The sequence below is a fragment of the Mirounga angustirostris genome, unplaced genomic scaffold (assembly GCF_029215605.1).
Source record: "Mirounga angustirostris isolate CCGP_5_RB_7025 unplaced genomic scaffold, mMirAng1.0.hap1 SCAF_11, whole genome shotgun sequence".
In the NCBI taxonomy this organism is placed as follows: domain Eukaryota; kingdom Metazoa; phylum Chordata; class Mammalia; order Carnivora; family Phocidae; genus Mirounga; species Mirounga angustirostris.
In genome coordinates, this window is record NW_026991719.1 from 119,774,035 (window position 1) to 119,846,123 (window position 72,089).

General features: G+C 37.7%; 1 protein-coding gene and 1 pseudogene across 1 annotated transcript; one reads left to right on the top strand and one right to left on the bottom strand.

Moving 5' to 3' along the window:
* Nucleotides 1–27,942: 27,942 nt before the first annotated feature.
* Nucleotides 27,943–29,787, top strand: LOC123849107 (RNA polymerase II elongation factor ELL2-like). Its single transcript, XM_045881848.1, has one exon. The coding sequence runs from the start codon at nt 27,943–27,945 to the stop codon at nt 29,785–29,787; it is 1,845 nt and encodes a 614-aa protein (XP_045737804.1).
* An 11,377-nt stretch (nt 29,788–41,164) lies between these two features.
* LOC123849251 (H/ACA ribonucleoprotein complex subunit 1-like) lies at nt 41,165–49,045 on the bottom strand (annotated as a pseudogene).
* Between the last annotated feature and the right edge of the window lie 23,044 nt (nt 49,046–72,089).

Here is a 72,089-nt window from a genome sequence, read left to right on the forward strand (position 1 = left end):
GGGTGCAATTGTAAATGAGATTGATTTCTTGATTTCTCTTTCTGCTGCTTCACTATTGGTGTAGAGAAATGCAACAGATTTCTGTACGTTGATTTTGTATCCTGTGACTTTACTGAATTCCTGTATCAGTTCTAGCAATTGTTTTGGTGGAGTCCCTTGGGTTTTCTATATAGAGTATCATGTCATCTGCAAATAGTGAACGTTTGACTTCTTGCTTGCTGATTTGGATACCTTTTATTTGTTTTTGTTGTCTGATTGCTGTGGCTAAAACTCCCAGCACTAAGTTAAATAGTGATGGTGAGAATGGACATCCCTGTTTTGTTCCTGAGCACAGAGGAAAAGCTCTCAGTTTTTCCCCGTTGAGGATGATATTAGCTGTGGGTCTTTCATATATGGCCTTTATGAAGTTGAGGTATGTTCCATCTATCCCTACTTTGTTGAGGGTTTTTATCATGAATGGATGTTGCACTTTGTCAAATGCTTTTTCTGCGTCTATTGAGAGGATCATATGGACTTCCAAAACTTCAGACTCTGCACTCTGCTATTTATAGAAAACTGGCGTATTGTAACCCTCTCCTTTTCCCCTGCCAATGGTTTTGGGGAATAATTTTCTTGTGCAGTCCTCTGTGCAGGTTTTCATTTTTTCTTCTTTCTGTACTTTCTCTCTCTCCTCTTCTCTCTCACTACTCCCTCTGTGATCAGGGATCCCTCCCCTGAGCAGCGCCCAAGGCTCTTTTCTCCCACTAAGCAACTCTCTGCAGTTCCTACCTTCCATGGGTCATTTTTCTGGTTTGTAGACATGGAGCTTTATTCTCTAAGACTTCTGATTGATTTTTCGGGTGTTCAGAATGACTTGATATTTATCTAGCTTTGTTTGAGGGAGGGGGCAAGCTTAGGGTCGCCCTACTCCTCAGCCATCTTATCTCTCTTCAGCTAAAATCTCTTGAACAATGAGATTCAGAGAGCTTCTGGGTTGGTGAACAGCTCATTACGGCGCTGGGAGGGTGGTGCCCCAGAGAGGGCCTGGAAGTTTTTCACCCTCCCTAGCCCTCTACCCTTGCCCTATGCATTTGGCTAGTCCTGAGTTGTAGCCTTTTATAATAAACTAGTTAACATAAGTGTTCTGAGTTCTGTGAGCCATTATAGAAAATTATTGAAACTGAGGGAGTGGATTTAGGAACTCCCAAATTTGTAGCTGTCTGGCAGAAGTTTAGGTAGCTGGCATCAGAAGTGGGGGTAGTCTTATGAGAACGGGCCCTGTAACTTGTGCGGTCTGATGCAAACTCCATAGTGTCAGAATTAAATCGAGTTGTTGGACACCCAGATAATAAGAATTGCAGCGGTCTCATACTGTATGACTCCATTTATGTAAAATTCTCAAATGCTAAAATGGAGGCAGAGGTACATTAGTTGTTAGTATGGTTTAGGGATGGTGTGGGTCAGGGGGGTGGTTGTGACTATAAAGGTGTAGCGTGAAGGAGATTTTTGTGATTGAATAATTCTGTATCTTGATTGTCAGGGTGGATTTTACACAAATTTACACGTGACAAAATGACAAAGTCCTATACTCACACTTCGTACAAATGTTAATTTTCTGGTTTTGATATTGTGCTATAATTATAGGAGATTTAACTATCAGGGGAAAACTGTTAAGGCTGTGGTTGCATGGGACCTCCCTGTACTACTGTACTGTCTTTGCAATTTCCTGTGAATCTACAATTATTTCAAAAGTAAAAATTGATGTACTATATGCTGGCCAACTGAACATAAAAAAAAAAAACAACATCTAGATACTTATGATAGTAAAAAAAAAAATTAAAAGTTGAAAAAAATCCCTAATGCTCACCGTGGACTCCTCCATCACTCTCTCCACCACTAAAATTGAATTACTGTCTTACTTTCATAATTATTTATATGTTTTTCTCCATCCCCACTCCTACTGCCTCAATACAGTCTCCCAGAATTTCTTTCCTTACTTATTACCATACCTTTCCAGCTGGGTTCCAGGTTTCCATTCAGGCCCTCTCCAAGCCAATTCCCATTCTGGTGCAGTGGAATTTCAGAAAGATGCATATTATCATAGCATACTTCCTCATAAACCTTGTAAGATTCCTCATTGCCTACAGAATTAAGTGTCAGTTCCTGGGGCGCCTGGGTGGCTCAGTTGGTTAAGCAACTGCCTTCGGCTCAGGTCATGATCCTGGAGTCCCGGGATCGAGTCCCGCATCGGATGCCCTGCTCAGCCGGGAGTCTGCTTCTCCCTCTGATCCTCCCCCTCTCATGCTCTCTGTCTCCCATTCTCTCTCTCAGATAAATAAATAAAAAATCTTAAAAAAAAAAAAAGTGTCAGTTCCTCAGCATGGCACCTCATGGAGCTTCCTTTTAAGTCTCATTTCTAATTCTGCTTTGTTACTACCGCACGAGGCTAATCGCCCTTGCCTGATCTTAGCCCATACATTTGCTCAGGCATTCTCCTTTACCTACATAGCCCTTCGTTTACTCTCACAGGCAAGCTGAAAATCCACCCAGACTTCAGCTTCTGGCTCAAATGTGCTAGTCCCCCAAATGCTTTCCTTGGTTACTCTAATTTTAATTTTATTTACAAATTTGCATGCGTTTCTTCATTCAATATAGGAAACTGAGTATATGCGAGTCACTGTGCGGTATTCTAGGAATAATAAACACATATGTTCCTTGACTCCAAGTAACTCGTATTTTTATTTAAAAGTATTTATGCTCTGTATTGACACTCTGCCCCATTTGATAAAGGGTATTTAAGCAGTTATATTAAATGTATTTACCTTAAAAATATCAAGATACTGCAGTTAGAATAAAGGGACTATTTTTTTTTTATAGATTTTATTTATTTATTTGAGAGAGAGAATGAGAGAGAGCAAGCACATGAGACGGGGGAGGGTCAGAGGGAGAAGCAGACTCCCTGCCGAGCAGGGAGCCCGATGCGGGACTCGATCCAGGGATTCCAGGATCATGACCTGAGCCGAAGGCAGTCGCTTAACCAACTGAGCCACCCAGGCACCCGAATAAAGGGACTATTTGATTAGAATAGTAATAGGAGTAAACTAAACATATAAAGTAAATTGACTTCAGAACTCTGGTAATAAGAGGTATTTTACAAATTTGATGTCTTTTACTATAATTTTGGTTGGGGGTGCTTGAGACCATATGTTAACAGATAAATTATAATGCAATCTGGTAAATGTTCTAAAAATGTTACATACCAGGAAAGATGCTGGAGGTGATGAGTTAATGCTTAAGAAAATCAGAATGTGCTTCTGGTCATAGATGGTTGAATTGTGGTTTGTAAAAGGTAGGGATAGGCAGAAAGATGCTGGAGGCAATGAGTTAATGTTTAAGAAAATCAGAATGTGTTTCTGGTCATAGATGGTTGAATTGTGGTTTGTAAAAGGTAGGGATGGCCCGACAGTTTAAAAGCAGAGGGAATGGTGTGCATAATGGATATAGGACAGGAATAAACTCTTTTGTTTTAACTCCAACCAGTCCAGCCTCTTTACCTATTTGTATCTTATAATAGGACAGATTTCAGTATAGTGTGATTATAAGATACAAATAGGTAAAGAGGCTGGACTGGTTGGAGTTAAAACAAAAGAGTTTTATTCCTGACTGCTACCCCCTTGTGTACCAGGTAAGGAGTTTTTATTCTGTCCTTAACTGGCATCATAAAGGTGTGTTTTAACTCCATGATAACATTCATAACACACTCTTGTATTATATTTAGTCGAATTCAGTTTTTCTCTCTCCTCACAAGACTGTGGGCTCTTCAAAGGCAATCAGTGCTTCTCCTTGATCTTTGTATACCCAACGATTAAAAATTTTTTGATTATGTAGAGTCTGTGTTTTTTGACTGGGTGAAGCAGAGAGATTTCTGGTCAGGTAGAACAAAAAGATTCCATGATTTTCCTCTCCTTTGTTTTTAAGCATTTTGTTTTACCACCTGCGATTCAGGAATGCCATCTGCCAGTGTTTGTGATGGGTGCGAAGATAATAAGCATCTTTATCTGTGCTGCCAACTTCCACCTCTGCTGTGCCACAGAGTAACATGGTAGTTGCTATGGTGGAGAAAGGTTTCCTTCTGCAGAACTTGTTTTTGAAACTATTTTTACAGATGACTCAGAAACTGAAATTAAATATTTATAACCATTCATTGCATTGCAGTACTAAAATGGTCCATATAGACCATCTAGTGTAACCACCCAATATTTTAGAATTTGAAACTGAGTCTAAAAGAGGCTTTAAAAAAAAAATCACCTGAGTTCATGCATTTAGAGATTCTGAGTTAAGACCAAAACCCAGGACTCCTAACACTCGGTCCGTAGCTTACTTCTAACACAAAGCTTTATGTTTCCTCCACTTTGGGGGCAGGAAAGCATTGCCATTTATCATGTCCCACTATTAATATTTCTTTCACCAGTGAATTAAGGTCCCAAAGAACACAGTCTTTTTTAATTGGCTGAATGACAGTCAACATTATATTTTACAACCTAACAGACAACCTTCACCATGCTTGTTGAAGACCTTATGGGTTTCCAAAGTGCCTGCACCAATTTGCATTCTCACCAACAGAGCAAGAGGGTTCCCATTTTACTGTTTTCTTCTATTGTCCTTCATATGCTCCATGTCTACAAATAGGGATTTATATCACTTCAGAAAAATATTTAATCAAACTTTTAGGAGGTCTTGGAGGAGGATCTTTGGCTTGGGGAGCAGAGAAATATGTAGAATTTATTATCTCAGTATTTCTTAAGCAGTAACTGTGGGCCAGGAGTGATGCTAGTCTGTAACAATATAATGACATACAGAGAAGAGTGGTTGCAGGAAGGTAGAAGCAAGTTAACTTTCGAGAGAAAGGACTTGATATTCAGAGAACCGGGTAACAAGAAAATGAAAGATACCCTGCTGATTCTACTGTCAAAATATCACTTATATCTGCTTCCTATGCTGCAATTCCACAACCACCATGCTTGTTGAAGACCTTATGGGTTTCTCACAGAATACAATGAAATGCTTTTACTGTTTTCTTCTATTGTCCTTCATATGCTCCATGATGGAACATTGCATAATTAGCATCTCAATCTACCTTTATAGGTCACGGGCATAAATATTGCTCTTTTTTGTTTGTTTTTCCAAATTGAGGTTCAAACTGTGTTCATACATCACTGAGGTAGGAAGGATTTTATTATGCCCGAGTTGCACCAAACAACTGTCCTTCTATGTAAAATGAGGGCTTAAGACAGCTATTCTCTTGGAGCCTTTTAAGATCTAATACTTTATGAGTTGCTAGCTCTCTAACTCTTTCTGGTGATTCGAGTGATATTAAATTCCAGCTCCTTCAAAATTCAAGTAAAATAAATCTCTTGATGAGAGAAAGATGACTTCAGTCTTACTGAGGTAAGAAGGACCTGTGAATATGTTAGGTTACATAGCAGAGGGGATTTAAGTTAGCAGATGGAATTAAGTTTGCTGAATACAAATTTCTCCTAGCAGTCCTTTTCTGACTTGATTCCAATGGCTGGCATTCTATATTAGTCTCTTTGAACCTCTCTAAAGATTTACTCTCTTGAGCTATCTTAAGGGCTGGGTTCTTGGTGAGGGCTTAGAGATGAGGTACCTGACGTATGATTAGCTAGAACACTTTCTTTAGCCTCCATGTTATCTTCTTTTGAAGGTACCTATTTAGTAAGCATTAATACAATCAAAATTTCTATTATCTGTTGACCATTCTTAATTGGGCTTTCTGCTGAGGACAGGACCATTAGTTGTTTCCAAAGCATTCTAAAATCATAAACTATCCACAAAACCCTATCTGCTTCTAGAGTATATATTTACCTTCTTACTAGTAACTAGTACATCGCAACTCGTTACCAGTTACCAGTAACTTACTGGTAACTAGTTGCAATGAGCACCACGAGTCCTGCCACCTAGGAAGACTTTGCTAATGGAAAATGGTATTTGGTTTGCATGCTATAGGAAAGCAGAGAGTGACTAGTCTAATTATGATTCTAAAGTCCCAAACAAATCTACATCCCTGCCCAAAGGGTTTTCTGACTACAGGGATGGGAGTGTTTCAAGGACTCCTACAAAGTTTGATGGGTCCTTTTCCTAACAGGCTTCTGACTATTCTGTACTTCTGTAGCTTCTGGTTTATGAGGGTATTGTATGCGTTTAGGTAGAGGTTTGAATAGGTCAATCTGAACTTTCCTGGGTTAAGTCCCAATAATGCTCCCTATATCAGATTATTTTACCCACAAAAAAGTCTGGTACCTCTTTAAGATCTTCTATTTGGGTTTGATTTAGACATAAGGGTAGCAGTAAATCAATGTCTAAATTAGCAATAGTCTTATCATGAATAAAGGAGTCCGGAAAGATTTTGAGGAAGAAACATCAGATCCTTTTACTTGGCAATTCCCTTTGCATAATAAATCCCTTTGCCTCAAGTTAGGCAATGTGTATCACAGAGGAGAAAATAACGTTTCTTGGTTAAAAGTCTGAGGGTGATTATTATGGGCTAGAACATGGGGAATGTGTGAATTATTAGAGATACTTACCATCTGAGAATTTGTTGTGAGTTATCAACAAAGGTATCACAAAGGGAACTAAAACACCAACTTTCCTGTTCTTACCCTTAAACCCATAAGAAGAAATTTCTCAGAACATCTAAGGACAATTTGAATAGATTTTATTTTGATACGAGCACTGTAACATGTTTTCTTAGGTAACACAGGATAATTTTTTTTCCAATATCTTTTCAGTTTAGAATTTGTACTAGTGTCTGTTTTGAGAGACTTCCTCTTCCAGTGTGTAATGACTGGGGTGGGAACATAATTTTGTTTTCTTCTAAAAGGTCATCAGTTTATTTTGAGGCTTATTTTGTCTATATTCTAAGACTTGTAAAATGTTCAGAGAGATGTTGGAGGTGTATAAACGGACCTCTTTCCCATGCTAAAATTTGCTTGCCTTTTAATTCCTTTCCAGCTTCTGGCTTAAGCCACTTCACAAAAAGCGAGGTGAGAGATGAGAACATGTATGCTTTGTTTTGTTTTTATCATATAGATGATCTCACTAGTGCTAATCAGGAAATGTCAGATTACCTCTTGAAAGGTATGGTGACTAACATAACATAATAAAATAAAATTAAATTTAAAAAAAAGTAAAGGAAAAAAAAAGAGAATATATTCTGAATGCTGTAAAGGTGTTAAGATACTTACCTTTGAAGTCTCCAATGGACTCATTCTTTTTTTCTTACAAGACTGAATCAGAGCCCAATCTATTTTCATAAGAAAGACTGGAGATAGTCTACAAAAGATACAGTCTAATACTTAAAGCTTTTAAAAATTTCTCTGGGAATGGATTAGGCTAAGGACTTGAATGGTTGATGTCACAGTTTAAGATTAGATGATCTCTACAGACCCCCTTCTCATAGACTTTGTATAAAAAAATGCTGGACCTTACCTCAGAGCTGCAAAAATTAATGGTTTACGTATACTTGTAATAAACTGATTTAAACTTTTTCTATAAAAAGAAAACTTAAGACCACTTATTTGGAAAAAAAAAAAAAAGATAGCCTTACTTTCTAATTTGTTTTCTCATTAGTTCCTGCCAAAGTAAGATCTTAAAGCTCTGAATGACACTTTTCTCATAATGAATCCTCTCAGGACATTGTGTAGCCTGTGAAAAGTACAAAGGGAAAAGATGACATTTTTACTTTAAAAGCTTTATTTTCAGTATAACCCTCCCTAATTGAATGTTTTTCTCTTCCTGTTCCATTAAGACAAAATACAAATCCGCACAACATTCAGTTTCCAGGATTTTAACATGTACTGTTAATTTATGAAAGGTATTTTGCATAAGGTTGTATATGTATTGTGTATATACTTCAAGTCTTTATGTTCTAAGAAAAAGTTAATAACCTGAAAATTAATAATATCTTTAGTTATAGCCCTAATGAGTTGAGTACTGGCATTGGTGTTAAAAAACAAAATTCAATCAAGTAAATTTGAAGATCTAATTGGCTTTATTAAGTGATTCATGAACCAGATAGCATCCCATCTAGCAAGCAGAGAGATGGTCCCAGGAGTTGTACAAAATGGAAAGTTGTTATAGCAGGAGGGAGGGGCAAGGAATGATTAGCAAAACAAAAGAAAGGATTGTTTCATCTTCTTTTGGGAGAAGGGACAGGCAGGTTTTTTTTGTTTTGTTTTGTTTTGTTTTTATCATATAGATGATCTCACTAGTGCTAATCAGGAAATGTCAGATTACCTCTTGAAAGGTATGGTGACTAACATAACATAATAAAATTAAATTAAATTAAAAAAAAAGTAAAGAAAAAAAAAGAATATATTTGCTTCACCAAAAAAAAAAAAAAAAAAAAAAAGAAGAAAAAAAAAAAGAAAAAGGTCACATTCCTGGGAGAGGTTGAAGCTGATTTAAATTTTGGTTTGCTATTGCGGCAAATGACTCCTTTTTGGGCTTTAAAACAGTGTTAAGTGCCATTTTATATATTTCCTTCTATATTCTCTGTATTATGCTAACCAACCCCCAAAGTAATGGTGCCACTCTTAAAAAGGAAGAAAGAAAAGTGAAGGGGAACCAGAATATGCCACCCAAAATAGGCCTTTTTGTTATAAGGATTATTTTTGAACCAATTTTAGAAACAGCAGACACAGAAGAAGCTCTGAAAACCCAGTAAAAGTTACCATTTTTTTTTAAAACAGGTGCCTTTTATTTTTTATTTTATTTTATTTATTTTATTTTTTTAAGATTTTATTTATTTTTCAACAGAGAGAGAGACAGCGAGAGAGGGAACACAAGCAGGGGGAGTGGGAGAGGGAGAAGCAGGCTTCCCGCTGAGTAGGGAGCCTGATGCGGGGCTCGATCCCAAGACCCTGGGATCATGACCTGAGCTGAAGGCAGACGCTTAACCACTGAGCCACTCAGGTGCCCAAAAGTTACCATTTTGTAAGGGACATTTACATTTATAAGAGAAACCTCCATTTGTAACGATGTCTCCTCCTCTGTACCAGGAAGAAGAAGATAACTCTAAATCTGTAGAAACTTATCAGTGGGGAAGGCCCCCAACTTAAACCTGCATAACAACCTTACCCTTATTTACTAGGCTTTTCCTGATAACCTCCCATGACTGGCCCCCCTACCCCCAACATCCTTTTTTGTCTTTAGCTGGAGATGGTATTTTAGGTGGTGGCTTGTGCCATTTCAGGGAGTTACTCAGTTTTCCTGGGTCTCTCCCATGGATACAGGAGGGATCCATGTTATTAAGCTTCTGTTTGGTTTATTCCTGTTAATCTGTCTTTTATTATGGGCATGGGGTCTTAGCCAAGAACTTAGAAGGCTAAAGGGAAAATTATTTTTCCTCCCTTACAAAAGGAAGGAAGGCAGGAAGGCAGGAAGGCAGGAAGGCAGGAAGGAAGGAAGGAAAAAAGAAAAAAAGCTTGGCATTGCAAAGCTATTTTTGTTAAATCACATTCAGAACTATATAATGAAACTGAATAGAAGAAATTTCAAATTCTTGAATTAGTATTATGAGCAAAACTGTACAGTGAACAATTATCAGGTTATTCCATTTATTGGTCTTTATGCTATTCATATTATTGAATAAATTGTTAACCCATTAATCATTTATGATTAAAATTATCAAGTGGTTTTTACCAGCACTAATTAAACACTGTTGTGTAAAACATGTCTATCCAGAGGAGTAATACTCTCTCTATATTATCAAATAATTTAGCTAGAGTATTTTAAGTATTAAATTATGTATCAAGCATTCAAAATGAATTTGAGTTTAAAAGTAAAGCATATTTTCTGGGATGCCTGGGTGGCTCAGTTGATTAAGCATCTGCCTTCAGCTTGGGTCATGATCCCAGGGTCCTGGGATGGAGGTCCGCATCGGGCTCCCTGCTCAGCAGGAAGCCTGCTTCTCCCTCTCCCTGATGCTCCCCCTGCTTGTCTCTCCTGTCTCTGTCTCTGTCAAGTAAATAAATAACATCTTTTTTTTAAAAAGTAAAACATATTTTCCAAGCAATGAACTTTAATTTCTTATTTTGCAAGTATCTTATTTTAGGAATTGGAGCAGTTTCAGAGTTTTTATTTCCATTATTTGTCTTTTATCTTTTTCTACCACATGAATAAATTGTTTTCCAACTAGAAAATTCAATTTAAAAAATTCTTTTAAGAATTTGGTATAAAAATTGATTGATATGGCATATTAGTTTTACTATGAAGTAAGCTGGCCTGTCATACCTTTAAAAAATGCAAAGAATGGCAGAAAGTTTTGACAAATCTTATATCTGATATGGAACTTGAATCTAGACAATATAAAACAGTCTATAACTCAATAATAAAAAGAAAAGCAACCTAATTTAAATATAGGCAAAGGATTCGAATACACATTTTCTAAAGAAGATACACAGATGTCCAATAAACACATGAAAAGATGTTCAACGTCACTGGTCATCAGGAAAATGTGAGTGAAAATCATAAATCACACTCATTAGGATTGCTATAATAAAAATGACAGATAATAAATGTTGTGAAGATGTGAAAAAATCAGACTACTCATACAGTGAGAATGTAAAATGGTGTAGCTTCTTCAGAAACCAGTTTGGTGGGTCCTCAAAAAGTTAAAAATGGAGTTACTATGCGACCTTGCAATTTCCTTTTTAGGTATATTCCCACGAGAAATGAAGACATGTTTACATAGAAACTTGTATGCACCTATTTATAGCAGCATTATTTATAATAACAAGAAGTGGAAATAATACAAATATCATCTGTTCAATGAACAAATAAAATGTGGTCTATCCATACAATGTAATATTATTCATCCATAAAAAGGAAAAAGTACTGATGTATGCTATACCATTAATAAACCTTAAAAATATGCTAAGTAAAAGAAGCCATCACAAAATACCACAGGTTGTATGATTTCATTTTTGTAAAATGTTCAAAATAGTCAAATCTATAGGGGCAGAAAGTGTATTATAGGTTGCCCAGTGTTGTCTAGTTTGGGGAGAAATAGGCAGTGATACTAATGGGTCTGGAGTTTTTCTTTAGGGTGATGAAAATGTTCCAAAATTGAGTGTGGTGTTAGATGTACAACTCTGTGAATATACTAAAGATGATGGAATCGTACCCTTGAAGAGAGAGTGGTTTGTAGGGTATGCAAATTGTTTCTCAATGAATTTTTTTTTAATTGCATTTGTACTGTGATACGGAAAAATCACTCCTGAAAGATATCCATGACCTAATCCCTGGGATCTGTGATTATATCACCTTACATGGCAAAAAGGACTTTGCTGATGTAATTAAGTTAAAGATCTTGAGATGGGAAATTATTCTGGATTATCCTTGTAGGGCCCAATATAACTAGAAGGGAAAGATGGAAGTGGCATATAGAAGATTAGAGGGAGAAATCTGAAGATGCTACATTGCTGGGTTTGAACATGGAGGAAGGGGTCATGAACCTCTAGAAGCATCTAGAAGCTGGAAAAGGCAAGAAACAGAGCCCCTTCTGGAGTTTCCCAAAAGAATGTATCTCTGACACCTCGATTCTAGCCTGGTAAGAAGTCTTAAGGTCAGACTTTTGACCTTAAGAACTGTGAGGAAATACATTATGTTGTTTTACACTATTAAGTATGTGGAAATTTGTTATATCATCAATGGGAGATTGATGCAGATGCTGTGTGCCAGTTTCTGTGCTATGTTCTGGTGATACTGTGGGGGTAAATTACCATAATAAGCTTTCTGCCTTCATGTTGCTTGCAGTGAACAAAAATAATTTTGAAACTGATAAAAACATTTATTATTCTTCTCACATATAATAGTCTACTTTGGAATAGCTACTAGACCAGAGATTCCAAAACTTTTAAGGATCAGGGACCTTCTACACTCTTAATATTACTGAGAACTCCAAAGAGCTTTTGTTTATGTGATTTTAATCTCCTGATATTTACTATATGGGAAATATAAAAAAAAAACTTTGTGAAGTCAGATATTTTTATTTTTTATTTTTTTAAAGATTTTATTTATTTAAGGAGAGAGCGAGAGAGTGAGAGAGAGAGAGCAGGAGTGGGGAGAGAGAAGCAGAGTCTCGACTGAGCAGGGGGGCTGACACGGAGCTCGATCCCAGGACCCCGAGATCATGACCTGAGCCAAAGGCAGACCCTTAATCATCTGAGCCACCCAGGTGCCCCTGAAGTCAGATTTTTTATTGTTATGTTAATCACCATACATTACATCATTAGTTTTTGATGTAGCGTTCCATGATTCATTGTTTACGTATAACACCCAGTGCTCCATGCAGAACGTGCCCTCCTTAATACCCATCACCAGGCTAACCCATCCCCCCACCCCCTCCCCTCTAGAACCCTCGGTTTGTTTTTCAGAGTCCATAGTCTCTCATGGTTCATCTCCCCCTCCGATTTCCCCCCCTTCATTCTCCCCCTCCTGCTATCTTCTTTTTTTTTTTTTTTTTTAACATATAATGTATTATTTGTTTCAGAGGTACAGGTCTGTGATTCAACAGTCTTACACAATTCACAGCACTCACCATAGTACATACCCTCCCCAATGTCTATCACCCAGCCACCCCATCCCTCCCAACCCCCACCACTCTAGCAACCCTCAGTTTGTTTCCTGAGATTAAGAATTCCTCATATCAGTGAGGTCATATGATACATGTCTTTCTCCGATTGAAGTCAGATATTTTAAAAAGATTTTATTTATTTATTTGAGAGAGAGAGAGTATGAGTTGGGGGGGAGGGGCAGAGGGACAGAAAGAAGCAGACTCCCCGCTGAATGTGGAGCTGGAGGCTGGAGTCAATCCCAGGACCCTGAGATCATGACCTGAGCCAAAGGCACATGCTTAACTGACTGAGCCACTCAGGCATCCCATGAAGTCAGATTTATTGTGGTATTTTTTTTTTACATTCATTTAACTAAATTTTTTAGTGAATAGTTCTGAGAGTTTTGACAAAAGAAATCGTTCATGTAACCACCACTAAGAGATAGATATACAATACTTCCATTACCCCTAAAAGTTTGCTCTGCTGCCCCTTTGTGTTCAATTTCTTCTACCCCTGGCCTTTGATAACCATTAATATGTTTTCCATCTCTATAGTTTTGCTTTTTTAGAATGTCATGTAAATGGAATGATATCTGCTTTTCTGTCACTTAGCACAGTGCATTTAATATCCATCTGTGTTGTTATAAAACACAAAAATTATTACCTTAAAGTTCTGTGGATCTTACTGAGCTAAAATCAAGCTCTCAGCAGGGCTCTACTCCTTTCTGGATGCTCTAGGGGAGTTGTTTCCATGCCTTTTTTTTAGCCTCTAGAACCATCTCTATTCCTTGACTAGTGGCTCTGTTCCTCCATCTTCAAAGCAGCAACATCATATCTCTCTGACCCTTCTTATAGCTTCACAGTTCTCTCTGGCTACCACCAGAAAAGCAATGTTTTCTGCTTTTAAAGACCCGTGAGATTAGATTAGCCTGCCTGGAAAGTCTTGGATAATTTCCCTATCTCAAGGTTCTTAACCTTATTCACAAGTACAAGTTCCTTTTATGATCTAGGATAACATATTCATGGGTTCCAGAGATTAGGACATGCACATCTTTAGAAGGTCATTTTTTCTGCCCATCACAAGTTCCTTTTTATTGCTGAGTAAGCTATTACATATATATGGTACACTGATGTACCATAATTTAATTTTTAAAAAGTTTGTTTTTTAAATTCCAGCATAATTAACACAGTGTTGTATTAATTTCAGGTGTACAATATAGTGATCCAACAATTCTATACATTACTCAGTGCTCATCACGGTAAGTGGTGTACCGTAATTTATTTAGCTGCTTACCAGCTAATGGGCATTTGAGTGGTTTTCACTTTGGGTTGATTATGAATAAAGCTCCTATTAACATTCTGTGGATCTGTGTTTTCATTTCCATTGAGCAGATATTTGGATAATATCTACATAATTGTATTTCTTAATATCACCAATCTCATCAGAAGAGAGTTTAAGCATTAGGAAGTTTATTTTGTTCATTTTCAAGAAACTGTTTGCTAAATACCTGTATCTGACTAAGGCATAGTTTGTCAGTTGTTATTATCAAGTTAAAATGATGTGCCATGAAAAGAAAGAGCTAATTCCGCTTGCAACTAAAACAATCACACAAATGCTTTTCCTTAAGACAACCATCATACTTCCATGTGCAGAAGTGGTTTATGTGTACTCTTCATGTGTTACACAGAATATTAAAAGTCATGAACTCATGGTCAAGATTTAATTAAATTAGTAATTTTCCTTCTTCAAGGATATTAAAGATTTTATTTATTTATTTGACAGAGAGAGACACAGCGGGAGAGGGAACACAAGCAGGGGGAGTGGGAGAGGGAGAAGCAGGCTTCCCACTGAGCAGGGAGCCCGATGCGGGGCTCGATCCCAGGACTGGGATCACGACCCGAGCCGAAGGCAGTCGCCTAGCCAACTGAGCCACCCAGGCGCCCCTTCAAGGATATTCTTAACTGAACCTGACTTTTCTTTGGAACCATTGCCTTAATTCATGCCCAGGCACCAGAACTTGATCCACCTCTGCTTTTACAGCACCAGTGCCAATATCCACACAGTGAAAGGGCAAATAATGTCTTACTATTATTCAGAACATAGTTTTAACCTCACAGATCCCCTGAAAAGGTCTTGGGGACCCCTAAAAGACTGTAGACCACACTTTGGGAATAACTGCTATGAATAAATCATTGTCCATAGACTCCTTAAATGTAGAGGTTATTTTCACAAACTAATAAAACACTGTGATTGGCAAGTATAGAGAAATGCCAAAGTACTAAAAATACTTAATCTGTATTTTATACATCTGACATTTCTAATATCTTTTTTATTTTGGTAACTGAGATGATGTCAGGGTGATGTTATCTAGATTGTAATCATGATTCAGTTACCATTTGTTGAAAAATTCAATGTAAAAATGCCTTGTGGGAGGTAATGTTAGTATCTTTATTTTATAGATGAAGAGTTTTTAGTTCAGGGAAGTTAATTTCATAATATGGAGTGAGGTCAAAATTTAAAGCCAAGGCTGTCTTAATCAAATAGCTGGGGTTATTCTGCTATATCATATTGTTTTCATCCCATAATATAAATAGTAATTCTGGAAATGAAGTGGGGATAATAATAGAAGTCAATAATTACATGCACATATCAATATATTTCTATTCCATTTTATATATAAAATATTGCATTGATCATTTTATATGAAAATCAGCTAGCCTCAATGAACTTTTCCATGGAGGTCATCTTAAATTTCTCTCAGGATATGTAGTTCAATTTGAAACCTGAGGTTTCTAACAAATGTCATTTGATTTATCCAGTCACAAATTAGTAAAGTCAAAATTGATTAATTTTTGTCACTGTTCTGTCATTAATCTTCTCAGTGTTTCCTAACTAATTTCCTTGTAATTTGTTTCTGGAAATTGCTGGTGGTGGAATTATGTTTGAGATCTCCCAAAAGAGAATTTCATCAGAATTAAGAACTGAGATTGAAGAAATTTATTTACATTGTTTAGAGACATATTGGGGTCACATTTTCCATGAATCCAGTTCATCTCCAGGCAGTGATGGTCATTGTCCTTCTCATACTGGCAGAATTAGATATGGCATAATGTTTGGTTGATCCAGTGTTTTGTGATGTTTTTTATGATGTCTTCATGTATAGCAAAGTCTGTATTACCACCATTCATTACTCATGGGTCTGTGCCAACAGCCTACTCTGTATCATGGTGAGTTGCAGGGTGAGGAGTTGGGATGATCAGCTGAATAGAATTCCTTCCATGCTGAACACTCTAAACCAACTCCAACCTTGAATTTCTTATCCTACTTCTATGACTGCCCCTTTCTTTATCTACTGGGGTTACCTGATTTCATCCATACCTTAGATGTGGATATTGGTATAGTGGAAAGAACACTGGGCAAGCAGTAGGATGACTTGATATCTGGCAAATACTGTAATCTAGGGTATGTCTCTGGGCCTCAGTTTCTTTAGCTGTCAAAAGAAAGGGTTGGGTAAAATGAACTAAAGTCCTTTCTAGCTCTGTCTTTGTGAGTGTAAGGAAAGAGGAAGGAAACTTGTGATATAATATACACCTACAGAATTAGTCAAATTAGGATCTAAAGAACGATACTGTATAATTGCTCTTTTTTGATAATCCTGGTCAGAATTATTGGTCCAGCTTATGGTAAGGTCATAGAGAGATCCTTTTCCTTTGAGGTTGCTCATACAGTATCCTGTATACTATGTTGTATTCAGCTAACTGTGTTTAAAACACCACAAACATGAGGGATCAGTTTAATGGATGAAAACATCAGTTTATTTTTTTTATTTTTATTTATTTATTTTTTAAAGATTTTATTTATTTATTTGACAGAGACAGAGACAACGAGAGCAGGAACACAAGCAGGGGGAGTGGGAGAGGGAGAAGCAGGCTTCCCGCTGAGCAGGGAGCCCGATGCGGGGCTTGATCCCAGGACCCTGGGATCATGACCTGAGCCGAAGACAGTCGCTTAACCAACTGAGCCACCCAGGCGCCCCGAAAACATCAGTTTAACAGTAACTTAAAAATATGGCAACTCCCCAGAATTATCCAAATGGATTTGTTTCTCTTTAATAGTTCTGCTAGCCTGATAAAGATGTAATCTCAAATTGAAAGCATCAATAATAAGAGAGCATCAAAATATGTATTTAAAGCTATTTTTTTTAAATTCACGAAAGCTCATAAAATAGACTTTAAGAGAATATATTAAAGTGATTGTGAGCCAGAAGTCCCAAACAGATTAAATTGTATTCAACAGTTATGTTAACCAAATTGAGTCACTGTTTAGAATATTGTCCTTTTTGATTTTTTTTTTAAAGATTTTATTTATTTGACAGGGAGAGAGAGAGAGCACAAGCAGGGGGAGCAGCAGAGGGAGAGGGAGAAGCAGGCTCTCAGCTGAGCAGGGAGCCCGATGCGGGGCTCGATCCCAGGACCCTGGGATCATGACCTGAGCTGAAGGCAGACTCTTAACGGACTGAGCCACCCAGGCGCCCCTAGAATATTGTCCTTTTTGAATGTACAGTTTTGGCTGCTAAAAATGATAAAACACAAGAGTGGGGGAGCTAAGATGGTGGTGTAGTAGGAGGGACCTTAGGCTTGCCTCATCCCTCTAACACAGCTAGATAACTATCAAATCATTCTGAACACTCAAGCAATTGACCTGAGGACTGATACTGATAGAACAAACTGCACAACTAGAGGGAGAGAAGAGGCTACTTCAAGGAAGGTAGGAAGTGTGGAGACGTGTTTTGGGGGAGAAACAGATCGCAGGTGCTGCTGAGGGGAGCGAACCCTGGCCGCAGAGAAAGGTGAGAGAGAATGGAGCACACAGGGATACACACAAGGAGAACACTTCCCCAAAGCCATTGGCTGTAAGAACAAGAGGGGCTGAATTTTGTGAGTTTTTGCAACCAGTGGGGCTCCCAGACTGGAGATTTAGAGGTCCCTGGGCTTTTCTGTGATAGAGGCCTGAGGACACAGCAGCCCTTCTCCTGGAGAAGAGATACGGCAACAACCCTGCGGCAGATGGTGCCATATGAGGATCACCTAAGGGGCAAGGGAGGGAGACAAAAGAACCAGCAGGTGCCATTTCCCGTGCCTGCCCCTCAGCATAGATGCAGAGACACCTTCTGAGTGCAGCTAACTGGGACAACTGGCTGTTGAGCTGGCTTGCTCCAGATCCCATGCCCCTGCGCTCTGGCGTGACTGCCCTTCTGGGTCAAACCTGCATCAGTCCCAGCACAGTGAGACCCTTTCCCAGAGGACCAGTATAGATCCCTACCACACCAGGTCTCTGAAGTTTGGAATGTTAAAAGTCAGCAGGCCTGGCTAGGGTAGAGTCCAAGATGTGCTGCACTGCTCCAGGCAGGTAAGTGACCCAGAGACAGACAGTGTGAAATCAGGGATCTGAAAACTGCCTGTGATGCAGGAGGGAAAACTATTCGCTCCTCTGAAGGTGCTTCCCTGAGAGCAGAAGTCACACTCCCCCCTCCAGGGACAAAGTAGTGGGCTGGGGCCATTTTCCTTCCCCTCCCCTCAGCATAAACCAACTTCAGTAAGAAGCACACCACCAACACTGGCTGCCTAACCTGCTTACTCCAAGTCCTGCCCTCCTGTACTCGGCTGCAACTGTCTTTCTCAGGCAAGTGTGCCTAAAGAGCAGTGCAATGGGCCCCTCCCCCAGAAGACCGGCACAAACACCCACAAGCACCATGTCTATGGACCATTGTGTTCCGCAAAGCTTCAATTTCAGTGGAAATAACAACAGGTCTCAATTAGCAAGCAGACCAGAGCACACCTACTTAAAACTCACCACACTCTGGCCAAGGTCCAAACACTCCCCACTGCAGGCAAGGAGAAACTCTGCAGAAGACTGACCTGAGGGATAGAGCAGCCAAAACACAGCAGCAGAGTGCACACAGCATACGCCAGAGACACTGAAGCACCAGGCCCTGGACATTATATGACCTCTTCTTCATAATGCCATTCAAGACAGGGATGACCACTAGTACTTTTGTTCAAGACAGTACTAGAAGTCCTAGCCTCAGCAATCAGACAACAAAAACAAATAAAAGGCATCTAAATTGGCAAGGAAGAAGTCGAACATTCACTATTTGTAGATGACATGATACTCTATATAGAAAACCCAAAAGATTCCACCAAAAAATTGCTCGAACTGATACAGGAATTCAGTAAAGTCACAGGATACAAAATCAACGTACAGAAATCTGTTGCATTTCTCTACACCAATAGTGAAGCAGCAGAAAGAGAAATCAAGGAATCAATCTCATTTACAATTGCACCAAAAACTGTAAGATACCTAGGTACCTAGGAATAAACCTAACCAAAGAGGTAAAAAATCTGTACTCTTAAAAGTATGAAACAGTGATGAAAAAAATTGAAGATGACACAGAGAAATGGAAAAATATTCCATGCTCCTGGATTAGAAGAACAAATATTGTTAAAATGTCTATAGTACCCAAAACAATCTACACATTTAATGAAATCCCTGTCAATATACCACTAGTGTTTTTCAGAGAGTTAGAACAAACAATCCTAAAATTTGTATGGAATCACAAAAGACCTCGAATAGCCAAAGCAATCTTGAAAAAGAAAGGCAAAGCTGGAGGCATCTCAATTCTGGACCTCAAGCTATATTACAAAGTTGTAATCATCGAGACAGTATGGTAATGGCACAAAAACGGACACCTAGATCAATGGAACAGAATAGAGAGCCCAGAAATGGACCCACAACTCTATGGTCAACTAATCTTTGACAAAGCAGGAAAGAATATCCAATGGAGAAAAGACAGTCTCTTCAACAAATGGTGTTGGGAAAACTGGACAGCAACATGCCAAAGAATGAAAGTGGACCAATTTCTCACACCATACACAAAAATAAATTCAAAATGGATGAAAGACCTAAATGTGAGACGGGAAACCATCAAAATCCTTGAGGAGAACACAGGCAGCAACCTCTCTGACCTCGTCATAGCAATTTCTTACTAGACATGCTGCCGCAGGCAAGGGAAACAAAAGCAAAAATGAACTCTTGGGACTTGATCAAGATAAAAAGCTTCTGCACAGTGAAGGAAACAATCAACAAAAACTAAAAGGCAGCCTATGGAATGGGAGAAGATATTTGCAAAGACATATCTGATAAAGGATTAGTATCCAAAGTCGGTAAAGAACTATCAGACTCAATATTCAAAAAACAAATAATCCAGTTAAGAAATGGGCAGAAGACATGAATAGACAGACACTTTTCCAAAGAAGACATCCAGATGGCTAACAGACACATGAAAAGATGCTCAACATCACTCATCATCAGGGAAATGCAAATCAAAACCATGATGAGATACCACCTCACATCTGAATGGCTATAATTAACAACATAAGTGGTGTTGGCGAGGATATGGAGAAATGGGAACCCTCTTGCTCTGTTGGTGAGAATGCAAATTGGTGCAGGCACTTTGGAAAATAGTTTGGAGGTTCCTCAAAGAGTTAAAAATAGAACTACCTACGATCTAGCAATTGCACCACTAGGTATTTACCCAAAGGATACAAAAATAGTGATTTGAAATGCTCCATGCATCCCAATGTTTATAGCAGCATTATCAACAATAGCCAAATTATGGAAAGAGCCCGAATGTCCATTGACTGATGAGTGGATAAAGAAGAGGTGGTATAGATATAGAGTAATATGGACTATTACTCAGCCATAAAAAAGAATGAAATCTTGCCATTTGCAATGACGTGGATGGAGCTAGAGAGTATTATACTAAGTGAAATAAGTCCGTCAGGGAAAAACAAATACCATATGATTTCGCTCATATGTGGAATATAAGAAATGAAACAGATGAATGTAGGGGAAAAAAGAAGAAAAAAGGGGCAAACCTCAAAACAGACTCTTAATTATAGAGAACAAACTGAGGGTTGCTGGAGGGGAGGTGGGCGCAGGGATGGGTTAAATGGGTGATGGGTATTAGGAGAGGACTTGTTGTGATGAGTGATGGGTGTTGTATGTAAGTGATGAATCACTAAGTTCTATACTTGAAACTAATATTAAACTGTATGTTAACCGGAATTTAAATAAAAACTTGAAAAAGAAAAAAAAAAGAACACAGAGTTACTGCATTGATCCAGCAAGTACCCAATGCACCCTATACATGCTGGGCTTTACTGGAGCACAATGAGTGCCTATAATTGCTCAAAATTTCATTTGCTAATGGGCTAGGCAGGTCTGGCTAGGACTATTATATGATTGTGAAAAGCTCAGTCCTAGTGGCATTTCACTTAGCAAGGAGATTTTAGAACTATTATCAGTTCTTTGAAAAATATTTGTTTTTATAATATTCTGTTCTGAATGGAAAGAAAAAACTACTTGAAAAGAAATCAAAAGTTAAATGACTAAAATATAGGAGAATGGCTACTGTCTCAGCTTCCTGGGGGATCTTTGTTTTTTTAGGTTTTATTTATTTATTTGAGGGAGAGTGAGAGAGAGCACAAGGGAGAGGGAGAAGCAGGCTCCCTGCTGAGCCTGACGTGGGGCTCCATCCCAGGGCCCTGGGATCATGACCTGAGCTGAAGGCAGACACTTAACTGAGCCACCAAGGGGCCCTGATGGGGATTTTGATATTGGACTTTACTCACTTTCTACTAAGCCAGACAGGGAAAAACAAGTCAACATGGCTTTAGTAGAAACAAGGACCTCAGCATTAAGTACAGGGGAATTTCAGGGAGTTAGGAAGTTACGAACAGAATCTTCCCTTAAAAAGGTTTCTACACAAGGGAAGTGCTAAATTAATCATAATCCACATGGTGGTTTAATGAGAGCATTTCCAGTTGTCTTTGTGGCCTTATATTCTGTTTTGTTGTAGCCTCAGCAAAACTATCACAGATTACTGTGAAAATTCTGAGAGGAGAAATTTGAGAATATGGAAGAGATGATTTCACAAGGCTATAAAATTCTGAATCAGAAATCAAGAAGCATTACAGTCACCTGAAGAATAATGTTCATCTCTAATCAGAGCATACAGATACACTGAAGCATGGACCAAAACCATGAGCATAACACCAGGCAAGTCTGTGCTTTCAAATTTTAGTGGAATATTGCCTGTCAAATCCATTAATGTTAGCACATGTTAACATACATGCATCTGGCATATATGTATCAGCCCCGAGGTACGTAGAGTCAGAGAAAACAAGTGGGCTCATTTTGAGAGAGCTCTAGATAAATTGAATTTCACTTTAAGGTGAGAGATGGAGAATGTTGAAGGGAATTGCTAATTGTGATGTCAGAGTTCTAGCAGGGTAGGGGTGTGGCAGAGCAAAGGAAGTTCCCAGCAGTGCGTGGATACACAGAGAAGAGAGTAGAGCTCCCTTGGAGCTTGTGGTTTGGAGGATGACCCAAAACAATGGATAGGTGAGAAATAGTAGAATTAGTTCTAAACTGGGGCACCTGGGTGGCTCAGTCGGTTAAGCGGCTGCCTTCGGCTCAGGTCATGATCCTGGGGTCCTGGGATCGAGCCCCGCATCCAGCTCCCTGCTCAGCGGAGAGCCTGCTTCTCCCTCTCCCTCTGCCTGCCACTCTGCCTACTTGTGCTCTCTATCTATCTGTCAAATGAATGAATGAATGAATGAATGAATGAATGAATGAATGAATGAATGAATTAGTTCTAAACTAGGCCAGACCTCAAGAGGTTTGATAACTGGCAAGAGTGACTCAAATTGGATTTAATTGGTTACTATGTTTTATGACAAAGCCAGCAAGCAGGCTGGAGACTGGGTCTTAGTGATATCCAGGATACCTGACATAGCTGGTTCCTTGTGCCTCCTGCTCTCTCACGCAGGATAGTCCAGAGTGTGTGGGTTGGTGGGCTCATTATAGTTTGAGTGGAGGGACCACAGTGGTCAAAGGAAGGTTTTGAAGTATTATCAAGGTGTAATAAGAAGTAAGTGTGGGTGACAGTTAACATAGGTTTGAACTGCGTGGATCCACTATACATGGATTTGTGTTTGATCAATACAGTACAATACTGTAAATGTATTTTTTCTTCCTTGTGATTTTCTTAGTAAATGTTCTTTTCTCTAGCTTACTTTACTGTAAGAATACAGTATACAATACATATAATGCACAAATGTGTGCCAATCGACTGTTTATGTTATTGGTAAGGCTTCTGGTCAACAGTAGGCTATTAGTAGTTAAGTTTTGGGGGACTCAAGTTATATGTGGATTTTTCACTGTGCAGGGGGTTGGCACTCCTAACCCCTGCGTTCAAGGGTCATCTGTATGTTACTTTGAGATGGATTAATCATGCTTTGTCATTGTAAGTGCTTCGGCATTTGCTAGAGAGCCAGGTAGATTTATGAGTGGCTTGCCAAAGTGGGACAGCAATTGTCCAATGACCTTTTAGAATATATTAGTTGTGTAGTCATTTTATTTGTTATTTCCATCCAATCACATAGTGCCTTTGAAATAAACATCTATTCCGTGGTAGTAACAACATGGCAAACTAGACCATTTAGAAGAGATACTCAATTTTGTTGGAATATAATTTATTATATTATTACTATTATATTAATATTGTATTAATCAGAAAGTTTGGAGAGTGTTCTTCAAGCCTTCCTTATTTTGATACCAATTTGGGGGCTTGATGAGATAGAATTTGAGTGCTCTTTATGTGATAATTATTTTGTGTGCAATACATTATGCTCATATTTTTCTATGTGATCATTGCCATTATTTTTAAGTTTCAAGTCTTTTGTTGTCTTATGGCTTCATATTTTAATTCTTTAATACACCTGGAATTCATTCTATAATACAGTTTGAAGGGAGATTCCAATTTTATATATTTGCTAAAATGTTGACAACTTGTCCTAAGCAGTGTTTATGTAACAATCTACCATTTTCTACATTAATTACTGATGGTCTTGTAAATTATCTATTACAGGTGCCTGGGTGGCTCAGTTGGTTAAGCATCTGCCTTTGGCTCAGGTCATGATCCCAGGGTCTTTGTGAGCCCTGCATCAGGCTCCCTGAGCAGGGAGCCTGCTTCTCCCTCTCCTCCCCGCTCGCTCCTGCTCTCTGTTGCTATCTCTGTCTTTCTCTCTCTCTCAAATAAATAAAATCTTTTAAAAAAATAAATCATCTATTTAATTCCTGGGCTCTGTGTCTCAGGTATCTGTTCATTTTCATTGATTTTCAGTCTCTTGTTATGCTAGTTCCTGACTCTGTTAATTATCTTTATGTGGTAATATCAGGTTGTGGTTAACTCCCTGTTCTTGCTTTCCTTTGTGAAGTTCTTTTAGCTTGTCTTACAGTTGAATTTTAGAATAGTTTTGACAAGATTTAAAGAAAAAAGATCCTGCTCAAGTTGTTATTGCAATTGTACTAAATTCATGAGTAATTTTAAAAAATACTTGGCATTCTTACAGTATGGCGCTTTCTTTTCAGAAATCATGAATTCTTCATGTTTTCAAGTCTTCTTTCATGTCTATCAATACCATTTTGTACTTTTTGTCATAATGTGCCCCAATTTCCCAGTCTTGTGTTAACGAATATTTTGTTGTTATTTCCACTGGACACAGGACTACCCTAGAAATATCTTATTTATTCTCCCAAAGGTTGCAGACTTAAAGAGACTGAAGGATATATTATTTCTTCCTGTGTCTACTAGAGGTCTCCAGGAAGAATCAAACAAAGCATTTGTGCATACATTAGAACACTATATTGCCGAATATACTTCAGCAGTTCATTGGTTTTCTGAGGAAATATTTTGTATTCTCTCTGCAACAGTGATTTCACTTTTTAAAATACAAATATACCCTGAAGTTAACAGAATCATGAAAAACATCTTAAAGAACAGAACATTTCTCTGACATTAACAGACTTCATATAACTTCCTGATGTGACAGTAATATATCTTTGCTGGGAGAAACGCAAAGGTACTACTATTATTAATTCTTTTGACAAACATCAAGAGGGTGCCCTCTGCTATGCACCTGCTACTTCCAGAGTGAGGTACTGGGGACAAAAAGGAAGGGTCTTGCAAATGTGAGTAAAGTGTACTTGCCAGGGATGTAGAGGCCAGAGTCTAGTGGAGGTGACAAACACATTAGTAATAGATGATTCACTTTGTGGTGTTTTTCACAGAGGTAATACAAAGTGCTCTAGGATTGTAATAAAGGGAAGTATTAGTTCTGAAGAGAGGCAAGTTTTCTATATGATGTGACATTTGAGCTGGGTTTCCAAGGTTGAGTAGAAATTATCTGGCTGAACCCAGCATGAGTGAGATTTAAAACTAGAGTGCATTGATGTATTCTTTTGCTCAACAAATATGTACTGAGTACTTACTGTGTGTGCCAAGCACTGTTCTAGGCACTGGAGACGCAACAGTGCAAAAGACTGATAAAATCTAAGCTTGCATTAAGCTTACATTCTGGTAAGGGTGACTTACATTAAATAAACAGATATATGTGACATAATTTTAAGGAGTAAGTATTCTGTAAAGAAGAGAAGATAGTAGAAAGAGAGCACTGGAGAGGGTATGTGCATATATGACTATTTTAGACAGAATGGTCATGCAAGGACTCCAAATAAAGTAAGGGAGCAATGCAAGCAAAGATCTGGGGGAGAATATTAGTAAGCAGAAGGACTATCAAGTGAAAGCCTGCTGTAGGAACAAACTTGGGGGCATATTCAGAGAATAGTAAACAAATCAATGTAGCATTTAGATACATGGCACAAAGTTTAGGGTAGGTTGGGGACAGAATAAGAAGGGTCTCATATGCCACCCCAAAGTGTTTTAAATTTTTCTCCCTTTTTCTGGCTTTATTGAGATAGAATTGATGTATAATATTGTATAAGTTTAAGGTATGCAGCATGTTGATTTGATACATTTATATATTGCAAAATAATTACCACCATAGCATTAGCCAACACCTGCATCATGTCATCTAATTACCATTTCTTTTTGGTAGTGAGAACATTTAAGATCTATTCACTTAGCAATTTTCAATTATATAATACAGTACTATTAACTATAACCACTGTGTCTTATATTAGATCCTGAGAACTTATTCATCTTATAACTGGAAGTTTGTATCTTTGACTGATATCTCCCTTCCCCTACCCCCACCCCCCAGCTATTGGTAATACCATTCTAGTCTGTTTCTGTGGGTTTGGCTCTTTCAAATTCAACATATAAGTGATATCATATGGTTATGGTATTTTTCTTTCTCTGTCTTATTTCACTTAGCTCAATGCCCTCTAGGGCCATCCTTGTCACAAATTGTAGAATGTCCTTCTTTCTCATGGTTGAATATACATATATCACGTCTTCTTTATCCATCCATTGGTAGATACTTTTTTCCATGTCTTGGCTATTGTAAATACTGATGCAATGAACATGGGAGTAGAGATATCTCTTTGAGATCTCATTTTCATTTTTTTTTGAGTACATACCCCAAAGTGGGATTGCTGGATAAATGGTATTTCTATTTTTAATTGATTGAGGAACCTCCACACTGTTTTCCATAGTGGCTGCACCAATTTACATTCCCAGGAACAGTGCACAAGCATTCACTTTTCTTCATATCCTTACCAACACTTGTTATTTCTCTTTTTGATCATAGCCATTCTAATGTTCTATGTCATTGTGGTTTTGATTTGCATTTTCCTGATAATTAATGATGTTGAGCACCTTTTCATTAATTTTATTCTTTAAGTAGTGGAAACCATCACTTGTTTTTTTTTTAATATTTTTATTTATTTATTTGAGAGAGAGAGAGCATGAGAGGGGGGAGGGTCAGAGGGAGAAGCAGACTCCCTGCCGAGCAGGGAGCCGGATGTGGGACTCGATCCCGGGACTCCGGGATCATGACCTGAGCCGAAGTTAGTTGCTTAACCAACTGAGCCACCCAGGAGTCCCCCATCACTTGTTTTAAAGCAAAGTTGGTTGGAATCATTATTGATAATTTGGAATGAGGTTTAGAACAAGAAAAGATTGGAGGCAAGAAATCAAGTTAAGAAGAGTACATAATATTGGCTAAGATGTTCTTGGCCTAAATTAGGACAATGGCTGTGGTATGATAGAAGAATGGGTGGATTGAGATGTTGTGCAGAAAAACTTGATAAGTATGTTGACATTATGAGAGCAAGGTTTTTTGTTTGCTGCTGTTTTTTGATCATTGCAATGTCCTCAATCATCTAGAATACTATCTGCACGTGATACTCAATGACTATCTATTGGATGAATGGGAAATTTGGTGGCTGACTAGGTGTTTTGGAGGAAGATTAATGAGAAGTATGTTTGAGGGAGTAGTAGAAGATGATGCTCAGCTTTTTCTAGATGAGTGATAAGGTGGAAAGTGATGCCAGCAGTTAAGGGAGGCAAAACTGAAAATAAGATGGCCTGGGAATGTGAAGGGGGAAAGGAAGAAGAATTGTGTCTAATATCTTTTGTGTGAAACTGGTTGGAATGATTTCTTATAATCTGTGTATATTGTGTGATTAAATTGTACACCTCTAGAATGCCTAGCTGCAAGATTTTTTTCAGCATGGGCAATTTCACCTGGATAATCCTGTGATTTGCTGAGGATCCTCTGGGGGAGGAGTGCAAAGAAGCAGAATAATGGATGCAAGTGGCAAGCTAAGGAGATGAAAGTTCCTTCCACTCATTGGTAATGGTTAGAGAGTTGAGAAAGAGAAACAAGTACCTCTAAAATTTTGGCTTTTATACACTATTAATACAAAATAATATATTTAGCTATGAAATGAGAGCCCCGGTTGATGGGCCAGGCTCCAGTCTCCAGAGGGTCTCAACAGCCCACTTGCATGTCAGAGTAAATGCAAGGAGGATTTACTTCTAATCATGCTGTGTGGAAGCCGTCTCCTCTAGTTCCATAAGCTTGTACCACCTATTAAGCCCCGCACCAAGTACCTCGGCTTGATGTTGGATTTACTGGGAGGAGATGACTTTTATGCACTGAGCTCAGAGAATAATTTAGCACTTCCCAGTTAGGGTAACAGTTTCTCCTAAAGACAGACTAAAATGTGAAAGGGAGAACATCAGAAAGTGATGAGATCTTTATAACCAGCTTTACCTCTTCAGGTACTCTCTCAACCAGGCACTTCTTGCCTTTGTTCTGTTGGGAAAAATCTTTTAGAATTACAGTTTTAGAAATGATAGCAGTAAGAAATATATATATATATTTGCCAAGGAGAGTTATCGTTTTCTAAAGTACTTTACTGTTTGAACTTTGATCTTCACAGATATGACTATATGGCAGCCTATGAAGGCAGAGCACTGGGGAAACTGATAAGCAAGGAAGGAGAGGTGGCAGTAATGGAGGGAGATGGCTTAGAGCCCAGGCAGGACAATGTCACTGTGTTGCCTATGCAGCTTCCCAAACCAGCCATTCGGGCAACTGACTCTCAAGCTTCTCTTCAGTTCCAGGGATTCCAAGAGCTTATCGAAATCCCCCCAGATGATTCACCCACTGATGTATACAGCTTTAACTTTTTGTTGTCAAATGTGAATAAAGACAACCAGGAAGACCATACCCCAAAAACTGTCTCAAGCTACAGCCCCTCACAGTTCAGTTGCCTGAGCTTGATGCAGGATCAAATGATGTGTAAAACAACCAACTCCTATCAGATGACACAAGAAAGAAGGATCCAGGAAGAGGATGGAACCTGCGACAAATGGAATATAATTAGAAAACCATACTTAGAGAAAAGAAGGCCAGTTCGGAAAGCACCTCAAGCCACTCCAGATCCAGTGCCTGAGAGAAAAAGAACAGCTCCTATTAACCCTGCATATACAATTCGCAAGTCAAGAGTTGCTAGCAGTGTCCACACGAGACCATACAGGGATAGGGTGATTCACTTATTGGCATTGAAGGACTACAAGAAACCTGAACTGCTTGTTCGGCTTCAGAAAGACGGCATCACCCAAAATGAAAAGAACTCCCTTGGAGAAATTCTGCACCAAGTAGCCAACCTGAATACTCAGAATTTTTCATATACCTTAAAGGACTATGTTTTTAACGAGCTCCAAAAAGACTGGCCGGGATATAATGAGTTAGAGAGGCAGTCATTGGAGTTGGTGCTTTCCAGAAGAGTAGATGCATTTCAGAACGTGACATGTACCAATTCCACAGGATCTTCTGTAGGTTCTAGTACAGCTGAAATATCTCAGGAACAGCTTTCCAGTGCAGGTGTTATTAATTTATCGAAGAGAAAAGTTAGAGTATCTCGCCTGACAACTGCAATACACTCAACACCAAATGACCATTTGAATAACACCAGAGCAAAATCTGCTGTAGGGCTCTCAGGCCATTCTGAGGCTATTGCCCATTCCACCCGTCCTCCACTGCCCACAACCCGCCTTCCCTCCTCACATCCTCCTCAGCCTGCATGTTCCAGCAGCAATTCTTGTGGCGATGCAGAAGGACCTGGGGCTCCAGGTTCACGTGTTGCCAGCTTTAGTCAAAATAGAATAATCTTTGGGAACCAGAGGGGTAAACGTCCTCGCTTGAAAACATTACCCTCTATTTCAATTCAAATATATCCAGAGCCTGTGGAGAAAAAACCTTTGATGTCTGATAAGAAGTCTGAATATACATTTGTGGAACGTGAAGCAAAGAACCGAGAGTACAATATTGAGATGATGGGGAGGCAGAAGACAGATCCAGAAAGACAAAGTGAAGGTGCAAAGCCAAACTCAAACGAAGTTAAAGAGGTTTGCACTGCTTCTGGGAAGACTGGTGCAGCCTCTGGGCTCCCAGATTATTTGGCTAACTATGTCACTATAGTTTCCTCTGAGCAACGTCAGCAGTATGAGCAGGAATTTAGAGTAGAATATGATGAATATCAGAGCTTGTATGCCAAGATGCTGACTTTATCTAGAATATTTATTAACCTTGATTCAAAGAGGAAGCACCTTTCTCCAGACTCAAAAGAATATCAGGATATTAATAAAAAAATCTCTCTAGAATATCAGAAGATGAAACAGACTAATCCCAATTATTGTGCAGAAAAACACAGATGCCAGTATCTTTATAACAAGCTAGTTCACATTAAAAGATTAATAAATGATTATGACCAGCAGCATGTAAAACCATAGCACTACAGAGCTAGGATCAGAATAAATAAATATGAGCTTATTTATTTAACATGCTGAATTGCTTGCTCTGGATTCTAAAGGGATAAAACCATTTTGTTGAAGCAGTATTACCATTTTAAGTTTCCTTCCTTTTTATGTTCCTTTTGATTTTAGTTTTCATTTTTGATATTTTTGTTTATTTGATTTTATGTTGATTTATGTTTATTTTAATTTTATGTTATTTTAATTTTTCTTTATTTACTTTTCACTTCCTTTTACTTTGCTTTGTACCTTCAAAGCTGTTTCATCTGATCCCTTTTACACATAAAATGTGTGTTTTCACTTCCTTTTTAAAAAAATATCAAGGATCCAGTATCTTGGAATAAAACTTGTACACATTTAAAAAATAAAAACTTATAATGAGTAATATGAAATGCTTTTGAATAAAAATAAAAACTTACAATGAGTAATACGAAACGCTAGTGTCTTTTTTAAATCTTTAATGCAAAAGCAACCTTAAAACATAGACATTTAGAAATTTGTGCAAAATACCACAATTTCTTCAAACAGTACACATTTTCATTTCATTAAGTTTATTTTTGACCTTGCTTAAATATGTTACTTGTATTTATCTTGGGGAACACACGTGATGTGGTCAAACATGCAAAGACTTTTGAGAGAGAGAGAGCATGTGAGTGGGGAGGAGGGACAGGGAGGGAGGGAGGGAGAGAATTCCAAGCAGGCTCCACACCCAGCACGGAGCCTGATGCCAGGCTTGATCTCACAACACTGAGTTCATGACCTGAGCCAAAATCAAGAGCTGGACGCTTAACTGACTGAGCCACCCAGGCACCCCCAAACATGCAAAGATTTTGAAGTAACAATTCAATTAAGTTGTCTTTTCAAAGCACTGTCATTTCAAATAGGAAACATGTTTACAAATCTAAGTTTTCTTTGTGGGGGAGGAGGTGCCGAGGGAGAAGGAGAGAGAGAATCTTAAGCAGACTCCATGCCCAGCATGGAGCCCAACTTGGGGCTCAATCTCAGGACCCTGAGATCATGACCTGAGCTGAAATCAGAGTCAGACATTTAACCAAACTGAGCCACCCAGGCACCCTACAAATCTAAGATTTTCAATATTTTCCCAAATTTGAGTATTGTCTTTATTAGATGTTTGTCTCCACCATCCCAAAGACAGTTGGTACATACCAAAGAATAAGTTGCGTACGCTAGGAAACCTAATGATAAAATGAAAACTTATAAACTTACCAACCAAACTGGGAATTAGAACATTCCCAATACCGTTGCCAATACCTTTGTTTTCCTCTCATCTATCCTGTGTCCCTCCCTCCCCCAAAGTGGTAAACACCTCCTCAAGTTTACATTTATCTTTCCCTTGCTTTTCTTTTTGAATACGTCCACTATATTTATAAGCATCCCTAAACAGTATATTGTTCAGTTTTTAAATCTTTATGAAAATGATGGCACACTATATGTAGTCATCACCTCATTTTCTTCATTCTTATGCTTCTGGGATTTCTTTATGCTTAGGTATAAAGCTGTAGCTTATGAGGTTTCTCGCTTATATGCTGGGTCATCATGTGACCTCAGCATCATTTAGTTATCCATCCTCTTGTTATTAGAGATTGGGTTGTTTCTCATTTGTTGTTATTATAAGCAATGTTGCAGTGAACACTTTTTCCATATTTACCTCTTTCTATCATGTGTGTGCTTATTTTCATGTGTTTTCATTTTCTATGTCTTTTAAACCCCACGGGAATTTATTAATGCCTTTGTATGGTCAATAGTTATTTAGATTTATATGCATTTTCCATTGCTTCTCAGGCTTTCCTCCATTTTCTTATTTCTGACTGAGATGATTTTCTTTTTTCTTCAAAAGCTCCCTTTATCCTTTAATGTAGGGTCTTCTGGAAGTGAATCCTTTCAGTTTAGTGTGCATGTGCTTTTAATTGATCTTTAGTTTTAAAGGACAGGTTAACTAAATACAGAATTCTAAGCTGGTGGTTAGTTTTCTTGGCAGTATAAAAATATAATTCCACTTTTGTTTGGCTGTTTTATTCACGTGGAGGGAATTAGCTGTCAATCTCGTTGTTCCTCCTTTGATGGTCATGTGTTTTTTTTCTATCTATGTGTTATGTTTGTCTTCTTGTCTTTGGTTTTCAGCAGTGTTACTGAAATGTATCTAGTTGTGATTTTTGTTATTTATCCTGCTCGGGGTTCAGAGTGTTTCCTGAAACCATGGTTTGATGCAGTCCATTAGGCTTGGAAAATTCTCTACTAATATATCTGTAAGTATTGCTTCTCCCCCATGTTTTCTCATTTTCTTTTCATTTTCCTTATGTCTCTTTTGGTCATTTCTGTAATTCCTATCTTTCCTCTCCATATTTCCATCTGTATATTTTCTCCTGACCTAACTTCTAGCTCTCTTATCTTCTAGCTCTCTTATCTTTGTGATAGGTACCATGTTTTGTCAGAAGAAAGTTGTTTCTTTATAAATAATATTGTAATAATTCAGACTGGAGATATATGGACTTAAAAGGGGAGGTGAAGATGTTAAAAGTGCAACTAGAAAATGTGCATAAATAATTTCACACCAAAGAAATAGTATTTAAAATAGTAATAGAAATCACTGGCTTGCTTCCTAATTTTATTTTTATTACTCTCATAAATGCTATTTTTTGAAATATAAAACATCCTACCTACCTACCTACCTACATACCATAAAGGTAGCTAGCTAGCTGGTTACCTATATTACCACACAGCAGGATGTTTGGTGTGTACTGGACACTTACTAAATGACAATTGCAATTAATTACTATTATTCTGTTGTGTAATACTGCCACAAACTTAGCTACTCAAAATGACAGGCACTTATGTATTGTTGCACAGTTTCTGGTGGTTCCTCTGCTTCAGGGTTCTCATGATGCTGCATTTAAGATGTTGGTCAAGGCTGGGGTCTCATCTGAGGCTCAATTGGGGAAGGATCCACTTCCAATATCACTTCTGGAGTTATTGACATGAATCAGTCAATTCCTTTTGAGCTTTGGGCTAGAGCCTTGGTTGCTTTCAAGATGATGGCCAGACATAGAATTCAGTTCCTTGCCATGTGGTTATCTCCATGGGGTAGCTCACAACTTGGCAGTGGGCTTTATTAAAGAGTCCGCTAGGAAGATGGAAGTTACAATCTTATGTAACGTAATCATGGAAGTGACATCCTATTACCTTTGCCATACTCTATTGGTTAAAAGCAAGCCACAAATTCCATCCACACTCAAAGGGAGAAGATTATATAAGGACATGAATATCAGAAGGTGGGATCACTGGGGGCCATCTCAGAGTCTGTCTGCCGTAACTATCATCATCTTCAAAAAACTCAAGTAATTCTTTTCATATAACCATTTTCAGTATTACCTCTTTTAACCAGTTTATTACATCATTCCTCACATTACTGTATGAACAAAAAGACATTCATTTTCTTATAAAACACCTGGAGACAACCCCTGCTCTATAAAATATCAATTTGTACAATCAGAATATCTCCCAATTTAGGTCTCAAAAAGTCATATCACAGGAGATGGCCTTTGAAAAAGTAAACATTTTGATTCAATGTTCTTTTAAATCAGTATATATCAATATTATTAAATTATTAGCATGTGTTTGATTAAAACTCCCCCTCGCTTTGAAAATGAAAATACCATTTTAATTTACTGACTGATTCCATTAAAACATCTTTCTGAATCATCTTTACTCATCAAAAGTTATGAATGCCTCTGCTACATATTCATTTATTAGCATTTATATTTGTATTCCCTACAAGTAACCTCAAAAGTTATCTTACATGCTTTAGTACTTCTGTGCTGTTTCTCAAAGGGCAAGGTGGCTTCTTTTGCTTGACAAGGCATATGCTTTGACCTTCTTTTTCCATGATGACCAATAGAGTATGTCAAATTCAGCTCAAAAAGCTGTATCCAAGAGTGTCCAACCTCTGCACTCTCTGCGTCCTTCTCCCAAGTCATAGCTGCTCTGATTGCTGATGCCCTCATATAGGAATTGTCTTGTCCCATAGAGGGGCATATCCCTCTGTACTGGGCGACAGGGGCTGTAACTGATCAGGAAAGTCCTGCCAGAAGGGACTGTTTGGAGGTGTCAGTGTTTAACAACACAATACTAAAGGTTCCATTAGCTAAGATACTGGGAAGCCAACAAATGCCTGGAGGGGTGGGTATCGCCTGACATTCAGAACAAACAAAGGTAATGTCTTCATGGACAGTCAAAGTGTTCTATGGCAACTGGGAGGAAAATTGGATCTGAGTGCCAGGCAGTAGACTGGGTGCTTGAGAAAATTGGTTAATAATACAGTTCCTGCCTTTGGGCAGATTTCTTAGAGTATGTAAAGAGATAATTCAGTCAACATAATACCCTCCAGTTCCATCCACGTCGTATACTGCTATGACTGGGGGGAAGCTGATGATGTTGGGTAACAAGGATGGGGAACAATAATCATAAGAGGTATCTATCATGGAGCATATTCCAGGCACTACACTCAGTTCTTTATCATAATTTTCTGACTTAAGTCTCATCCCAATGCTGTGAGATAGGTATTATTATGTCAATTTACAGAGGAGAAAATTATGGCTTGTAGAGTTATAGTGTTTTGACCAAAGTTGTGGGACTAGGTAATGAGACCTGAGATTTAATCCCATTTCTGTCTAATTTAAAACTTCTATGTGAGGAAGTCCAAGCAGTTATGCTACTGACAGAGATTCAAATGAGTAGATAATCAAAACAGTAACAAAGACTCATTGCCTTCTATAGCATTGTGGCAGGAGACTAGGTTCTGAATTCATAACTAGGGTTGAATCTTGACTCTTCCACTTCCTATATAACTGGAGAAATTACACAATAGCTCTGGAGATTGGTTGTCCTGTCTGTATTTTGGTAATAATAATACTCATATGATTATTGTGCCTAGTGCAAGGTAAGCACTCAATAAAAGAGCTGATCTTGTTATGATTACTTCCTCCTGTTAAATGTGGACATGTGTGTATTGCAAATCAGAGGGCAGGGGGATTAACTTCAAAGTTATCAACAGAACAAGGAATATTTACTATGACTTGGGATCCATAGAGAAACACTTAAGTTAGAAACATGGAAAAGATATCAAATGTATTGTCTGATGAATTCAGGTGCATGAGGTCTCTGAAGTCAATATAAATTTGCGGTGGGAAGCTTCCCCTAGGCTGTACAGATACAATAATAAAAACAGGTCTTGTTCTAGTTCATGACCAAAACCTAAGCACACATACCAGCCAGGCGTTTTCTTACAGTGTCACATCACCTCTTTGAAGCAGTATAATAAGTTTGACAGTCCAGTTGACTGGTGACTCAGGGGGCCAGCATTCTATTTTCCTTTGCCGAGGTTTCTCATGGAAGTCATATGAGGGGAATATGTTGATCTGACACTGTAGTGATGACCACATTAGACAGAAGAGCTATTATAGATGTATTATCTGTGTCGGGTGGCATGAGAGACCATTAATAGTAGTGGTAGTTGAAGCTATGAAATAAGAGAGTATAATTGCTAAGTAAGACAATGAGTCAATGACTTGTTCTGTCCTGGGAAAGGCACAAACATTTAGAATATAAAAGGAGGAACAGAAGTGAGCAGAATGGCCAGAGAAGAGAAATGGAAACTTCAATGCCTGGGAGCCAAGCAAGAAGGTAATCCACAGTTTCAAATCATACAGAGAAATCAGGATACTTAAGGTCAGCTCCCCACAGAGCAGCATGAAAATGCAGAACTATGGGAATCCTGCATGACTGTACTAGGATCCCTGCTCCTTCTCCAACACAAATCAAAACTATACATTGATTCCAGCTCCAGAAATTTTCAATGTATTTACTTAATTTAAAAAGGTATGGGGGCGCACCTGGGTGGTTCAGTTGATTAAGCATCTGCCTTCAGCTCAGGTCATGATCTCAGGGTCCTGGGATGGAGCCCTTCATAGGGCTCCCTGCTCAGCAGGGAGTCTGCTTCTGTCTCTGCCTCTCCCCCCTGTTGATGCTCTCACTCTCTCTCTCTCGCAAATAAATAAATAAAATCTTTTTAAAAAATTGTGTGGGGATGCCTGGGTGGCTCAGTCAGTTGAGCGACCAACTCTTGGTTTTGGCTCAGGTCATGATCTCATGGGTTGTGAGAATGAGTCCTGTATCGGGTCCGCACTCAGTGGGGAGTCTGCTTAAAGATTCTCTCCCTCTGCCCCTCCCCCTACTTTCTCTCTCTCTCAAATAAATAAATAAATCTTTTTTAAAAAAAGTATTGAATATCTGAATTCCACATGAAATTTTCAGTAACTTTGTCGCTGACAAATGAGTATTCTTAGGTGGATTAGATCTTTATGTAATAAAAGTCTGGAATGTTTTGTGACATTATCACCTCCATCTGAAAGATATAAACTCATGGGATATTTAACTGTTCATTTCCCTCTGGTAGATTAGGAAGCATTTCTCAGAGTAGATGATTTTTTTTTCAAAGTAGATGATTTTGATGCCAAACTGAAATTTATTTGATGTCCAGAATGTGTGTGCTGGTTTTATTTTACATAATGATAATCAATTTCAGTGAATGATGAATCTGCTCTGTTTATCTTTTAGGTTTCATCAAACTTTCACTTCATTCTTTTGATTAAGAAATCATTAATAAATTTTGGCACTATTATCTCTACAGTTTTTACTGTCACCAACATACATTATTTTTGTGGGTTTTGCTGGTGTTATATACTTGGAATGAAGTAATGTTTTAGAAGTCCTGAGGCCTGAGTAAAAAACAAAAAAGTATTATTAGCCATCTAATTTACAGAAAATAATTTTGAGATATTAGCAGAATATACACCTATTATACTATGTGGGTTGCTAGTCACATATTTGATATTTTCATTTTAATTTCTTGCCCCTTAAATTGGTCCTTATAACATTGGTTGAACGTATTGTTTCTCTTATGTTTTGTAAGACTTTAAAGCATTTGCGTAATATGCATCCTCTTTTTAGTCTAAGTCCATGCTTCCTGTGCAAAGTATAACATTAGAATTTTAAAGTTAATCAATTCCCAATTTCAATTGGAGTAATCTTTGGCAATAATGCAATGAAGTTTTCTCCTATTTTCTCTTCAGGCAAACATGAGTCCTTCCCAGGTATAACTGAGGTTTAGAATAACATCTCTTTGTTAGTCTAACAAGCTATCCCTTCAATGGACTACCTGTCCTCCTTTCAAGAAGATGAGCTATCGAAACCTGACTTAAAATCACCCTTCTCAGATCCATGTCCTTGACTGCCATTTGTCTAATTAGGTGCTTACTTGATACAAAGTTGGCTTTCCTCATGCATTAAAGGTGTTGAAACTGAAAAGCATGTTTCTGCCTTTTCTTTTCACAACATCTCAAATTAACTTCCACTAAAACATAAAACAGAAGTAGTGATGGTCTCACCTACCTGTTCCAGTGACACTTCTTGTCAAATAAGGAGTGACTTTCAAATTGAGATCAAGTATCTGGCACAGCTAGCTCAGGAACAATTGGTATCACTATCTTGAATCTTCTCATTGCGGCACTTGGTTCTGATAAGGATAATTCAGCTTCAACGTAGAGATAATTGGTAACCTTGCTTCCCATGAAGCCATCAGAGAACCTTGGTTACCTGGATATGACAGCCTTCTAAAATCTTTTCATCTATTTCTCACAGCAGAAGCATATATAAACCGTACAAACATGTTAAACAGCTAAGCATCGTAAATTGCATCTTTACCGAACTTCTGATGGTGTAGTGTGAAAAGCCCGTGTATTTGGGCTTATTCTTCTCAAAGTACTTGGAAAGTGACTATAATTCACAGGATCCTGTATATATGGTTAATTCCTTAATAAGAGATTAATCATGTCAGCATTAGATTAATAAAATATGCTACACAATATTATCATTTTCCTTAACAGATCTCCATGGGACATGAAACTTTTGATACTGACCTGTAAAAATCAAAAGGTAGACTTATGCAATCAATTATTTAATGATCCTGTGGCTTGGGATTTAGAGAGAAACACTTGAGTTAGCAACATGGAAGAAAATCAAGTGGACTGTTTGATGAACTCAAGAGTCTGAGGATTCTGAAGGCAACTCAAAACCGAGAAGAAAAATTTTACCTAGCCTATACAGATGAAAGAATAAAAACAGGTTTTGTTGTAGTTTGTGACCAAAACTTCAGCAAACATTTTCAGTCAGGCGTTGCTGACAATGTCATACTGGCTCTTGGAAGCCACGTGATGAAGTTGGCAGTCCAGTTGACCGGAAGCCCAGAGACCAGCATTCTATACCTTTGCCAGATTTTCTCAAGCAACTCGTTTACCCTGTCTTTGCATCAGCTTCTTCTGAAATGGGTCTGAAAAGAAATGCTGTTTCTAAATTATTTGGAACTGTATTCAATGTCTTCATACTCTCCCATGAGTACAGCTTATTATTTTGTGCTTATCAGTGGATAGTCTTTGAGACAGGACTAAAATATTTTACAGATGAGAAAACCAAAACCCAGAGAAATCAAGTGATTTGCTTACTTTAGGGTTTCTTAATCTTGGCATGCCTGACATTTTGAGATGGATAATTCCTTGTCATGGGGGTGGAAGTGTCCTGCACATTGTGGAATGCTAAGCGGCATCTCTGGCCTCTATTTGTTAGATCCCAGTAACAAATGCCCAGTCAGAACTATGAAAAATGTCTCCAGACATTGCCAAATATTCCCTGGGGGCACAAAAGAGGCCCAAATTCAGAACCACTGGCCAAAGTAACACAGAAAGATGGTGGCAGGAGTTAGAAATGGAATCTAGGCCTCCTGACCCCTACTCTGCTGTTATTCAGCTGCACTGCCTTTCACATGAATTGGTACTTAGAGTGAAAATAGATATCAGGTTAGTTCCCCTTGCCTTGCCAAGAGATGGCCTTCTCTGGAGTTGGTAAATTGCACTGCTGTGTTGTAAGTCCCGCACTAGCATAATGAAAACGTGTAAATAGAAAAATGCCAAGTTGACATATGTGAGTGATCTATTGAAAGGAGACCTTGACTATTTACAATTTTTAAAGTATAGTGTGTGTGTCTTATTAATGATGAATATATTCAGCGGTGTATATCTGACAAAATTAGGCATTACAGCAAACATTCATTTCAGTATGCAGAAGTCAAATCCAATAACCACTTCATGAATACCTTTAAGTGATAAATTTCATCTATATTAATAGTTGAATAGCTTTACCAAACACACAACTATCCTAATAATATAAAAACAAGTTTGACAGAGGACCTATGTATCCAGGGGATGAGACTATGATACCATATAGGCCAAATTTAAATAGGGCGGTCAGGGAAAACTTTACTGAGAAGTTGGCATTTGAACAAGATTTAAAGGAGGCAAAAGAATATGTCATTCAGATATCTGGAGAAATAGCATTCTTAGGCATAGGGAAGGGCAAATGCAGTAGCCACAAAAGAGAAATAAGTTTCTGAAGTGTTTGGATAACATCAGGGACACCAGTGTTTCTGAAACACAGTAAGTAACTGAGTTGTGGGAGAGATAATAAATAGATTATGTAAGGCCTTATAGACATGGTAAAGGCTTTGGTTTTTCCGAGTGAGATGAAAGGACACTAGAAGGTCTTATGTGGAGGAATGTTATGATCTACTTAATTTTAGAAAGATTACTCCAGCTGCTGTGTTTAGAATATACTATAAAGAATTGAAAGAGGGTCAGTAGTGAGGATGCTACTAGAATAATTCAGATGAAAAGTAGTGGCAGCTTGCTTTAGTATAGAATTAGTGGAAGAAGTGCAGGAAATGATTAAATTGTGGGTATTCTGAAGGTATATGAAATATATTTTTCCTAATAGGTTGGATGTGGGATGTGAGAGAGTTGATGATAGCTCCAAGGCTGGGGCCTGAGAAATGTGAAAGATGATGCTGAGATGGGGAAACCTGTGTGAAAAACAGACTTGGGGGAAAGATAAAGACCATGGTTTGCCATTATTTGTCCAAGAGCATATATAAGTTTTGACTTGAGAGGAGAGGTCCTGGATGGAGATATGTAGAGATATGTATTTTGGAGTCATCGGTGTATAGTTACATTTAAAACTGCAAGACTAGACAGGATCACTGAATAAGTAATAGAACATTCAAGAAATGAGCCCTGAGGTACTCCCACCCTTGGAAATTTGGTAAGATGGGGAGGAACTGGCTAAGGAGACTGAAGAGAAATGACCATTTCTAGTTCCTTCCAAGAAGTTGGCTGAATGTAGACCTCAGTTTCTTGCCATGTGGGCATCTCCATGGGGCAGCTCACAACTTGGCAGCAGGCTTTACTAAAGCTAGCAAGGGAAAGAATCTGCTAGCAAGATGGAAGTTATAATCTTATATAACATAACCATGGAAGTGACATCATATCAACTTTGCCATACTCTATTGGCTAAAAGCAAGCCACAAATTCCACCCACACTCAAAGGGAGCGGATTACATAAAGACATGGATATCAGGAGGTGGGATCAGTGGGGGCCATCTTAGGGTCTGCCACAACCATCATCACCTTTAAAAAACTCAGAAATAATTATTTTGAGATAGCCATGAAAAGAATGCTAGAATAGCATGGTGTCATGGGAGCAAAGTGAAGACCCTGTGAAAGGAGAGATGACCAACCATGTCAGATGATGCTGATAGGGCAAATAAGATGAGGAGTGCAACAATGATTGGATTTAAATACATGAAGGTTATTTGTGACATTGACTACTACAATTCTGGTGTAATGGTGGGGTTGATTCTGATTGGAATGGACTCAAGAAAGTATGGGAGGAGAGGAATTGGAGGTCTCAAGTGCAGTCAAGTCTTTTGAAGAACTCTGGCATTAAGAGGACCAGAGAAGAAGGGTGATAGCTACAACAGATGTAGGGTCAGAAGTGTTTTAAGATAGTAGGAGAAATTATAGCATGTTTGTATGCTGATGGGAAGAATCCAACAGAGAAGGAAATTAGAATGATTCTGGAAAGTGGGGATAATTGAAAGAGTGATGTTATTTCTTTTTTAACTTAAAGAAATAACATACTTTATTTTAAAAATTCCAAGTATGCTTCAAATGCCAACTGACCATTTAGTAAGTACCCACAGAGTTTCAATCATTGTACAGAACATTAAAACACTTGTCTGTACTCTTTTAGAGCAGAATTGCCTATTCTGTTGTGCTCATTTTTGCACGGCATTGACATTTTAGTTCCAGTGTCACATAATGACCAGTTCTTCAAGACTTGCTCAGGTAACAAGTTTCTGATCCATAGACGTGGATCATGTCAACTGTTATACTTAATGTCCTCTCCCTCTGAAACCACCACCACCTCTTCCTCCTCTGAAGCCTCCACTTCCACCTTGTCTTCCGCCTCTGTCACCTCCTCCCCTCCCCCCTCCTTGGCCTCCCCTGCCACCATCTCTTGGAGGTCCCTTCTCACCTGGAGGTCGAGGGGTAAAAACCTCTGTGGTGGTAGCAGTTTATTCAGGTCTGTATAGAACTTCTGCAGTTTTTTTTTTTTTTTAAAGGAAGATGCCTTCATATTTTCTGACAACTTCACGGAAAAATAAAAATCTCTAAGTTGCCCAAATATTTCATCCACTCTACCAAGTTGTTCTTTGTCTCTAAATAAACTGGGGCATTGAAATAAGGCATGTTCTTTTCGTCTGTAGTACATTTATAAACTGTGTTGTCTTCACAGGGATGCAGGAACTCTCCTAATAAAATGATATGTTCCAGAGGGCCTTGGTCTTGGTCTTTGTTAAAGCCTCCACGGCCACGAAAGAGTGATGTTATTTTCTAAGTTAGGGTCTTGGGGAAAAGTAGAGGAGATAACTTTAGAGCAGAGCATGGACAATGTGCCAATACTGACAGGAAGAAAGGCCTAGCATATGTGTATATTTATGGGAAGGGACATGATATATATTGTGATAGCTTGTAAAGTTCTTTTCTGAACTTCTTTCTTTATCTATCTATCTGTCTGTCTCTCCCCTCCTTATTTTCCCCCAAGCAATGTTATCAGCTGAAAGTAAAGGTGGAGAAGAAATTGTTGGATATCTGAAATGGAAGGATAATGCAGAAAATAGGTTTCTATGACAGTGAGGGAAGGAGTGAATTACAGAAATATATTACAATTGCCTAGCAGCATTCAGAGCCTTGCCTAACCTTAAGAGGTTTAGAATGGCAATCTTTCTGGGTTTCCAGAAGTAGAGGAAAACCAGTTATATTAATGTCTATCATACGGATGGACTGTGGAATTTAAGCTAGGTAGAAATGAGTGAAAAGTTACTAAGGGTAATGAGCCTTGGTGGGGAGAGGATAATTGGAGTTGGGGTACTGGCAGAAATGAACTGCAAATATAGAACATGGTAGACAGAATGAGGTGTTTGAAACTGAAACTCTGGAGTGGTTACATCTTTGGTTATGACAGGGTCTAGCATATACCTATGGGAGTAGAGGGATAAGATAAGGTGAAAAAAGAACATTTGGGAAGAGGAAGTCAAATGAAATTTCAGGGTGTTTGAAGAATTACCCATGTGAATAATGAAATTACCATGAATTATGGCTGGGGTAGTATTAGAGAGTGACAGTGAGCTAAGAGATAAAATCTCCAGAAAAGCCTGGAGGGCTTGGCCATTTTTAAGGTCATTACAAAGACAGGGTGTTGACCACTCCCCGTTGTAACCATTTATAGATATTTGAAGCGAGGAGATTTTGGGGAGGGAAGAAGGAGAATATAATTAAAACATCTTATAGATAGTTTGGTGGGGGGGACTTGGCCATTTTCAAGGTCATTACAAAGACAGAATGTTGACTGTTAATTCAGTATCATCATCGTCCTCCAAATACCTGAAGCCATTATGGCTAATTTTAATCACTTACCAAATTGTAACATTTGTTCAGATAATCAATTAATTGTTTAGTAGTCACCTGTGACTGACCTGGAAGTGGATCATTAAGTGTGGAGATTTTCCTCAAAGTGGAAATATAAAAATGAAAACTGGAATCCTTACGTTAGCTGAAGAATTTGACAATCCAAGGGAAAGTGATTCAATGAAGATCATAGTGTTAATAAGTAGCGGAGCCAACAATAGAGTAAAGCTGAGTTAACGTGGACAGATTTAGCCACAAAGCAAAATAAAACAAAATAAAAGCAACAAGGGCAGCAATAACAACAAACAAAAAAGAAAACAGGATGGCCTGTTAAATTTGGATTTCACACAAACAGTACATTGTTTTGGTAGTAGTATGTCTCAAATATTGCCACAAAACATTCTTGTACTTAATGTGTTGGCAATGCTGTCCTCAGTAAGTCAGTTCACTGGTTGTCTCTGCCTCTGTCCCTGTTGCTACAGAGCCTCATTGTATAAGTTATATGGTGCGTGTGTGTGTGTATGTGTGTGTGTGTATTAGGGGAGGATCATTATAAGAAACAATGGTTTGTATTTTCTTTGTGCGTAAGCATAATACCTTTAGAGTATTTTATGAGAGTTGAAGGCAATTATAACTAAAAGTCAGAGAAGCCAAACAGATGTGGCCGGTAAAGTATTTGTTTAAAGGCTGCATCATCACACCAAGTATGCATCTTTCTTATAAGGACTGCTTCTTGATTCTCTTTCTGATAGTCTAACAATTCAGGAATAGTTGCAATTTCTGGGAAGAGGAGAAATTTTGTTGCAAGGTCGGGCAAGTATACTCCTCTTTACCATTTTCCTTGCCATGGCTTTTTGTACTGATTTAGAATCATGTTATTAGCCCAAAGAGATTCTATTTATAAACAAGGACAATAAATGTGCACTAACCAACATATATTTTCTACAAAACCTTTTTCCAAAACCATTGACTGATCTCTTTCGGTGACAGAACCTTTGGTTCCATAGCTATTCGAATTATTTCTAAGTGACTTACCACATCATTAGAGATTACAGCTCTCGCCTGAACAAAATCAATCCGTTTAAATAGGAAATGATTTGCTCCCAGATTAACACAACATTAACATTTGAAACTATTGACTAAAAATGTCAGCCTTTCACATTTTTTTTTAAAGATTTTATTTATTTATTTGAGACAGAGAGAATGAGAGAGAGAGCACATGAGAAGGGGGAGGGTCAGAGGGAGAAGCAGACTCCCTGCAGAGCAGGGAGCCCGATGCGGGACTCGATCCCGGGACTCCAGGATCATGACCTGAGCCGAAGGCAGTCGCTTAACCAACTGAGCCACCCAGGCGCCCAGCCTTTCACATTTTAAATAAACAGACTTGCTGGCGCCTGGGTGGCTCAGTCGTTAAGCATCTACCTTTGGCTCAGGTCATGATCCCAGGGTCCTGGGATGGAGCCCCGCGTCGGGCTCCCTGCTCAGTGGGAAGCCTGCTTCTCCCTCTCCCACTCCCCCTGCTTGTGTTCCCTCTCTTGGGGACTCTCTCTGTCAAATAAATAAATAAAATCTTAAATAAAATAAAATAAAATAAAGTTAAGTAACTGGTTCAATATCATGTAGCTGGCAGGGCTGTCATACAAAGTCCAAAGCCTGTGCTCTGTTTGCTGGGGAGTTACACAAAGCCTTTGAAAAAGAACTCAATATTGATCAGTGATATATTTTGTAAGATGTTTTTTGATTATTCTGAAAAAAAAAATTATTACTAATAGACAATAACTTATTTGTATATTGTCTTACCATTATCAGTGTACTTTCATTTATACTACCTTAGAGTGTCTCAATTGTGTTTTAAACTCATATCAACCATCAGAGATAGACAAGGTCAGTATATTTAGCTCATGCTACCAACAAAGTAGCCAAGAGATTAAATGCTGTTGCCAAGGTCATAGATGAAGTAACAGAGCCAGGAATCAGGTCCAGACCTCTTGCCTCTAAGATCTACTACACCGTGCTGATGATGCCCTTTGGATGCCATCCTCACTCACTCTGCTGGGGCTCTGACAGACTGCATTAGGCATCCTTCTTTTGCAGATGCCTTCATTCTTCCATTTGGTTTCTCATACCCCCTGTTGGGCCTCTCTTCCATGGTAATGCCCACTCCACATTACTCTTGCTCTGATAGCCTTCTTCATGCCACATAGCTTCTTCCAGATGCCAGGCATGAAAACCTGCCTTGCTTGTCTCATCTCATTCTTTAGGACTGAGTTGTTCTGGAACAGAAGAGGAGGCGAGTCTCTAAAGGGATATGGTCCCTGAATGAAGGGAAGCACGCAAAGACAGTCTTCACCTTTACTTAGTTTTTCTTGTGCAGTTTGCTGGGAATAAGTAGCAGTCTTACTGGACTGAAGCTATAGAAGTCAGGGTCTGAGGCTGTCAGGGTGAATGGATACTGAGGGGGCAAATCTCTAGAGAGGACAGAACCACACAATGGAGCTTCCTCAATCTGTGTTTCTCACAAAATATATAGTTGGCTCACTCCAGAGCTGCACAAATATAGGGTGAGACTCCAAGGGACTCAGCAGAGATTAGCAACTAGGATGCTAAAGAGCTGCACAGAGATTACAACTGCTATGTTTTCAAGGCATTTTATTTGTATAATTATTTGTTTAATATTTTTCTTCCTACATGGAAGAAAAAGTATAGAGCAGGTTTTATCTCCCATCAACTTCTGGATTTCTTGGGCCATATTAATATAATGTAGATATCATATATTTACTATGTCTATTCAACAATCATTCTTACATTGACATTGAGTTTTATAACCAACTTAAATTTGCTTTACATTTGAGGCTTAACCCTAAACCTCCTCAAAAGCAGTTGCTAATTGTAAACTCTGTGCAGCTTTCTGTGTATAGTGGGTTTAGTGTTTGAGGTCAGTCTTCTTAAAATCATAATTCTGCATCCATGGGTTATTCAAAGTGTGTGTGTGTGTGTGTGTGTGTGATCTCACATAACAGCCTGATTGGAGTAATGGCAAATGATATGACTAAGCAATGCACAAGCAGATAAATACAAATAACCAGGAAGCATATGCAAAGTGCAAAGTGTTTAACCTGATTAATTATCACAGGAATGAAGATTAGAACAACAGCTATCACATTTGAAACCTCAGAAAGTAGGGATGGTGCCAGCGGTTAAGCCTCTGACTTTGCTCAGGTCATGATCTCAGGGTCGTGAGATGGAGCCCCAGTTGGAGCTCGGCAGCCAGTGTTGTCTGCTTAAGACTCTCTCTCCTCTCCCTCTGCCCCTCCCCCACTAAAATAAATAAATAAATCTCCTTTAAAAAAAAAAAAGAAACATCAGAAAATGAAAAGTGCTAATACTAGGATTGGCATGGATATGAGAAAATGGGTCCTTTCATACATTGCTGGGGGAAATGTAAATTTGTACAAGGTTTCTGGAGAACAATGTGACAAAATGTATCAAAGTTCTTAGTGTGTTTGTATCCATTTTTTCTGGTGGGGCTGTTGTAAATATTATAAATATTGTTGCTACAGACATACTTTAACATATGCCTTGGTTCAAGAATTTCTCCTAGGGTAGCAGTTCTCCAACACTGGACCTCCAACACCTTAGGACCTCCTTTTTTTTTTTTTTAAAGATTTTATTTATTTATTTGAGAGACAGAGTGAGGGAGAGAGAGCGCAAGCCAGGGGAGGCAGAGGGAAAGGGAGAAGCAGGCTTCCCGCTGAGCAGGGAGCCTGATGCGGGACTCAATCCCAGGACCCTGGGATCATGACCTGAGCCAAAGGCAGATGCTTAACCCACTGAGCCACCCAGGCGCCCACCTTAGGACCTCTTTAAACTCTTATAAATAATTAAGAAGAACCCCAAATATGTGTATATGTAAACATGCCATATTAGATAGTAAACTGAAAAATTGATATTTCTGCCATTTCATTTGAAAATAACAAGCCCATTACATGGTATTAAAATATTTTAATGAAGAGTATGTTTTCAAAACAAAACACAACAAAAGCAATGGGGAAAGGGACTTTTTTTTACATTTTGCAAACCTCTTTTTAGCACGCGGATTAAGAACAGCCAGTTAAGTCCACATAATCTGTTTCTGTACTCAATCTACCACAGGATATCATTTTGGTTGAAGTAATTTTCTCTCAAATATGGATTTGAAGCAATAAATTTACTTTAATAATGCTTTAACCGCATTCCCTAAATTCTGATATGTAGTATTTTCATTAACATTCAGTTTGAAATATTTTATAATTGTTACTATTTTATTTTTGGCCTGTGTTTTATTTAGACCATTGATGTCTTCAAAATAAAAGTTCAAATTAAGTTTTCCAAAATCTCTAAGTAACTTTTAGGACAAATGTGGCTTTCATGTCCATTTATTTTCAGGGTTACCATTTTCCTTGTTAATTTCATATTTTCTCATTAGTTATTTGATACTAAGAAGGTGTGGGGACATTTTGTTTCACAAGATGTCTGTGTATCAAATCATCACACTGTACACCTTAAACTTACATATGTTATATGTCAATAATATCTCAACAGAGCTGGGGGAAAACGGCAGCAGGGGATATGATCTGTGTGTATAGATCCAGCTTCTTTAGTTTCTGGAGTGTTGAACTGAATAGCCTAGCCCACAGTTTTTTTTTTTTTTAAAAATACCTTTAGTAGCTTTTTAATTATTAGGACTTTTTTCTTTTAAATTTTAGAAATTCCATTTGGCTCTTTTATAAATACCAATAATCTTTTTAAAAAGAATATCCTTCTTCTCTTTCATGTATTTCATTTTAATTTTTTTTAGATCATGTATTTCATCTTATCTTTTATTTGTTTAAATATAAATACACTAAATTTTAGATTTTGTATTAGATAATTCCGTTAAATATAGATTCTGAGCTAATTATAGAGTTTATTGTTTCTGCTGATTTTGTTTGGAAGTGGGTTATCTTCTGGCCTATTATGTATTTGGGGACTAAAAACTCATAGAATCCAGCTCTTTTTGTGGAGATCCTAAAAATTCTGAGTTAAGGACCCATCTCTCCAGAGAACATTAGCATTTGTTTCTTCCAAGAACACCAGGATGATACTCAATTAAAAACACTTGATTTTAATTTCGTGTCTCCCCCCCCCCCCCATGCTGCAGAGGGCATGTAAATTTGAGCCCCTTTGCCTGCCTAAGGATTGATTGTGCTAATGTTAGAGGAGTTAGAGGAGTCAGAGGAGACTTATTTTTCACCTAGACTCCAATATGAAACAAAGTTCTTTATTATCTTTTTTTACTGTCTTGTGGATTTTCTCCCAAGTCCATCTTTTCATGGAAGATGTAGACTTTTCAGAATCCCAGATTTTTACAGAAGATTTTAGCCTTAATTCCTTCCTATGAGGCTCAAGGCTCGAATCCTTTCCTTTACTTGGCTGGTTAATAAGTCTCTTGGTTATCCAGATAGACAAACACCTGCAGATACCACGGTAGCTTCAGTTTCATGTGCTGTTCTTGGCTTTTTCCATTTGATTCTTCATTAATGTATTGTGAGTTTGGATACGCATTAAGTTGTGTTTGATATTTTATCTGGCCTATCGATCCATTCTATACTGGAGTGACTTTAAAGTTACTTAATATATTGCCGGAAAGAGCAGTCTCATAAAGATCTTTTTAAAGACACTATCATGAATATATTTTTCAAGGTTGTGGTGAAGGGAATGTCCTCTCAACTCCCTCTGGGGGCATAAGTAGGTACACCTGGGAAGGGCACACAAAGCAAATCTTTCTCATCAGGTTCATTCCATACATTATATCTAGGAATTGCTAACATTTTAATTATATTTAGCATGACTCCTAGTACTGAGACTTTTTAGTCGACCAACTGGGCAAACAGAAGCAATCTTAACTTTCTGCCAGCCCATCTGCAAAGGACACCTGTACTGATAATTTTGACCCAATATAAAAATGCTTTTCTTTTACAAATTAGAAAAGTCCTGTAATCTATGTTGTATCTGACTTGTGTTCTAGCATTAAACTTTTTAATTAATCTCCCAGAGAATACTGGGATCTGGCTCTATTATTAGACAAAGAGGAGCATTGGCTTTTGTCAGGAGGTAACTCCCCAATGATAGTGTTAGGATCTGCAAGGAAGAGGATAGAGAGGATACTTCTATTTGTTAAGGGAGTCTGGGATAATTTGGCTGTGGGAGTTTGGGTTTGGTAATACCTGGAGACCTCTGTATCTGTTGATATTACCTTTCCTATTATCTATATCCAACTTGTTCATGTTCAATGCCATAACACTCAATAGAGAATTAGGGAAGCTGGGGGTTTAACTGAAATTATGATTTGGCAGCTAAGAGGGTCATACTACATATTTGGTTTTCCTCTTACTCAACCCTATAAAATACAAGAGACAATAGATTCATTTAGCATGCTCATGGTCATATAAATCCCTGCCTTGATACTAGAATTTAGGGATTTGAGAATCTTGATCTTTTTCCATAAAGTATCCAGAGCTATTGGAAGCAGCCATCTGTACCCCATGGTCCTTGAATTTCTGCATATTGTCCTAAAAGCGGCAACCACTCCCCCAAATTTTACCTTCAATGATTACCACATTCTAGGTGCCCAGATGCCTAATTTAATAATCTATTTTGTCATTGTATGACATGGGCTACTGGGTGAGTATCCATAAATATTAGTGGGATCTTTCACAGCATTCAATCCACACTAAGCAAGATAATTAATCTCCGTTTCCCTGCATTTCTGGGTATCTGTGGCATGCAACACATTCATTGTAATAATCTTAGTATTGCTTGGAATTCTTGGTTGCAAACAACGGAAAACAATTCTAGTTGACTTAAGCAAAGAAGTCAAGGGTATTGAAGGATCCCAGTTTCCTCACAGAACTGACATAAGGGAGGGAGATGCACCCTCAAAATATAGATAGGAACCAAGGGAGATTAGAATTTGCCTTCAAGTGTGTTTATATGATAGATAGCTGAAAACAAACTAAAAAAAGACAAATGAAAAGTATAGTGAGTAAAGGCATGGTTTTAAGTCCTATTATGTCATGTCAACAGGAATTGGTCAATCAGTGAAGCGAGTAATTTCAAGAAAGTAAAAATGAGTTTCAGGAGAACCAAACCAAATAGGATTCTAGCATATGTATGAAGTAAGCAGATATAGGCCACAAAATAGGAGCTAAAACCAAATTGTAAAGAGGCAGATAGAAATGCAGTTCCCATAACAAGTTAGCAGGTTTATGTAAAGAGCGTATCAGGACTATGACTATAACCAAATGGCAAAGATTTGCAAGCTTATGTTCTAATCTCAGAATAACCACTCTACTTTGTATAAAAAGATAAGTGATTGCATAATGGAAGTCAGAAGTTGAGTCTACTTGATAGTTCTCTTGGGATTCCAGCAGTTGTCCACAGCAGATAAACACACACACACACACACACACACACACACTAAATTGCAAGAGGTTAGGTTAACTTAGATCAGAACCATAACTTGGTTTTGATATTAAAACTTCATTACAAAGAACCATAAAGTACTAAGAGTTTCTACTGTATTTGGGGCAAAGCTTTGGCATTTTGACTTTTAAATTTCATAGTCTTCCTTTCTAGCTAAGTTCTTCAAAACATTCAAGCACATACTCATCAGTAATTACCACCTGATTTCCCATTTGAACTTTACCTAAGTAGATAATGTCCTTAATATCTGTCATCACCATAAGCCATCTTATTAACCTGGAGAGGGAAAAGCAGGTGAAATCATGGTCTCTTTTCTTCCTTTGTCCATTTGTACAGTTTTGTCCAATTAGAAGAGACCTTTGTGGGAAACGGTTATATTTTGAGCTCAAAACATATTTGAATAGTGCAGATTTGGGGGAAAATAATCATTGTTTTCTCAACATCCATGAACTTACTCTTCTAAAGAGCAAATATAAAACCTATTTTAAATCGGAATACTACTTTCAGTAAGCAAAACTGAAAACCATGTTAATTTTAAAATCTAAACTCAAAAGCATCATTCCTGTTTCAATCTGTCAGTATTGATATATAGGTTTGCCTCAAGCATTCTGTTTGACTTTTTCAGTGTCAACCTCAAATGTCATCTTTTCTAAGATTGATACTAAAAATTTAACTTCTTTCTGGGGCGCCTGAGTGGCTCAGTTGGTTAAGCGACTGCCTTTGGCTCAGGTCATGATCCTGGAGTCCCAGGATGGAGTCCCACATCAGGCTCCCTGCTCAGCAGGGAGTCTGACGCTTCTCCCTCTGACCCTCCCCCCTCTCATGTGCTCTCTCTCTCTCTTTCTCTCTCTTTCAAATAAATAAATAAAATCTTTAAAAAAAATTTAACTTCTTTCTTGCCAAAATGATAAAAAAACATTGTAAACAATAACTTAAGATTTGTTGGCTTTATCCAAAAGCAAAATTAAGATAAGATTAGTGATTTTAGGTTTTATCACTCTGTTGTATCTTAGATCTTTGGAGAAGGATAATTTAGAAAGTTTAGTTTTCTCTATGGATAATCAAATCTAAAGATTAAACATTGTATGTTACAGCATTTATTATACTGTATTGGTATTATGTGATATGAGCTATTTGGAAAGAGGATATAGAAACCAACCTTCGATATGGATCCCAGTGATCCTTGCCTCTTATATTTATGCCCCTGTGTTGTCCTCTCCCAAGTGAATCAGGGCTGACTCTCTGTAACCAGTAGAATATGGCAGAAGTGGCAGTTTATGACTTCCAAGGTTGTTATAAAAAGCAATGTGGCTTCCACATTTATCTTTTATCACTCACTATGGGGAAAGCCAGCTGCCATGTTAGAAGAACTCTCAAATAGCCCCACGGAGGAGCCCATGTAGACAGAAACAGTGCTCTCTTTCTCTTAGCCAACACTAACTTGCCAGCCACGTAAGTGAGCAACCTGGAAAGCTTATCTCCCAGCCACAGTCAAGCCTTCAGATGATTGCAGCCCTGAAAGACATCTGATTTAGAGATGCAACCACAACTGCCCAGTGAAATACTCCTGGAATTTCAGACTTAGAAAAACAATTAGAGGTAATAAAAACTTATTGTTGTTTTAAGCTATTAATGTTTGGTGGTATTTGTTACATTGCAATAGATAACTAATCCATAAGGGAATGCATCTGACTTATTACCGAGAGTTGCAACCAATAAATGTTTTCTTTTTCTGTGAATGAATAAATGAATTTCCACAGAAGTAGAGAATCTCTAAAAAGAAATGCTGATTTATAAGTGTCAACTCCTCTGTCAGAGGCACCTTTGGTTGGCCTTTGGAAATGTGACTCACTGGAAAAAAGGCCCCTGCTGAATCATTCCCAGTCTATCATACACAGTTAATATTAGCAATGCAAATAGAAACAATAATGCTAGTGTCTTCTTCTTTACCACTCCTGTGTTATCAGGATGTTTCATTGGCTGAAGTTTACTAAGATGACATAATATTTAGGATCCTGGATTCCTTTGTAGTTGCAGGGGTATTTGCTCATTTATGGGATCAATCTCCATTTGCCTGCATTTGTCTTCCTCTCAATTAAACCTCCTTTGTTATTCTAAAGTTAAACCATTTTATAAAGCAGTATTTTTTTTTAAAGATTTTATTTATTTATTTGAGAGAGAGAGAATGAGAGAGAGCACATGAGAGGGGGGAGGGTCAGAGGGAGAAGCAGACTCCCTGCTGAGCAGGGAGCCCGATGTGGGACTCGATCCAGGGACTCCAGGATCATGACCTGAGCCGAAGGCAGTCGCTTAACCAACTGAGCCACCCAGGCACCCAATATAAAGCAGTATTGTAGGTAGAGGAAAATCTGCCCATTTTTTTCTCCCTTTGACCTTATAGAAGATAACCATTGACAAACCTTTTATTCTAATGGAAAATTATTCCAAAGCTATCCTAATAAGGCTGCTTATGAAATGTTACATATAGCTTATTAAAATCTGCCAAATCCTTCCCCATGACAGCCATTCAATAATTTTGACTGGATAAAGCAGTCAACAAGCAACCAATTCTCTGATGTTTTGTTTTGTGTTTATATTTCCTCCTATATTGATTCATCTTGGACTAAGTCAACTGAATTGACTGGATGTTTTAGTGTCATATATACATAGTACTAATGTTGAGGAGCAATGGTAGTCTGAATTTTTGCCTTATTTGTATAAGATTTTTATTTTTATTTATTTTTTTCTATTTAAAGAGTATTTATTTATTCATTTTTTAAGTTTTACTTTAAATTCCAGTTTGTTAACATACAGTATAATATGAGTTTTGGGTATACAATATAATGATTCAACACTTCCATGTGACACGAGGTGCTCATCACTGTATCAGATTTTTCAAGGAAATTAATGCACTAACCCAAATAATTTTTCCTCTTCTCTTTATGGAAAAGTTGTATATCATCCCTATGCCAAGTTTTAAAATTTTACTATATATGTGTTTATAAATAATATGTAAGTTTATTGTGTTATTTAAAATTTTACATAAACTCGATAATAGCTAATAAGCCTACTAAGAACATAAGGCTAATAAACACTACATTAGCCTTTGTAGATGATGATAGCTTTGCCTCTTCCCTTCTAATTCTAATATTTTTTTTTTGTTTTATGTTATCTAAGATCTCCAGTATTAGGTTGATAATGATAATATTAGACCTACTTTTCTTGTTAGAAAGCTTAGAAAGGAATGTTCCTGTAGTTGCACCATTAAGATATGGTGTTTACTATAGATTTTGGTCAAGACCTTTTATCATGTTAAGGATATTCTTTCCTTTCCATTCTTAGTTTGGTATAACTTTTTACAAAATCAATAATCTATTGATACAATTCAAAGTTTTTTTTCTCCTTTAATATGGTAATGCATTGAATTAGTAGATTTTCTTTTGTTAAATCATCTTTGCATTCCTTGGTCAAATCTTTTTGGTCATGATATATTATTTTTTATACGTTGATGGAATCACTTTACTAATATTTAGTGTTTTGGGTCTATACTTACAATTGATATTTACTTATAATTCTTGTTCTTCATCTGGTCCTTCTCTGTTTTGTTTGTTTATTTTTTCAAAGATTTTATTTATTTATTTGAGAGAGAGAGAGAGATAGCGAGAGACAGCACAAGCAGGGGGTAGTGGGAGAGGGAGAGGCAGGCTTCCCCTTGATCAGGGAGCCCGACGTGGGGCTCCATCCCAGGACCCTGGGATCATGACCTGAGCCCAAGGCAAATGCTTCACCGACTGAGCCACCCAGTCCTTGTCTGGTCCTTGTCTGTTTTGATAACAGGTCTGTTCTAGTCTCATAATATGATTTGGAATTTTCTATGTGTGTGTGAGGGGGACGGAAGTAGTTCATTGCCAGTCTCACAATTGCTGGAATCTGTTGGTATCCTTTGGCATGATGGCATTCTCTAGAGGAATGCAGGGCAGTCACACAAGTGGCAGTGGTGGGGGTGGGGGTGGGGTGGGGGCTTACATGCTCAGCTGTGAGTTTTCTAGGAAACAAAATGGAAAGTGGTCAGTCATTTTTACCTTGTAGTATGTGTAGTGTTTAAAGGTATGGGCTCTGAAAGCGACTGTCTGCTTAGTCCCCAGCTTCGTCACTTAATAAGTCTGCATCCTTAGTCAAATGACTTAAACATACTGTATCGCGGTTTCTTTGTATGTGATGAAGAGAATATTATAGTACATACCTCATAAAGTAGTTGTGAATTGTAAATGAGCTGACACAGGGGCGCCTGGGTGGCTCAGTTGGTTAAGCCTCTGACTCTTGATTTCAGCTCAGGTCTTGATATCAGGGTTGTGGGATCGAGCCTTGTGATGGGCTCTGTGCTGGGCATGGAGCCTGCTTAGGATTCTCTCTTCCTCTTTTTCTCTCTGCCCCTCCCCCTCCCCCCTCTCTCTCTCCCTCTCTAAAAAATAAAATAAAATAATAACATAAAAAAGTGCTGACACAATGAAATGCTATACTACCCTCTGGCACATAGTAATTACTTAGTGAATGTTAGTTCTCCTTCTCTACCTCTTTGACCTCTTTCTTTTCTTCTTCCTTCTTCCCATCACCCTATTCACTTTCCCATTTTTAGTATAGTGCCCCTAATATCAGTTGTACCTGGTGTTAGAGTCTCTTTGCTTTAACATCTCCAGAGAGTATACTCTTCTGCTAGGTTGATGGAGGTTTAGTCACCTACTTTCTGTGGGATAAGTATGTGGACCTACTGACTTTTAGTTAATTTTCTGGTTTTCAGTTCCGCTCATTTACTCTTACTTTCAATTCTATGCCATTCTGGGATTCTGTGGCCTGAATAAGCTGGCTTCTTGGCTTTCTGAAGAGCTGCTACCTTAAATCAGCTATTCCCATTCTATATGCTTTCAAAACTGTGTTGCCTCCTCTCCCTTTTTGTTATATGTTTATACCTTTTTAATTCTTTTTTAAAAAAGATTTTAGGAATATATTCACAGAGTTAGCAAAACAGTATAGAAGTAATTCAATAAAAATCTCATTCTTCTCTTGTACATGCACATTGCTCACTATTATCAGTTTCTTACCTATCCTTCCAGAGTTTTATTAGGCAAAAACAAGCAAATATGAATATTTTTCTCATTTTCTATTATGAAGAATGTAGCACATACACTCTATGTACGATACTATTGGACTTTGTTTTTTCTTTTTAAATCTCACATTCTATACTGAAGATCTTTCCATATACATATACACAGAACTCTCTCATTCTTTCTTTTTTCTTCTTTTTTTTTTTTTTGAATTGCTGTTGAGTTCTCCATTGTATGATTGTACCACAGTTTAATTTTTCCTTATGGATGGACACTTGGATTGTTTCTTATTTTCTGCATTGTAGCTAATGCAGCAACAAATAAACTTATACTTTTCTGATATTTAATTCATGCATGTATGTCTATAGAATAAAGTCCCAGAGGAAAGAGTGCTTCATTAGAGGGCAAATGCATTTGTAATTTTAATAGACATTTACAAATTGCCCTTAGGGGAATTTTACCATTCTGCACTTCTATCAGCAATATATGGGAATGCATGCTGCCCCGGCCTTGCCAACAGAACTGTCAAACTTTTAGATTATTTGTCAATCTGATAGGTGAAACATGCTATCGCAACAAAATTTTATTTTCTAATTTGTATTTATCTGGTTTTGAGTGACACTGACCACCTTTTATGTGTTCAATGGCAATTTGTAATTTCTGTGACCTATTTGTTCATATACTTTGATCATTTTTATTGGATTATCAGTGTTTTTAATACTACTTTAGGGAGATAAGGCCTTTGTATGTAATATGATTTTTAAGTTATTTCCAAATATGTCATTATTATTTGATATTGGTTTTTTTCTATGCAGAAGTTAATGGGGTTTTTTATATATATATACATACTCTACTTCATCAATCTTTGATAGCTTTTGAATTTAGAGCCATTAGAAAGGTTTTCCCCAGTCTAAGGTTGTAAAGAAATTTGCCCTCTTTTTTCTGATTACTTTTATCTTCTTATTTTTTAAAAATATTTGGCACATGTAGAGTTTATCATAGCATCTGATATGCGAAGTGGGTTCAACTTTATTTTTTTCTTTATATGGCTGCCATAGCTATTTCAAAACCATTTACTAAAAAGTCCTTTCCCAAATTGATACATGATGTCATCCCCATATAGATCTTTGTGTATTTCTGGAACTTCTATTTTGTTGTATTGTTCTATTTTTGTGCCTTCTATATTATTTTTCATGATTGAAGCTTTATATAATTTTTTTCTATCTGGGAAGGGTAGTTTCCCCTCATTGATATCCATTCTCAGGACTCTACTATACATCTTTGCTGTTTATTTTTCTATATGAACATTAGAGTCAGCTTGTCTAGTTCCACCCAAAAAACATATGAATAATTTTATTTAACTGTGTTAATGAATTAACAATCCTCTAAGCAGAAGCGACATCTTTTTGATATTGAGTCTTCCCTCCTAATAATGTGGTGTGGTAAAGATATTATATAAAGATTTAATTATAAAACTAACCCTTAAAATAATATGTAACTTCCTAACTATTAGAAGATTACAGTTTAAAAAAAAAGAGGCCACATAATAAGATACACATTCAAATGACAGAACAAATACCAAACATATCTGTCATATCATTCAACTTAATTGGATTAAATTCACTTGCTAAGAGAAAAGAAATTTATACATATCATGAAATCAATCTAACTCTATAATGTACATAAGAGATATTTTAAAAATATGATTTAAAAGGTTAAAATTTAAATGATGGGCAAATACACAAGAGTAAAATCTTGAAAGTTCGCACAAGGAAAAATTTTTTGTAACTTTATATGGTGACTGATGGTAACTAGACTTACTGTAGTGTTCACTGTGTGGTCTATCCAAATACTCAATCATTATGTTTATACCTGAAGCTAATATACTGTTTTAAGATAATTAGACCTCAATAAAAAAAATGGGCAAATATATACCAGGTAACTAGAAACAAATCAAGATAAAAAGCTTCTGCGCAGCAAAGGAAACAGTCAACAAAACAAAGAGGCAATCCACAGAATGGGAGAAGATATTTGCAAATGACACTACAGATAAAGGGCTGGTATCCCAGATCTATAAATAACTTCTCAAACTCAACACCCAAAAACCAAATAATCAAGTCAAAAAGTGGGCAGAAGAGATGAACAGACACTTCTCTGAAGAAGACATACAAATGGCTAACAGACACATGAAAAATGTTCAACATCATTAGCCATCAGGGAAATTCAAATCAAAACCACATTGAGATATCACCTTATGCCAGGTAGAATTGCAAAAATTAACAAGGCAGGAAACAACAAATGTTGGAGAGGATGTGGAGAAAGGGGAACCCTCTTATACTGTTGGTGGGAGTGCAAACTGGGGCAGCCACTCTGGAAAACAGTGTGGAGGTCCCTCAAAAAATTAAAAATAGAACTACCCTATGATCCAGGAATTGCACTCCTGGGTATTTATTTACCCCAAAGATATAGATGTAATGAAAAGAAGGGCCATATGCACCCCAATGTTCATAGCAGCAATGTCCACAAGAGCCAAACTGTGGAAGGAGCCAAGATGCCCTTCAACAGATGAATGGATAAAGAAGATGTGGTCCATATATACAATGGAATATTACTCAGCCATCAGAAAGGATGAATACCCACCATTTGCATCAACATGGATGGGACTGGAGGAGACTATGCTAAGTGAAATAAGTCAAGCAGAGAAAGTCAATTATCATATGGTTTCACTTATATGTGGAACATAAGGAATAGCATGGAGGACATTAGAAGAAGGAAGGGAAAAATGAAGGGGGGGAAATTGGAGGGGGAGGCGAACCATGAGAGACTATGGACTCTGAGAAACAAACTGAGGGTTCTAGAGGGGAGGGGGGTGTGGGGATGGGTTAGCCCGGTGATGGATATTAAGGAGGGCATGTACTGCAGGGAGCACTTGGTGTTTTATGCAAACAATGAATCATGGATCACTACATCAAAAACTAATGATGGACTGTATGGTGACTAACATAACATATTAAAAAACCCCAAAACTCAGGTCTTAATATCTTAATATTAAATAGACTCAGTGTAATTCAAGCCTCCAAAACATTAAATAAGACAAAGAAGGACACTTTATATGCTAAACATATAATTAACAAGAAATTTTGTGTGTGTGTATGTGTGCATTTTCCTGAAAATGTTCTTTTCACCTTCATTCTTGAATAATATCTTAGCAGGTTGTAGAATTTTAGGAAGCCAGTTATTTTGCCTCACCATTTTGAAGATTTATTTTCTATAATCAATCACTGTTCTCCGGCACTGTTAGTGACATTGAGATAGCTATTGTTGGTTTATCACTCTTTTGTAGATAAATTGTATTTTTCCCAGTTGCATTTCTGTGTTTCTATTTGTTTTTGTTGTTATATTATGTTAAATGTGGATTTATTTTTGTTTATCCTAGTAGGCTTAAATATTTTGTTCTTCCCTCCAAGAAAATTGTTTATTTCATCAATTCAGGAACATGTTTCATTCATTCTTTCTATTCTCTATTTCTGGGATTTGATTAGAAGTATGTTAATTTTCTGATTTTTACCCCCATGTCTCTTAACTTCTTTTTTAAACATTTTTTTTAAGTAGGCTCCACACCCAGACTGGAGCCCAACACAGGGCTTGAACTCATGACCCTGAGATCAAGACCTGAGCTGAGATCAAGAGCCAGATGCTTAACCGACTGAGCCATCCATGGTCCCCCATCTCTCTTAACTTCTTAGTTTACTTGTTTTCCCTCCATTAGATATTCTGGGTAACTGAATCATATGTAGCTTCCTGTTCAATATTTTCTGTTCATCCATGTTTGATGAACTTTTAATTTTAATGATTGCATGTTTTCAATTTTAAAAAATAATGTTGTTTTCCGTATTTGCCTGTTATTCTTCAGTGAGATTCTATATTGCAGCGGGTAAGGCCAGATTCTGTAGCCAAACTGCCCTGTATGTATTATGTTTCCACCATTTACTATCTATGAGAACTCAGTCAATTCACTTCCACTCTTGATGCCTCCATTACCTCAGCCATAAAATTAGGATGCAAGTGGTTTTCTGTTGTAGCTAATCTCTTGATTTACTCAGTGTACCCTACCTGTCTTTCAGCTCTTTCATTCTTTATGTAACCAATTTCCTCATTAAATACCTTTATTTATTTATTTATTTATTTATTTATTAAGATTTTATTTATTTATTTGACAGAGAGAGAGACAGAGAGAGGGAACACAAGCAGGGGGAGTGGGAGAGGGAGAAGCAGGCTTCCCGCTGAGCAGGGAGCCCCAGTGTACCAGGCTCAGGCTTGATCCCAGGACCCTGGGATCATGGCCTGAGCCCAAGGCAGATGCTTAACTGCTGAGCCACCCAGGTGCCCCTAAATTACCTTTATTTTAAATAATGGTTTCTGTTTTCTTGGGTGAACTCAGCTCCTCTTGTTCTTTTTTTAATCCCCTATTCATTTTTATCACAGGAGATTTCCATTTTTTCCTTATTAAATTCAGCTATGCATTGTTTATAAAATTGTCATATTTTCTTTAGTATTCCTGGATTTCTGTCATGAGAGGATTTTCAGGCTACCTTTGTTGGGCATTATTGCCCAACCTGTGCATTTCTATTATATATTAGGTACCAAAGGGAGTTATTGTCATGCTATTGTCAATATGTTACCCTCATGGAAATAAAAGGGAAACAACATACATAATAACATTTATCTCTTTCTCAAGTTTAATGAATTGTTTTCTTTGGACTGACATGGCTTAAATTTCTAAAGGAAATTGGAAAGTAAATCAAAAGTAACTGGCTAGGGGCGCCTGGGTGGCTCAGTTGGTTAAGCGGCTGCCTTCGGCTCAGGTCGTGATCCCAGGGTCCTGGGATGGAGCCCCGCATAGGGCTCCCAGCTCTGCAGGAAGCCTGCTTCTCCCTCTCCACTCCCCCTGCTTGTGTTCCCTCTCTCACTGTCTCTCTCTCTCTGTCAAATAAATAAATAAAATCTTTAAAAAAAAAAAAGTAACTGGCTAACTGGTAGAGATGGAAGAATAATTAATATTAATAAGCTGTGAGAATAACATAAGAAATGGCACAGAGTTAATTTTTCATTTACCTAGAATAGAAAAAAGTCGACTAAACTATAGATCTCATGTAACTGAGAACTGTAAGCATTGTTGACCATGAGGAATTATTAAATGTGAAATGAATTTTTGTATTCACAGACATCAGGCCACACTTTCAGTGCAGAAATCAATCATTTTATAACTAACAAACACTTACTGAGCAAATATTATGTTTCAGACATTGTTTTAGGTGCCAATGATGCATTGACAAATAATATGGACAAAAATCTCTGTCTTTGTGCGTGTATATTTTAGAGAAGAAAAACAAATAGAGCAGGGTAAAGGATAGTGGGATTATAGAGAAGAGGGAGTTGGGATATTAAATAAAGTTGCTAGTGTAGGCTTTGCTGATAAGTTACACTTAAGCAATGACTTGAAACAAGTGGAGGATTAACTGTGGGGATACCTGGGACGAGAACCACCTATGCATTATGAATAGACAAGTCAAAAACCTGGAGGTGAAAACAGGCCTGGCATGTTCAGGAATAGCATTACTGAATTCAGTCATTAAGTTCTTTTTAAATGGAAAGTCTCATACAATGCGTGAAAAATCAAGACTGACTTTGCAGATTTGCTCATAAAGGAAATTTGTTTACATACCCCATTAACAATCATTGTTGAAACTAAATGGGGAGAGTGGGCATAGTTGTATTTATGTGAGAATCTTGTTAGAGTATTTGGGGATGAAGAACTCAAGAAGGGAAAACAGAATTAATAGGGATCATACATCAGAGAAATTAGCAAACTAATGCAATAAAATAAAAATATCACACTTCTTAATAATTATTTTTGATGGAGAGCATTCAAGAGGCAGATTGTCATCCTTTGAAGATTTAGTCAAGACAATAATTCATGTCAAAACAAATTAATAGAATGTCAAGGTTTCTCATAAATGAAACACTATCATCATATATGTGCAGTATCTTTCCAATGATCACATGAGTTTTTCTTAATATCAGCAAGAATACATAGAAAAGAGATATTTAAAGTTGACTAGCACTTAGAGGAATCCTGAATTTCAGGGCCAAATATAACTTGGGATTTTATTGGAACTGAGATTGCAGAATAGCCAGGAACCCTTTTATTTTTATTTCTTTACAAGCCTAGATAGTGATATACTGCATGTTTTTGAAGTCACTGCATCTTTCCAAGGAATTCCCAAGTCATTTCCAAAGAAAGAAATTGCTGAATGTGATTGTTGCTCCTTATGATGTAAATTGCACTCATTAGGAATTTGATGCACACTTCTTTTCTCTATAGAGCTGTTGGATTTCTTAGGCAGCAAAGACATGCTGGATTAGCCAGAATAAAGGAGATAGTGAAAATTTGCCATACATACAAAGCAGAATTAAGTAAAAATCAACAAAATCAGTCTGAAACTTAAATGACATTAAAAAAGTATATAGCAATACAAGCCTTTCTCAAGAAACAAGAAAGGTCTCAAATATACAACCTAACCCTACACCTAAAGGAGCTGGAGAAAGAACAGCAAATAAAGCCTAAACCCAGCAGGAGAAGAGAAATAATAAAGATCAGAGCAGAAATCAATGAAATAGAAACCAAAAGAACAGTAGAACAGATCAACGAAACTAGGAGCTGGTTCTTTGAAAGAATTAACAAGATTGATAAACCCCTGGCCAGACTTATCATTTATAATTATCAAATGAAACCTAATGTTCTTTTATGGTTTATTTGGTTTCTGTATGATGATTTATTTTTCTATAGATTAACATTATATCTTGCTATTAAATTTATATAAAATCTTAGGTTCTCATCTCATTCGGGGGGGTTTCTGCCAACAGGTCTAAATCAATGTCAACTCTTTTTTGTTTTAATTCAAGGGTTTTTCTGATTCCAATAAACTCTCCAATCTTTAAAATTCAGTTTGAATTATTTTGCAACTTAATATCCTATATAAATTAAGACTTTAAAGAGTCCTCAAAGGTTTAAGGTTAAATTGGTGGTATCAATAGGAATACATATTTTGAAAGAGCTAATGAGGGATCTAGACATAACCATAGTTCAAATTTTGTGAAAATGAAGCAGTTTTTATGAAAAACAATATCACAGTCTGACTAAAAGACAGTTTTAGCTGTGAATTCCATAGTTTATGTTGGAATGAAAAGTTTCCTGTTCATTAAAAATGCATTGAAAAACTAGGTCATTCAATAATCAAAATAATTGTGATATGCAAATAGTTTGGTCCTTTGAGAATGAAAACAGCAAAAGGAACATTGTATTCGTGGATTAATAATACAAGCAAGACAATTCAATAAGGGATCGATTCAATACATTATCCAATTAATGTAATGTGGCTATATTCAAATACATGATATATTCCAATCTGTTCACAGCCTACAGATCATTTTCTTTGGGGTTGAAGGCAGCTGAAGTTATTGGTGGCAGGGTTCCTGTAATTTCTATTCTTCCAGATTTTCTGAATAGCAGTTATGTCCCTTTTGGTCTTCTCTCTCCCAGTCTTCCAATAGTTGTATAAGCCTCTCATTCCCTATTTTCATGATTGAACTCTGACACATTCTTCAAAGACACTATGTATTGTTCTTTTAGTTGTGACTCCTGGTGGATAATGCCCTACTTATTTGACCTCTCTGTTGTACTTGATGCTGTTAATATTTGACTTCTTTCATTTGATCCTGGTTACTGCTTAGCACGAGCTTGTGCAGGGTCCTTTGCCTTCAGTCTCCTCTTAAATGTTGGTGTCCCCCAGAGTTCCATTCTTGAGTCTTCTTTTACTGTGCACATGACCCCTATATTATTATCTACTTGCTCTTTATCTCAAAAATCTATATATCTAGCTCAGAAAAAATTTAAATGAATGAATAAATGAAGTAGAGAAAGAAAATTGAGTGGCAAGAGAAAACATGCACTTTTAACACACATTATGTTTTGTTTTGTTTTGTTTTTTCTTAGAAAAAAAGGGGAGGAGGGGCAGAGGGAGAGGGGGAGAGAGAATCCCAAGCAGGCTCCATGCGCAGTGTGGAGCCCAATGCAGGGCTCGATCTCATAACCCTGAGATCTTGACCTGAGCTGAAATCAAGAGTTGCATGCTTAACCGGCTGAGCCACCCAGGTGCTCCAACATACATTATGTCTTAAATGAGCATATATATTCCACCTACAGGTAGGAGAACATGTAAATTCTAGAGTTATTTTAAACATATTCAGGATGTTCAATTCATTGTAAGTGCTTTTAGTGTTGAGAAATAGAATGGAGAAGATGCTGATATTAGTAAAGAAGAAATTTAAACTCTCAGGAACCTGGGAGAATGTGTTTTCTAACTTAACTTGCTATCTTGTGCATTAATGGCACAACCATTTTGGAAGACAGTTTGGCAGTTTTCTGAAGGGATTGAAGACTTAGCTGCACACAAAACCTGCACACGGATGTTTATAGCAGCTTTATTCATAGTCACCAAAACTTAGAAACAACCAAGGTGTCCTTTAGTAGGTGAATGGATAAATAAACCATGATACATCTGATGATGAAAAATTACTCAGTGCTAAAAGAAATGAGGTATCAATCCATGAAAAGACATAGAGGAACCTTAAATGCATATTACTAAGTGAAAGAAGTCCATTTGAAAAGGTTTCATAACTGTATGATTCCAACTATAAGACATTCTGGAAAAGGCAAAACTATAGAGACAATAAAAAGATTAGTGGTTGCCAGATAGAGTACAGAGGATTTTTAGGGCAGTGAAAATACTCCATATGATGTTATATTGATGAATATATGTCATTATACATTTGTTGTAATCCATGGAATATACAACACCAAGACGAGCCTTACGATAAACTACGGACTTTAGGTGATTATGAAGCATTAGTGCAGGTTCATCCTTGGTTAAAAAAAAAAAGTGCCCTTCTGGTGAGTGGTGTTGATGATGGGGGAGGCTATGCATGGGACATGGTGTTTTGGGGAAATCTTTGTACCTTCCTCTCAATAGTGTGAACCTAAAACTGCTCTGAAAAAATGAAGTCTTTAAGAAAAATTACATTGTTCTGTCACTGTTTTATACTGCATTTACTTTTCAAGCAGATTTCCTCAAGCAGAAACAGTCTGGAGCCCCAGTTCTTTTGCAGAATTTTTGCTGGAAAAAGGGAGTACACTGGAGAGAACGATTTTGAAAACAACACAGCAGAAAGGAAAGATTTTGAGAAGATAGAGAAAACACAAAGGTCTGTTTGTCCTGCCTGCAGTCAAAGGCTAGGTTCAGATCCCTTGAAGCCAATGGCTGGGGGGAAGGGGAAATGGGGAGGGATGGTCAAAGGGTATAACGTTTCAGTTATATGAGATAAATAAGTTCTGGAGATCTGCTAGACAGCATAGTGCCTATAGCTAACAAAACTGTAGTGTATACTTAAAATTTGCTAAGAGGGTAGATCTTATGTTAAATGTTCTTACCACACACACGTGCAAATAACAACAATAAAGGGGGCAGGAAGAAACTTCGGGAAGCAGTGAATGTGTGGATAATCATAATGGTGACAATGGTTTTAGGAGTGTATACTTATCCCCAAATCTGAGTTGTACACGTTAAATATGTACAGCTTTTTACTTGTCAGTAACTCAATAAAGTGGTTTAAAAATATAAAAAAGAACCCTAGAAGCACCTCAAGTATATGGCAAGCCATTGTAAGCAATGTCTGCCTGGTGCTCCAATGGAAGTTTTCAGTGTTTCCACCAATTATCTATGCTTCAAGCATGGCAGCGAGTAGCAGAGTCAGGACTGAAGAGGCTTGTTAGTGGAGGTTATAATGGTAATGTGTATAAACAGATAACATATGAATATGGAGCCCACTTACCCCAACCCACTGCTTTGTCTGGCTGCTACATATGATCTTAAGGTAGGGGAGGGATAGCTCCAAGAATTACTCAGATAAAATTTGTCACCAAGTGGTGTTATAAAAGTTTTTATTTGGAAGATGATTAGAAGAAAATAATGTGGTATTTCTTACTTGCGTTTTTGAACTTCGATTCATAACTATTATGATTTATTGGGATTTGATGTGAGATTTCATTGGAATAAAACGGGTTAACAAACTACCACCCATAGTCCAAATTTAGCCCATTATCTGTTTTTATGAAGTTTTTTTTGGAAGACAGCCACACCCATTAGTTTACATATTGCCTTATGACTATTCACAGGTGAATAGTCGCAAGAGAGATCATGTGGCCAGCAAAGTCAGAAGTATTTACTGATTACAGTCTGCCCTTTACAGAAAATGTTTGCTGAGTACAAGGCTCTGTGGCTATAATAAATTTGAGAACTACTGAAGTAAAGGAAACTCAATCATTGCAAACACAGACGAAAGAAACGTGCCCACAGTTTTGGATGAATACCAGAGAGAATCAGATTTTCAAGTGTTTATTATTGGACTATTTTAACCTTGAATCCATTTTACTTGAATTCTAATCTTAGCTATAGCCACCATGTCCTCCAAATATTTTCTTACTTGCATTTATCCACATATACGACATACTCCCTGAAGTCTTATAACTACTTATATTTACTATGCATTATTCAGAAACTACAGGCACTATATTCCTCTGGCATCACTCCACGGGGCATTTAGGGCTACCCAATCTGAGTTTGAAGTGTATATTTTGCTTTTGGTTGGACATGCAGTTTCTGATATTGATATGGAATTGTGTTAAGGCTGAAAATATAGATGCTGTTAATGTTTTAATTTCCCCTCTATTTGAAAAAGGGGACAATTCATAATAACTTTATGATGAGTTAGAGCTTATAAAACGACTGAATCTACAGGAAGCCAAGTTAATAAATGAAAACTAAAAATTTTTATCCATTGTCTAGGAATTTCTAGATGGATGAGTAAATGGTAGTAGCTGAGTGAATCAAATGTCTAAATAATTCATGGATTAATGGAACTTTTCATTTTTCCTCAGGATACTCAATACTCAATATATTGCACATCCAGTGTTTGTCTAGCAGTATGGGATTCATCAGAGGAAATCAGAGGAGAGGAGTATATAGGAGTGATGTACTTGGCCAAAGTACCTATAAATTTTGCGTCTGATAGAAAATCTTTAGCCACAAACTTTAACAAACTGAAGAAAAATCCCAGCTTAAAAACAAAACTCCAGGTTTTGTTTAAGACAATTTACTCTGCCTGATATCAAGGAAAGAAGTCACTAGTGATTCCAATCCCTTTCTGTCTGTAGTTCCTGAAGACAGCTGGATGAATGGCAGGGCAGCCCCCCCCCCCCAAAATTCATCATCTTTGTTGATATTGGAGTTAAACAAAGCCCAGAGTACCACGGAGCCATTTAGATGCATTTTCCTTAAGAAGAAATTGCATCACTAAGGTTTCCAGGCCAAGAACAAAGTAGAAGAGAAAATCATGCTGCTTCAGCTGGAGAATTTCAAAGGTAATTTAATCTCCAAGGGAAATCTCACAGCCTGAATTCACAACACCACTTAGCATAGATAGTCATGTTGTGCTGCTACTATATCAAAAAGATCGCTTGTGCTAATTGAAAAGGAGGAAGAAATATAGCACTGAATGGAAAGATGGAGTATCTCCCCTGGGTTTCCACCATTTTGCCTAACTTACCTGTTCTCTTGTATGTTGATGAACACTAATGATGCCGACTGGAATCTAATCAAAGTTACTTATATCATGTTTTGAAATCTGATAAAATGTAACAGAAACTTTATTTAACTTTGAAACAGAAAATTTTATTTAACTTTAAATTTTATTTAACTTTAAAACAAAAATTCCCTGGTTTTTAAATGAGAAATTGTTTAGGACATACTGAAATAGGTTAACTAACTGTATTTCACAGTAATTTAGTATGGAAAAAATGATATTAAAGGAGGCAACAGTCAGTTAAAGGGCAGTCTAAAACTGTTATCTAATATGGGAAGTCATCAGAGAGGGAGACAAACCAGGAGAGGCTCTTAACTCTGGAAAACAAACTGAGGATTGCTGGAGGGGAGGTCGGTGGGGGAATGGGGTAATTGGGTGATGGGCATTAAGGAGGGCACATGATGTGATGAGCACTGGGTATTATACGCAACTGATGAATTACTGAATTCTACATCTGAAACTAATGATGTACTGTATGTTGGCTAATTGAATTGAAATAAAAACAAGATATTAGTTGAAAAAATAACATAGTATGGAATAGCAATGTCCAATAGAAATATAATGTGAACCTCATATGTAATTCTAAATTTTTTAGAAACCACATGAAAAGAGGTAAAAGGAAATTATTTAGTAATATTATATATTATTGCATATATTATTATATTTAGTAATGTATTTTATCTGACCCAATATGTCCAAAATAGTATCATTTAAAACTTATACTCAATATAAAAAGTACAAGATATTTTACATCCTTTTCTCATAATTTTTCTTCAAACTATGCCATGCATTTCACATTTATGGTGCATCTTAATAAGGACTTGTCACATTTTGAGTGGTCAATAGCTATATGTCACTAGAGGCTATTGTATTGACAGCAAAGGGCTGGATTGTTTTATAAGCTATGTACAATGGAACATCTTCCCACTTAACACTGAAAATTCTTTTTTTTTTTTTTAAGATTTTATTTATTTATTTGACAGAGAGAGAGACAGCGAGAGAGGGAACACAAGCAGGGGGAGTGGGAGAGGGAGAAGCAGGCTTCCCGCCGAGCAGAGAGCCCGATGCGGGGCTCGATCCCACGACCCTGGGATCATGACCTGAGCTGAAGGCAGACGCTTAAGGACTGAGCCACCCAGGCGCCCCAACACTGAAAATTCTATATGCTTCTTTGGTCAGCATTTAGTTATAGTATAATAGAGCACATTTAGAAGGTATGTGAGAAGTAGTTTTACATAGCACCTTTTTGCAGTGAACTACTGGATAAATGATTTGAACATAAAAGTAGTTATTTTTTTGTGGCTGAGCCCTTTCAATGTTTCCTGATATAGTGATAAAAGACAGGCTGTTTTGAAGAGGTTATTTTCTCCCTTTCTTCATTGAACTAAGGTTGACAGTCCTGCTTACTGATAGCTGCAATGACAAGGGACATAACTTACTGGGAAGTCTTGTTGTTATTACTGTTTTTTAAAATTTGGTGATTACACAAAGGCCTACTGGTAGTAATAGCCTTCTGAAGGTGGAGATCCTGGATATGTCATTTCCCCCCCTTTCGTGTTTTCTAAGGTTAGTCATTGTTATCAATGTATTGAGTCCAAGGCATTTTGTGATTGGCCAGAGGTATCTTGAAGATAGGTAAGTCTTAAATAAGGGACATCATCTGAAACACAGGGTTAGAGACTGGGAAAATTATCGGCAATATTGAGTTTTTGAGCTTACATATGTATGGGGATGCATTTTGTGATCAAGCAGGCTGAGATATGAACTGCAACAGGATTTCACTAGATTACTTAGTTAACACAAACAGACACTAGGCTGCTGAAATTCAGAATTCGGGGCCTGGGAAGCACACTGGGCATAACTGAATTTCAGTATTATTTGGGGACTGAGAAATCACAGTCCACGGTGCACCTCATTACACAAGATAGAAACCTGGATGTCACCTTTAACTCTTCCTTGTCTTTTTCCCACACATGCAAATCACCTCCATTCCCAGGCCTGTCAATTCTTTCACCAAAATTGCTTTCATCTACCTCCTGCTCTAATGTCTCATGGCTCCTACTTTAATTTTTTAGAAAATATTTTATTTATTTATTTGACAGAGAGAGAGAGAGAGAGAGAGAGAGAGACAGTGAGAGAGGGAACACAAGCAGGGGAGTGGGAGAGGGAGAAGCAGGCTTCCCGCTGAGCAGGGAGCCCCATGGGGGGCTCAATCCCAGGACCCCGGGATCATGACCTGAGCCGAAGGCACACACTTAATGGCTGAGCCACCTAGGTGTCCTGGTTCCTACTTTAATTTGGTTGCTCATCAAGTCTCTAGGACAACTATTATTTTCCTTTGCCTGAAGACTGATGAAAAAGAGTTTATGTCTTCCCTCATAACTCTTAATATAAATATACTGGATCTGAATTTCAGGGAGGAGTTTACTCAAGCTTTTCATGTACAATCCCTATCAAAATACCATCAACTTTTTTCACAGACCTGGAACAAACAATCCTAAATTTGTATGGAACCAGAAAAGACCCCAAATAGCCAAAGGAATGTTGAAAAAGAAAACAAAACTGGAGGCATCACAATTCTGGACTTCAAGCTCTATTACAAAGCTGTATTCATCAAGACAGTATGGTACTGGCACAAAAACAGACACATAGATCTGTGGAACTGACTAGAAAACCCAGAAATGGACCCTCAACTCTATGGTCAACTAATCTTCAACAAAGCAGGAAAGAATATCCAATGGAAAAAAGACAGTCTCTTCAACAAATGGTGTTGGGAAAATTGAACAGCCACATGCAGAAGAATGAAACTGGACCATTTCCTTACACCATACACAAAAATAGACTCAAAATGAATGAAAGACCTAAGTGTGGGACAGGAATCCATCAAAATCCTAGAGGAGAACACAGGCAGTAACCTCTTCGACCTCAGCTGCAGCAACTTCCTGCTAGACACATCTCCAAAGGCAAGGGAAACAAAGGCAAAAATGAACTATTGGGACTTCATCAAGATAAAAATCTTTTGCACAACAAAGGAAACAGTTGACAAAACCAAAAGACAGCAGACAGAATGGAAGAAGATATTTGCAAAGGGCATATCAGATAAAGGGCTAGTATCTAAGATCTATAAAAAACTTATCAAACTCAACACACAAAGAACAACTAATCCAATCAAGAAATGGGCAGAAGACATGAACAGACATTTCTGCAAAGAAGACATCCAAATGGCCAACAGACACATGAAAAATGCTCCACATCACTTAGCATCAGGGAACTAACAAATCAAAACCACAGTGAGATACCACCTCACACCAGTCAGAATGGCTAACATTAACCACTCAGGAAACAACAGATGTTGGCAAGGATGCAGAGAAAGGGGAACCCTTTTGCACTGTTGGTGGGAATTCAAGCTGGTACAGCCACTCCGGAAAAAAGTATGGAGGTTCCTCAAAAAGTTGAAAATAGGGCTACCTTATGACCCAGCAATTGCACTACTAGGTATTTACCCCAAAGATACAGATGTAGTGAAAAGAAGGGGCACATGCACCCCAATGTTCATAGCAGCAATGTCCACAATAACCAAACTGTGGAAGGAGCCGAGATGCCCTTCAACAGAGGAATGGATAAAGAAGATGTGGTCCATATATACAATGGAATACTATGTAGCCATCAAAAAGAATGAAAACTTGCCATTTGCAGTGACATGGATGGAACTAGAGGGTGTTATGCTAAGTGAAATAAGTCAATCAGAGAAAGACAAGTATCATATGATCTCACTCATATATGGAATTTAAGAAACAAAACAGAGGATCATAGGGGAAGAGAGGAAAAAGTGAAACAAGATGAAACAAGAGAGGGAGACAAACCATAAGAGACTCTTAATCATAGGAAACAAACTGGGGGTTGCTGGAGGAGAGGAGGGGTGGAGGGGTGGGGTAACTGGGTGATAGACATTAAGGATGGTAGGTGATGTAATGAGCACTGGGTATTATATAAGACTGATGAATCACAGGCCTGCACCTCTGAAACCAATAATATATTATAGGTTAATTAATTAAATTTAAATTTAAAAATGTTTAAAAAAAAGAAAAAGATGGCTACATTTGGGCTGTATTCAAATATAGTTATGTAGATTGGTTACTGATTTAATGAATACATGGAATGACTAGTTAAAGTTATTGATGTAAACTGTAGCATAGCCTCTAGTGCCTAATCCTAGGCTCTGTCTCTAGTATGGAACAGAAGGGGAAACTCTTTTACTGGAAAATGAAAATATATAGGTTCAGTAATTATGTGCAGTGCATGTAGGGAGATCTCATCGGCAGGTTAGTGTATACTCATGAGGTTGAAAATGCTTGAATCTGTTCTTGTGTGTTAGTAAAAATATATGAAATCAGTGGAATTAGACAATTAACTTTACTAATAAAAGCTCAACTCGATCAGCAAGGAATGAAATGCAGGCAAGACATCAAAAGGAATGAGATCTTGCCATTTGCAACGACGTGGATGGAACTGGAGGGTATTATGTTGAGCGAAATAAGTCAAACAGAGAAAGACATGCATCAAATGACCTTACTGATATGAGGAATTCTTAATCGCAGGAAACAAACTGAGGGTTGCTGGAGTGGGGGGTGGGGTGGGAGGGATGGGGTGACTGGGTGATAGACACTGGGGAGGGTATGTGCTCTGGTAAGTGCTGTGAATTGTGCAAGACTGTTGAATCTCAGATCTGTACCTCTGAAACAAATAATGCAATATATGTTAAGAAAAAAAAAAGAAGAAGAAGAAGAAGGTAGCAGGAGGGGAAGAATGAAGGGGGGTAAATTGGAGGGGTAGACGAACCATGAGAGCCGATGGACTCTGAAAAACAAACTGAGGGTTCTAGAGGGGAGGGGGGTGGGAGGATGGGTTAGCCTGGTGATGGGTATTGAGGAGGGCACATTCTGCATGGAGCACTGGGTGTTATGCACAAACAATGAATCATGGA

Coding starts and splice junctions, on each gene's coding strand:
- LOC123849107 (XM_045881848.1), top strand. CDS start 27,943: ATGGCAGCCTATGAAGGCAGAGCACTGGGGAAACTGATAAGCAAGGAA.